Below are 72,089 nucleotides of genomic sequence, written 5' to 3' on the forward strand. Positions count from 1 at the left end.
ATTTCTCAGGATCTATGCACCCAAATTGCGTGAAAATGTAATCACATGTCAGTTCTAATATAATATATATGTCCAATAAATACCCGTTTATCATCTGCATTTCTTCTTTTTGTAGCAATTTTAATGGCCAGAAGTGTATATTTGCTATGCAACAACACATGATCTAATGTGCACCAAACACAAATTCATAGCGGCCGCTGTTTTTCATTGCAAACTATTCGATTTTCTTGAAGTAGCTTGCTTAGTATTGAAAGGCCACTATAGCTACAACGATTAACGAAATGATAAGCAGCTCATCATGAAGCTGACGAATATAACCACGAGGTACGTAGGAGTCATTTTTTTTATCGAGTAGTTTCTTTAAAATCGTATGAGAAAGATTGCAGATCGGCCGTATTATGGGCTTCCTGACCACGCAGTCAAGCGAGCCTGCCTGCTGCTCCATAGCCCCCACTGTACCTTGACCCGAAGCAGCGCTGCGCCACCTGCCCAAAGCGCATTCCGCTCTGCTCTGTTGTTCCGCTTCATTACAGCCCGGGATTTAAAATAGCGAGATGCTGAAAATATGCCCATTATAAATCTAGGCTAGTTTAAAGACATGCTGAAAATTTCCAAGATCCGGACGGAACTTCGCCGTCCGTACAAAAATTTCGAAACCGATTTAACTCCAGGTGTGTAAGAGACGTCAGAGCAGTAACTACGGTGGCTACTTGAATTAACAACTGTAAGCAACAGACATGCGTACATCCTGTCACTCGCAAGCAACGACTGTCAAGGAGTGAACATATGGCTTTACCTCGTGATCTAGGTTGGGTCACAAATCGTAATGTGGAAACAAAACGAACATCTTTAGATCAAGAGTTCAAGACGATGTACAGAAAGTTTTGAAGAAGAGAAAAATTTGTCCAAAGTACTCTCTGTACACCTTGACGCCCAAACAAAAATTACAATGTATCGTTGCTGCTGAAACTTGGCTGGAACGAAAAACGGGCAAAGTTCTTTCTGAAAAATAAAAGGTCATCATGGTTGACGAGCCTTGGTATTACCAATATCACAGAAAGGCAAAGTGCAGAATGTGTCTCTTATGGTTCACCAAGACCAAGGAATGTGCGACTGTGACACTCTAGTTGAACGAAAATCCAAAGAAAGACATTGTGACAGTTTTACTTGGTCGGAACGAACATTCTGTGCATTGCGCTGAAAATAGGATAGCGGAAAGACTACGTAGAAAACCTGAACCATGAAAACCACAATTGTAATTTCTCTCTATTTTTCATCAATCCAGCCTGGGAAATTTTAGGACCGATGGCGAGCACTGGCCTTCTCGGTTTGACATACGCTTCATTTCTAGGCAATGACTCCTGACGGTAGTTGAAGATGAGAGATGAAAAATGAAGCTGCCTGAAGAGTTTGAGGCAGCAGTCGAAGACTGAAGTGGAAACGATGACCCTCAAGTAGACAGAATTCCCTCAGAATTTTTGAGATCCTGGAGAGTGCAACCATGACAAAACTATTCCACGTGATGTACGACATAAATGACACAGGAGAAGTAGTCTAGGTCTTCAAGAATGAAATAGTAATGACAATTCGAAAGGAGGTAGATACTGACAGGTGTGATTATTATTGAAGAAATTTCTGTAATAATTCATGGTTGCGAAATATGGACATTAATTATTTACAGACGAATGGAAAACTGGTAGAAGCCAAGATCAGGCAAGATCAGTTCGGGTACCAGAGAAATGTAGGAACATGAAAGACCATACTTACCGACCGACTTATCGTCTGAGATAGACTGAAGAAAGATAATCCTATATTTATAGCATCGATATTCTGCAGGTAGAACAGGTAAATATAGGAACCGAAAAATTATCTGCGACTGGTACAGAGGCCTGTCGGCAGTTACAAGAGTCGTAGGACATTGTAGGAAAGTTGTGGGTAGTATGGGAGTCAGACAAGTTTTAGCGCCTTCCCATTGTTACCCATTTCTGTCATGGGTAGCAAACGACCTGCAAGAACAGTTGAATGGACTAGGCTGTTTTTTAAAAAGAGGTTATAAGATTGATATCAACAAAACCAGAACAGAGATGTGAGAATGTAGTCGAATTGATTCAGGCGATGCCAAGGGAATTAATTTGGAAAGGGAATTCAAGAATAGTTCTTGCCTTTTCAGAGGAAAGGAATTAAAAACCACAAGAGGAGTCGTTGTTTTAAGGTATTTAGACAGCAAAAGAACTGATAATGATTGAAGTAGAGAGAATGTAAAATACAGCGTGGTCACAGCAGTAAAAGTGTTTATGAAAGAGGAAAAAGTTGTTAACGTCGAATATACATTTACCCGTTAGGAAGGCTTTATAGGGTGGAATTTATATAAAGCAGGGTTTGGTCTGTGGGTTGCGTACACATGACAAAAAGTTTAAGAGTTATTTTACCTAACATCAACCGAACAGAAATACGCTTCCAGTAAAACAAGATATTTCTGTATCACATAAAGAACCTTAAATCGAGCTCCACAAAATCATTCAAACAAAATATTTTCAATTCAGTCAAACAACTAAATCCAACTTTTACCCTGATATACATAACTGAGCAACAACACTAACAATTTACATGCTTGTTGCCTGGATGTAATCGGTAATTATACCTGATGTAACTTCAGCAGTTCAACATAAGATGGAAAACATCTCCTAACTAGGATGATAATACACAATTTTTCACGCGAGTACCACGGACATGTGCTACTACTGCTGCTTCTCTTGCCAGGCAGCTACCACAACAAGCCACACTCAGCTCTCTACCAAAGTACCTACTCAAATATCTCAATAAATACTTACACAATAACAAACAATTTGTTATCCTCATAGAACAAGCACCAATATTGGTTCTCAACAGTCAAGCTCACGACAAAATATATCCTACAAGTTGTAGGACGAATGCAGTTAATCACACTAACAGCAGGCAGTTAACAAATTGACTGCTCTCACTCACAGTGCACGCACCCCCACTCCAAAGTACTAGCAATAAACAACCACAACTTTTCACATACTGCCACTGACTTCTGTGCAGAATTTCCTATTTCTGGCTACCCAATACACCCAGTGCATCGCTCGTATACCACACACGGTACATGGTATCAGCCATAAAACCACTACCGTGCAACTGTTAACATAAAGAGTTTGCAGAATCTCGTTCCTCCGCCTCTACAGGGATCACTGTCCATTTGGTCGGGAAAAGACACCAGCCACTCCACAACGCTGTTGTGTCCAGACAGCGGCTATGCCGCATGGAGCATGTAATGACGTCCGGCTGACAGCATAGCAGCGTATCAGCTTCTCAAGGTTCTCGCTTTCGGTTCTGCCCTCCTTTGCCTCCATGGAGCGACTGACTACTCCTTATACCCCCACCTTCGTTATGCTGTCAAACATTAAGGATCGGGTGTGCCATGGGTCTATCTGTAACAATTACGTTCTGGCCACCTGTAGCAGGACTGCCCGCATGACCTCCTTTTGTGACTCAGAATTCCAAAGGTATATTACATTTTACACCTGAAATTTATGGCAAAATCACGTGTAACGTAACTTTCTTTTACACAGTTACAGTAACACAGCATCCAGCAACGTCCTATTTTCGTCACTGTTACCCAGTTTGGATTTAAGAATTGTAACTAGCCTGGAAAAATACTTCACCAGAAGTAACATAGACCTATTACGACCACGTGTTTGGAAGTACTGAATTTATTATTAAAGCCTAAGTTGGGCATGGGGTTCGGTCATTTTACCTAAAACACACAAATAAAACTTCATTTCCTATCTTCAATATAGTTTTCATACATCTACGTGGTTACTCTGCAAATTCACACTTAAGTGCCTGGCAGAGTGTTCATCGAACCATTTTCATACCAATTCTCTGTCATTCCACTCTCGAATGGCACGTTGGAAAAAGGAACACCTAAAACTTCCCGTTCAAGCTCTGATTTCTCTTATATTATTATTATGATCATTTCTCCCTACGTAGGTGGGTGTCAACAAAATATTTTCGCATTCGGAAGAAAAAGTTGGTGATTGAAATTTCGTAAATAGATCACGCCGCAGAGAAAAGCGCCTTTGTTTCAGTGACTGCCACACCAACTCGCGTATCACATCAGTGACACTCTCACCCCTATCGCGCGATAACACGAAATAAGCTGCCCTTCTTTGCAGGTTTTCGTTGTCATCCGTCAATCCTACCTGGTAAGGATCCCATACCGCACAGCAGTATTCCAGCAGAGGAGGGACAAGTGTAATGTAGGCTGTCTCTTTAGTGGATTTGTCGCATCTTCTGTTCTCGAACAAAGCGCAGTCTTTGTTTCGCCTTCTCCACAATATTATCTATGTGGTCCTTCTGATTTAAGTTACTCGTAATTGTCATTCCCTGGTATTTATTCGAATTCACAGCCCTTCGATTTGTGCGATTTATCGCATACCCAAAATTTATCGGATTTCTTTTAGTACCCATGTGGATGACCTCGCACTTTTCTTTGTTTAGTGCCAATTGCCACTTTTCGCACTATAGCCGGCCGCTGTGGTCGGGCGGTTCTAGGAGCTTCAGTCAAGAACCGTGCTGCTGCTATGGTCGCCGGTTCGAATCCTGCAACGGGCATGGATGTATGTGATGTCCTTAGGTTAGTTAGGTTTAAGTAATTCTAAGTTCTATGGGACTGATGACCTCAGATGTTAAGTCCCATAGTGCTCAGAGCAATTTCAACCATTTGGGCAGCAACCGGAGAAGAGATAAGCACTTGCTCAAGTGATGGCAAGCAGAAATTAAGTGATGTTGATCTCAGCATCAAAATTTTCTAAATCATCTGATGAAGGCAGTTTGCTGAAATCAGTCAACGAGAATTGTATATTAATGTGCGATACATTAGTGAATACAATAGTTAAGGGATCTATGAATTAAAATGTAATAGCTGCCGCAAGTGATGTATTGGGATGACTATGAAAATCTTAATACTCCGTAGCAAGAGCACGTAACACCATTGAAATGTGAGTGTACGCATTCTACATGTGTAGAACACTTACTACAAGACAAGATCATCACTCTGACATAAAAAGAGCAGAGGCAAACTTACTCCACATGAGAAGAGGGGGAGTGGCCAATCTCCAGACAGAGTGGCTTAAAGTGCCATAAAGGAAAAGTAAAACATAATTATGAAGGAAGCACCAACAGAACAATATTTCCTCTGATTCACAATTTTCAACTAAAAAATAAAAGTTACATAAATTACAGAATTTAAAGAATTGTAAACTGAAATACACATACACACACACACACACACACACACACACACACACACACACACACACACACACATGCATACATTTGCAGTGCTACCACTAACACAACACTCACCACTGTTCCCTGCACCTTCATCTTGCTTCAGTGCTTTCATTAACAGCTACTATGATCCGCGGTTAATTGTCTATAAGCGTTTATGAAGATAATAAAAATACACTGCTGTCGATTAAAACTAAAGCACAAGGAAATTGGGACATAGCAGATGTCAAACTGGCATAAACAGTTCTATATGCTTGGATATTTGAATGACTTGTATTCCAGCGCAACCAGACAAAGTACATAGAAGTAACGCCTTCCAAACTGTGTGAGTAAGGAAAGACTGTACAACGTGTTTATCATTCAAAAGTCGTTTATCGATGGTTGTTGTTTGTGAGAAGGTGGTGCCATGCCTTGTGTGAGATACAGATAGTCCTACCAGCGTCTGTAGGAATTCTACAGTACTAGGATCGCGGTGTATCGCTACTGTGGTTTATCGTTCCTCTATACGACGATGGGCCAAAACATTATGACCACTGCCCACTACGATGTTCGAATCATAATAGCGGCGTTGCGAGGACGTGACGCGGTAACAAAAGTATGTACTCGGAGTAGAAATGGACGGGGGCTCACCATACCGAAGAAATGAGATGCAAATGGTATATCTATTGAGATAAGCGACTTTGACGAAGTGCAGGTTAATATTACACAGTTTGTGAACGAATATCTCGAAAACGACGAAGCGGGTCGAATTGCTCCAGCGTACACTCAAGTGCCAGCACGCAGTTCAGGAACATTAGAGCAGAGAGGGCTGTGAAGAAGGCGCCAGCCAATGGCACGCGGACCGACCCCTCTCCAGTACGACAACCTGACGGCAGCACCCTCGACACGAAGAGGACATACGCGCCACGCCGCCTTGCCGCGGCCAGTTGAAGACCAGCAGTTTGCCCATTTCGACAGCGGAATCAAGAATAGACTCTTGCATAGCAGTGACTTGGGAAGTGTATTAATTCTCTTGTATTACGAATTGTATATACCGAAGAGATTGCTTATGTTGCATGTCACCCTTTGCTTGTGATACATCTTTGTAAATTTCTCAAAGTTAGGAATTGTCATTTATTTTCTGCAAATAAAGTTCGTTACTAGGAATTGTGTGAATTTTTGCCTAGCGATCAGAGAACGCAGGTTTGCTAGGCACCCCACACTCGACGATTAAGCAGGATACTACATTGGCGATGAGAAAGTAAATGGGTCCCATTGTGGAAAACCAGTGAATGCCCACCAAACTGTGTCTGATTTCTTTCCGTGGGTCTTTGTGCGTTGTTGCGGCATCATTGTCTTTTTTCTTTGCAAGGGTATTTACTTGCTTTGATAGTGTTTCTTATAGTGTTTTTGTTACTCAGTGTTTTCAGGTGGACGGTGCAAAAATTTTCTTTTTGCTTTTGTACTCATTTTTCTTGCTTGCCTCGTTTGCTTATTACATTTCTCTTTCCCAATATGAGCAACCCTGGCACAGGCGCCTCAGCTGCAAGTGATAGATGCAACGCAGCTAACGCAGATCTTTCAGTTTCAGAGCCAACAAATATCAACCCTGCTAAACACGGTGCAGCAGGTACTGGCCGACGCTGTGAGCACTACCGAAGAACGAGCACTACCTGGAGCTCCAAGTGCTATACCGCCTTTTTGCCAGTTTTATGAGCAAGGTGAGGAATGGCTTGAGTGGTTGCAACAGTTTGAACCTCACGTAATTGCTAACAGTGTACCAGGTAGTGTAAAACACTCCGAGTAAACTTTCCTATGATCAGGTTGTAGATTCGCTAACTAACTATCATGACCAACAAGTGAATGTGGTAGCAGCTAGCTATCAATTCTTTAATTGCACGAAACGGACAGAACAAACTTACCGCGAGTGGGTCACAGATTTGCATGTTATGACAAGGAAAAGCAAATTCGTATGTGCTACTGGTGCTTTATATACAGATGTTACGTTGTGTGGTGCAACTATGTACGATGTAACTCATGTAGGACTTAAACAAAAAATTTTGGTACATTCTGAGCCATGCTTTCAGCATGTAGTGCAAATACTAGATCAGTAAGACTCAGGTGCATGTTGACTGATAAATTTGAGCAGCAACAAATTTGTCGGGTCGAGTCAACCCTTACTTGCAGCTGGCCCATTAGGCAGCTGCAGCTCATGAGCACCAAAATGCATAGACAGCTCTTTAAACACTCAAACAGAATTAAGTCATGACCTCGATTCTCTTCATGGCACAAAAGCTAAGGCTGCCCATCCCCAAAAACACAGTGTCACGCTTGTCGCAAGAAACGTCACGCACTTTCCATATGTTTGCAACTAAACAAACATAAGAATTCGGCACACTCATGAAAATCTAGTCACAAGGCCCAAATAATTAATGCAGCTTATTCAATGCCTTCTGCAGGCATTAGCAAAACTAGCAAGCAAACAGTTTCTTCAGTGCTACGCCAGTCCAACAAACGTTTTGTTCATTTGCTTATTTGTGGAAAAAATGCGGTTGGATATGAGTGCCTCTGTTACACTGCTGAACCCTAACACATATGAACTGTTAGGCTTCCCATACCTGTCTAAAACTAGCACACACCTGACGTCTGATAATGGACAAAACATTCCCATTCTTGGGAAACGTACTTTGCTGCCATGTATCGCTCACATACATGAACTGTCGACTTTCCCTGTGCTACAGTAATGCAACTGTGAGAACATATTTGGCCGTTATTCATATGATTTGTTTGGCTTTCAAATTCGGGATAATGTGTTGTCAGTGTCTGCATTCAATGCAAACGATAGTGTAGTTTGCTTTCTGAAAGATATCCCTGAACTCTTTTCTGAACGTTTAGGCAAGGCTAATAATTTTGTAGCACATATTACTGTGAAAGACAATGCTCAGCCGAAATTTTGCCAGGCCATGGTTCAAGCTCTGAGCACTATGGGGCTTAACATCTAAGGTCATCAGTCCCTTAGAACAGAACTACTTAAACCTAACTAACCTAAGGACATCACATACATCCATGCCCGAGGCAGGATTCGAACCTGCAGCCGTAACAGTCGCGCGATTCCGGAATGAAGCGCCTAGAACCACTCGGACACCACGGCCGGCTTGCCAGGCCATAACTGTTCCCATTGCATTACGGGACAAAGTCACTGCTGAATTTAATAACTGCAAGATGTGGAGCTATTGCACCCATGTAAACTAGTCAACGGGCAAGTCCACTGGATTTGCCACCCAAACCTTCAGGTCGCATTCGCTTCTGTGTTGACTTTGAGTCTACAGTCAACCCACAAACTTTAATATGCACTTATCCACCGCTGCACCTCGAGGATCTCATGGACAGATATACGATCGTCGCTATTTTCCAAAAATTGATGACACATATTTTCAAATCGTACTAGATGAAGAATCTCAAAATGTGTGTGTTGTGAATACTCATTTGGGATTGTTTAAGTTCTTGCGTTTGCCTTTTGGCAGTGGTTCCTCATCCACTATTTTCGAGCTGACTGCTCAAGCACCAAACTCTTCAAACTATTTGGAAGATATTTTTCTAGCAGGTCATACACCTGAATGATACTTTACAAATTTGGTGTTTTGTTTCGTGTGTTATCTAATGGAAGACTAAATTGTAGACTGGACAAATGTGTTTTCTTAAACCTGAGTTGCAGTATCCTAGTCATATCATAAATAATCAAGCTACACATCCTCTTCAGTCACATCTCTTAGCCACACGTGACTTGCAAATTCCACAGAACTGCAGTCAGTTTTAGGGAAAATGAACTATTATATTCGGTTCATACCGACTGCTGCACAAATCGCAGCTTCCTTGCATCGCTTGCATTGCAAGAATACCCCCTTTGTTTGGACAGATGAGTGCCAAAAACTTTTCACAAACTCAAAACTGTATTGGTTAGTGATCGATGCTTGGTTCACTTTGGTCCTGACAAACCAGTTGGTTGTAAGTTAACGTTTCCTCTTACGGAATCGATGCAGTCTTTCCATATTGATTTGTTGATAAAGAAAGGTCTATTGATTTCTCCTCAAAAGTGTTGGCCAAAGCTCAGTGTAATTATTCACAAATAGAGAAAGAGGAATTGGCTATTGTGGATGGTGTTACCAAATTCCACCTGCATGGCAGAAAATTCTACTTAGTAACGGATCACAAGCCATTGCAGTCCTCGTTTCATCCGATGAAGCCGGTTTCTGTACGAACTGCCTAAAAATAGCAAAGAGGGCTTTATTGTTGTCTCTATACCAGTGCAAGATTGTATATCGTCCGACGGCTCAACATATAATGCGGACGCACTTTCACTTCTTCCAGCTGTCCCTGATACAGATTTTGACGCTTCTACTTCATCTTGTTGTCACTTTGATGCTCAGGATTCTGAATTGCTTAAATCCTTTCCTCTGAAGTATTGGAAAATTGCACAGGCCTCGGGATTTCATTCAGATTTGAAAATTTTGCTAAAATACCTTCTGACATCTTGGTCTCACTCTTCACATAGCATAAAGAATTCTGTAGTGAACCAATACTTTGAAAGTCAGTATAACCTCGCTATACAGCAAGGTGTGATTCTTGATCAAAATGACAGTGCACAGTCACGTGTATTGATCCCAAAATCTGTCCAAAAGAAAGTGTTGCTGTTACTTCACCACGGACGCCGGGGATTGTTCGTACGAAAGAGCTAGCGCCTCGATACTGTACTTGTCAGGATATGGACACCCAAATCGAACAGATGATCTCACAATGTCACGCATGTGCGGAAAACCAGTCCGCTCCGCCACAAAAATTCTCTACTTGGTCTAAGCCTCAATCGGTATGGCAAAGTGTGCACATAGACTTTGAGGGACCTTTCGGGAACACTTGTCGGTTGATTGTGGTAGACACTTACAGCAAGTTTCCTTTCGCTGTGCCAATGAACTCGGCATAGCATACTTCAGGCCTTGTCCTCTATCTTTTGCCTCCAAGGGTTGCCGTAAGTAATAGTGTTGGACAACGGGCCTCAGTTCACGTCAAATCAATTTGTAACATTCTGTGAAAGCAATGTCATACAGCCTTTAACTAGCGCACCGTTACATCCACAGTCAAACGGCGAGGAGGAACGTTTTACCAGAATCTTCAAACAGCAGATGGCGAAACTTCGCACCGCACACACCGGGGATCAAACATTGCAACGGTTTCTCGCCTCATATCGTTTAGCGGTATCAGACAGTGGACGCGAGGCGAGATCCTTCATCGACTTGGACCATGCCTGTTTCTAATTTCAGGCCCCAACGGATTGCCGCCCCGACATCACAATCAAATTAGCCAATGATATGTGCGCGGTTATCCTTCTGTGCCTCTTCCCCCAGGTGCATGGATCTCCCGCGCCGCTACAGCAACCGCTAAACCACGGGACGAACCCGTGGAGACGGAGCCTTCGCCACCTCCGCCTCCTCTCGTCCCAGCGATGGAGCTGGACCCGCCCACGCCGCAGCAGCAGGCACCTTCTACATCTGATTATTGGCCTCAGGAGGTGGACGCGTACCATTCTGGTAGTTTTCCGGGGTACATTTCCGCCAGAGTGAAGGCAAGATACAACTGGAAGCCTCATGACGTCCCCTGAAGCCACAGCTTCCGGTCCAGAGCAGTGTCCACAATCCTGCCTCCCCTCCCGTTGTCGAGCTCCTTATACCGCCGACGGTCCATCACTTGGGGAGGGGGGGGGGGGGGGGGTGGAGAGTGGAATGTTGCGGCATGAAGTCGAGCACTGGCACGCAGTTCGGTTACGTTATGCAGAGAAGGCTGTGAACAAGGCGTCAGCCAATTGCAAGCAGACCGAATTCTCTCTAGGACGACAACCCGACGGCAGATCTGCCGACAAGACGAGGACATACGCGTCGCGCCGCCTGACCGTGGCCAGTTGAAGACTAGCAGTTCGCCCACTTCGTCAGCGACATCAAAAATAGGCTCTTGTATCACCAACTGCAACATGGTCGCGTATACAAACAGTGATCCAATACTGTCACATGTTTTTTATTTCAGTCTTTGATCACAATATGAATTCTTTAGACGATGACCTGTTTCAGTCCGTAATGACCATCCTCAGATCTTTTTTACGTCATGTCCGAAAGTGATTAGGCCATAATGGCATCGTCAAAACATATAAATATAATCACCATAGCATCGTCATAAAGATGCCATTATGGTCTAATCACTTTAGGACATGGTGTAAAAAAGATCTCAGTATGGTCATTACGGACTGAAACCGGTCATCGTCTAAAGAATTCATATTGTGATCAAAGACTGAAACAAAAAACATTAGGCACTTGTGCAGCAGCAACTTCGGAACTTTATTACTTCTCTTGTATTACTAATTGTATACACCGAACAGATTGGTTATATTGCATGTCGCCCTTTGCTTGTGACATATCATTGTAAATTTCTCAAAGTTAAGTACTGTTATCAATTTTCAGTAAATAAAATTCATTAACACGATTTGTTTGAGTTGCTGACAAGCAAACCGAGAAAGCAGGTTTTATAGGCACTTCATATTTGACGAGTAGGCAGGATACAGCAGAATGTTCATGTGCTATGCTGTGAGTATGCACGAAAATGGGTAGAAGGACAATAAAAACAACCACCGTACGCTAAACGGTTGGTCGTCCACGACGTTCGACAGAACATGGGTCTTGGAGACTTCTCTGCTGTATAAAGTATGGTAGCGGCATCTCTGCCGAAAGAGCACAATGCTCGTGCACTCACAAGTCTGTCGCAGCACAACATTCATTGTACGTTGTTGAACAGGGAGCTCTGCAGCAGATTACGTTAATTACAATTGCAGTGGACACGGGTCCATCAGGGTTCGACCCTCCATCAGTGGAAACCTGTTGGTTCTTCAGGTGAATGATGTATTTGCTACACTAGGTCGCTGGTCGTCTCCACAAACATCGCCATCGAGATGAATGGTGGCAGAAAACGTGGAAGGTGCCACAGATTCTGGCTGGGGGGAAGCAGTATTATGCTATGAGAGACAGTCTCCTGCGCTTTCATGGGCACTGTAGTGATAATCGAAGACACTCTGACAGCTGCGGCCACCTGCATCTCTTCATGCTTGATGTCTTTCTCGACGGCGATGTCATCTTTCAGCAATGTAATTGTTTGTGTTTCGGAGCGAGAATAGCGCTGCAATGGTTTGAGGTGCATTATGGTGAGCTCACGTCGATGTCTCGGTGACCAGATTTGCCTGATGTAAATGCTATGTAACTCATCTGGATTGCTATCGGGTGCCATCAAAACGTACTCAAGTGAGGGGCTCGTTGGTTACGATTGTTACGTGACCAGAGCCTGGACATCAAATGTCGTGTCCATCCGAAAACTTGCCAACAAACTATCGGATACGTAACTGCAGAATCAGTGATTTATTTCGTTATAAAGACGGACAGACAAGCTATTAAACAAGTAGTCATAATGTTCTGGCTCATCAGTGTGTTTCTGCTGGCCTTAACAGGTCCCTAGGTCTCTCATGGAAATACACTTGATCCCACAAGCCACATGCCTCTAGCACCTGATAGGACAGACATGTTGTTCGCACGAGATCATGCAGCAATGTTACGTATCTGGTGTCAAGAAAATATCTGGAGTCAAGGAATGTGATTGTTTACAGCGAGACTAGATTACAAACGGGCAGTGCGACGTTATCCGGAACTTGGCGGCCTGCCTGCAAGGCTACCATTTTGTGGTTCCCCTTGCTGCAGAGTTAGGGGCAGGCGCCGCTACGTCAAGACCGGACTCAGAAGAGGCAGTATGTCATCTTTACAGACGAGTCCGGTTCAGCACATACGTTTATCAGTGCAAAAGGAACTTTAGAAGATTGCAGGAGGGCACATCACACCCGAAGGCAAAGGGTTGTGATTAGATACACAACACGACTACTTCTGGCTCGCATAACAGGTAATTTTCACACAAGCATTTACATTTCACTCGTGTTACGGTCAGTTCGTGTTCCCTGTCTTCGGGGTCAATGCATTGTTGTATGTGAACATGACAGTTCATGTATGAGTGTTGCCGGTGATGTTTTGACCTACTTCGGTACAGACGGTATTCGGCTGTTGCCGTGATAGCACGTCCTCCTGACGTCACACTCATTGAAACCATCAGGTAACTCAAAAATTATTAAAATAACTGTCTCGATCGCAAAGATAATGCATCATCCGACTCTTGGAACAACTGTACTAACTCCAGTAGGAAAGCTGCTATGTGGGATCAGCACAGCTGTTCCCAGGGTCATTATCGTCAGCCGGATGCTGCGTTATCTGAAGATGCCTAACTACTAAAGGCAGAAGCCGGTTATATTTTTATTAAATGTGTGATCGAGACTGGTTTTTGATTATTAAGTCAGAGAGATCCGCTTCAGTTGTTCTACCTATTTATTCAAACTATGACTGGTTTTGGGGTTTCAAAACCACATCTTCAGGTGTATTGAATTATTGTATTTGGTAACGCATAGCATGCGGTGGGGCCAGTCCGTGCAAGAGCTCCAAATTATTTCTCCAAATCACTGCACGTTGGCGAAAACTGCCTGCCGCCTTGCAGCCGTGCTGTCGTGGTTGTCATTCCTGCTGTGCGTCGCTCCAGGCAAATGGGGGGTTGGTTTCTTTGAAAGGGCACGGCCCTTCCTTCCCCGTCCTTCCCTAATCCGATGAGACCGATGACCTCGCTGTCTGGTCTCCTTCCCCAAGCAACCAACAAACCTGCTGTGCGGGTGCCCGGCGGTGAACAGTTGCCGCCAACGTGCAGTGATTTGGAGCAGTAATTTGGAGCTCTTGCACGGCCTGGCCCCACCGCTTGCTATGCGTTACCAAATACAATAATTCAATACACCTGAAAAATGGTTCAAATGGCTCTGAGGACTATGGGACTTAACATCTGAGGTCATCAGTCCCCTAGAACTCAGAACTACTTAAACCTAACTAACCAAAGGACATCACTCACATCCATGCCCGAGGAAGGATTCGAACCTGCGACCTCAGCGGTCGCGCGGTTCCAGAGTGAATCGCCTAGAACCGCTCGGCCACCCCGGCCAGAAATACACCTGAAGATGGGGTTTATGAATTCCAAAATCGGTCTTAGTTTGAATAAATAGTACAACTGAAGCAGATCCCCTTAAATTGTCATACCTCTCGGTAGCGTATGTCCTACAAACAAAATCTTGTTTTTTAATAATTTTGCTTAACTGATCGCTGTTCCCCAATAATTTTATCTAAAACTTTTTGGTAATACGCTGATGTGAGAGTGGCACACCGTTACTCACCATCCAGTATGCTGTAACTCCCATAAATAATTAATATTAGTAATAAGTAGAAGTTCTTTATTTTCTATCCATTTTGGTGTTGAAGTTTTAATGGCTTGAACTATACAGGTATGGCCACATTTTCTGTAAACATTCCTCACACATGATGAATAAAGTGTTCCATGAGGGCATGGATCTGGAAGTGCTTCATTTCCATGTTAAAATTGATTTTCTACTTCATAGCTATGTTGATCACCGGAAACACGCAGAAACATTAGCAGATGGTAATGGCCGTAGTGCTCAACGTTTGTATCACGTGAAATTTACAGATGAAAACTGACAGATAGGATGACGTTGGATGGTGCTGATCGTTGTCTTGTAGAGGACGATATGTTTAAGCCTACTGCCCGCGACGGGGAGAAGCTTAGGACGAGGACAGCTCACCTGGAGGAGGAACTCCTTTGAGCAGTTTACGACAATCGTAGACAATTAGCTGCAACAAGTAATGTTGAGACTGTCTGGAGAGCACTACATGAGAACATGATGTATCCGTGCCTTGCACGGCGTGTGCAGACACTATCAGCAACTGTATTTCCTGCACGGGTAGACTTCTGCGATTGGTTCATTCACCAATGCGTCAGCCCTGTCTCTAGCGCATATGTGCCGTTCACGGATGAGGCTACGTTTCAAAGTAGATGATTAATGTGTTGAAGAGAAGTAGGAAACGAGTTGTGGTATGGAAGTGGAGCGTTTTCGGGCTCATGACCAAACTACATACGAGAGGCGTTCAGTAAGTGATGCAACACATATTTTTTTCTCGGCCAATTTAGGTTAAAAAAATTCGGGAGTTTGTTGTAGGACATCATAGAATGTTCCCGCTTTAGCCCCAGCCCCTACTGTTTCATGAAGTTCCTAGGTGGAGGCGCTATACGTAGCCTTCAAAATGGCGTCTGTAACGGAGGTGCGTTCCAACCAAAGAGTTTGAGTTCATTTTGGCGGGAAACTACAGCATAGGAGATGTTCATAGGTAAGTCTGCAGGCTTTCGTGGCCGTTGTCACTGAAGTTAAAATCTTCTGGGTTATTAGGCCGCGTCATGTTTCTTCTAAAATGAGCGACGTTTCGACTTCTCTGCTGGAATCTTCCTCAGGATCTTCTGGTGTCCACTACTGCTGGAAAGGTATTCATAGGTGCTTGGAATATGTGACATCTACTGAACGACTGCACGGTGAGTCGTTGGCGAAGCGTTTTTCATCTCCTGCGTGAAAGCAGGTCCTTAAGGGCATGTCCTATTTACAGAGCCCTCTTTGCTGTAGTCTGAGGCAGACAGAAGGAGCAACTGCTGCCTGAAATTGGTTTTACGCTTTAAAAGACAGCTCAGTCTCTGCTTCATCCAAGGCTTGCTTCCGAGTAAAATGTAACTGTGTCCACACAATTTTCTGATGCGATGGTAACAAGTCGAGTGACACCAGGGCAAGTATACATACAGCTCACCTTTATTCTCTGAAGGGGCCATTCTATTTGATATCTTCCATCGTGGTGCAACGATCAACTCGGATGTACGTTGTGCTACTCTTAGGAAACTGAAGAAAGGACTTCAGGGTGTTCGTCACCCCAAAAAAGAAAACGAACTTCTTCACGATATTGCAATGCGTCCCGCAGGTCTGTGCACCCTAGAGGGGCCCACAAAACTTCATTGGACTGTTACTCCTCATCCACACTTTAGCCCGGATGATGCACTTTCCGACTTACATCCGTTGGGCACAAGGAAGGAACCACTCCGTGGGAAGCAGCACGTGGAGGTTGCAGAGGTTATTGATGCAGCAAGACCTAGGCTGTTACGTCGACCACTGAAGTGGTACCATGCAGGCGTACAGACCCTCCCAGTAAGGTGGCATATGGTAGTCGCATTGAAGGGAGACTATGTTGATAAATAGCGTTTTGCAGATAAAAGGCTGGAGAATAATATGGTGTATCCTGAGTAAAATCAACACACTTTCAGAAAAAAAATGCATTGCATTGCTTACTGAACGGACCTCATATTTTCTTTCTCTAGGTGTGGGGAATGTTTCCTGAAAATTTGGCCATAAGCGGGTAAGGATGTAGACATGATAAGCGGTAAGGATGTAGTTATGAGAACAGAGCTAATTTAAACATTTCGAAAGGTAATGAATGTTTGGATCCTACTAATTGTCACGTATTTGCTGGTAACCTCAAATTCTGTGCCGTTCTCCTTCAGTTTCCTTTCAGAGCAGTTTTTATTCTCCTTGCGAAGCAGTAGGAGCATGTTTTGGCGCTGATTACGCCGCCTGCGAGCCAGTAGCCTCGTTTCTCGGCTCCAGACTGCCAGTAATCCTCTCGCTTTAACAAAATATTCGAGTGGCTGCGACCGCATTCTCCCCCAAGGACAGGCGCGGCCGACGCGCCTAATCGCCCCGGCGCGCCCTTCTGCCGTCTGGCGCTGCCGTAATCAGGCCGGTGTTTGTTCCCCGGCGACGCCGCCTCCCACAAAACACGCTCGTTAACGTCGCCTCCCAGCCTCGTCGCTTTTATTCCACTCTTCCACTTCTTCTTCCTGTTCTTCATTCTCTCCTCCGCCATTTCTGCCCTTTTGCGTTCCCGCCTGCGCTCTCTTCAGGCCCGCCAGCAATTGCGTGTCGGGGCCAGAGGAGGCGAATGGTGCAGGAAATCACATCCAGCTTTGAAAAGCGACAAAGTGGTTGTACAATTGACCACAGACAAGGTGAATGAGAGTTCCTGACGTCAGTAATAGGTTTCTTTTGGCTCTCGCCCTTCTGCGATCACTTGTGGGTGATGGGCAATTGTACCTTATTCTACGATAACTGAATTATGACCAAGAACGAATGTTCCATCTGCAGAAATACTCTGCAAAATGTAACGTGCCGTAGGTAATAACTCCATTTTGTAAATATTGCACAAGATTAATGGACTCTAACAGTGTTAAGAGCAACAGCATTTTATTTTAGATTATTTTCTATATTTTTGGTCACTACGCTTGTGTCTGGTTTTGAGTGGATTGCCACGATTTCCTCTGTGGTAAAAATTTCTTCACCTCTGGGTAGCATTTTTATCCAGTTTTCTACATTAATGGTTGTATGTATTCTAATTTCTGTCATCCGCTAGAATCTCTTCAGTAATTCCCTCAACACATTGTTTGTTTCAATGTGTCTTCCTTTAATAAGTATTTTAGAAATATTCCTCTCTTTACTGATTTTATGGCGAATCTCCTTTATTCTCATTTTATTAGTCTACTTAATTCGTAGAATTTTTGATAAGAACGTACCTCCACACCACGATTTTCTTTTTTTCGGGTTTGGATTATTTGTAATAAATATTTTTTGGAGGCTGTATTTCATCACGAAGTAGACAATGTTATGCTTGACTTGCGGAATTTGAGAACAAGTGCCAGTGTTTACTCACTCATTTCTGGTATAAGAAAACACTATGGACAATCTTATTTCGTAACACAGTAGGGCAAACCCAAGTCAAAATTGACATACTGTAATATAGGGTCCGGTGACCTCAGCAGTTTGCCGGCCGCGGTGGTCTAGCGGTTCTAGGCGCTCAGTCCAGAGTCGCACGACTGCTACGGTCGCAGGTTCGAATCCTGCCTCGGGCATGGATGTGTGTGATGTCCTTAGGTTAGTTAGGTTTAAGCAGTTCTAGGTTCTAGGGGACTGATGACCATAGATGTTAAGTCCCATAGTGCTCAGAGCCATTTGAACCATTTGAACCTCAGCAGTTTGGTCCCTTTGGAATTCACAAACCCACACTGTAATTATTCGTTGTTGGCGGCAGTCTTCAAAAATACACACGCCTTTCCCTACAGTTAGTCTACGTGTTCAGTAGAACTCTCAATAGAGTTCTAAGAGCTTCTTTACTGGTTATGAAATATTCAGGAAACAGTTGAATGGACACGTGATTTCGGACCAGTTTGTATCAAGTAGGCCTGGTGTGTCACAAACTTACTTTCTTCTAAGAGTGCTTCCCGTAGTGAAAAGATAATTTATTGTTGTAACCGTATTCCTCAGTTTTGGAACGCTATTGAGCTAGCTGACTACTAGGTTGAGTCGGCAGTACGTCGACTAGATAGTTGTACGTTTCGAATATTTATCTGTAATCGTTTATTGAGCATAATTATTTATTTGGTAGGTAACTTCTGCATGTTCTTCAATAAGAGAAGACTTCAGAAAGTAAGTTACATATTACTATGGCACGCCAAGTGGTTTTCATTGAGTGTTGCATTGCTCTTCAAAGTAATGAAGATACATGGAACTGAAACTTCCTGGGAGACTAAAACTGTGTGCCAAACCAAGACTCGAACTCTTGACCTTTGCCTATCTTCCAGGAGTGCTGGTTTTTCAAGTTTCGCGGAAGTGCTTCTCTGAAGTTTGGAAGGTAGGAGACGACGTACTGGCGGAACTGAAGCTGTGAGACCGCGTCGTGAGTCGTGCTTCGGTAGCTGAGTCGGTAGAGCGCTTGTCCGCGAAAGGCAAAAGATCACGAGTTCGAGTCTTGGTTTGGCCTACAGTTTTAATCTGCCAGGAAGTTTCATATCGCCGCACATTACGTCGCAGAGTGGAAATCTCATTCTCGATACATGGCCCTATTTTTCAGCAGTCACTCATTCACCGGGCATTTACAATACACAGCAGTCGAAACATACTAACAGTCGTTCAATTCTTCGGTGATAGAAATGCTGTTCTTGGTCGCTTAACCATTCGAGAATAGCTGGGTGAACGTCCTCATCGTTCAAGGAGCTCTTTGTCTCCCAATGTTCTTTCAGGTTGCTGAAAAGATGTAAACTGCATGATGCAGGCTCAGCATCACCCACGTCCGTGCGACCTTCGTCAAATTGTTGGCACCTTTGTACTACAACTGGGATGTGACGCTGTATTCGGTCTTCACACTATCAGCATTTCACGGCAAAGCTGTTTGTACAGTTTAGATGTTGTGCCCACAAGAATCTTACTCCCGCGACCCCTCCATTTCACTCGCGCACTGTGACGTACGTGTCATACTTGCAGCAGCAGAACTTAGGGTGCAGGAAACCCCTAGACATGTAGGTCCACACCATTCTGATAATGCACCTCTCTTGTTGCGCTGTGGTCTGGTCGTGGGACGACATTCGTAGCTTACTTTGTGAAGACCGTACCTATATGTTGCCCCACGAGACTTTGTCCATTGCTGTTAAAGTCGCTAGTCTCATCAGCCAACAAAAGAAGTACTTCAGTATCGTTGACGGCTTTTATAATATTTTGGTGGACTATTGATAAATGAATGCTGCTCAAATGGTTTAATACAGTTCAAAAATATGTAGATTATGCTGAGCGTACCTTAAAGTGGTCATGATGAATTTCATCAACTGCATCGAAGCAGTATTACGAATTTTCCAAGCAGCGAAGTGTCATTAAGGGGGCTAGGATGTCAAACGGGCCGACTTGGAGCAGGAGAAGCACCACAGAACATTTTAATTTCCACTGTCTGTACTTTTACAAATAAATTCATAAAACTTTGTTAGCATGACCAGGAAGGATTCAGAATTCACAGTCGTAGTAGTGGAAGTTCAAAAACATAGCAAAATAATTTTTTTACATGTGTAATTTCATCATTTTTGCACTTACTGCCAGCCGCTGTGGCCGAGCGGTTCTAGGCGCTTCAATCCGGAACCGCGCTGCTGCTACAGTCGCAGGTTCGAATACTGCCTCGGGCATGGCTGTGTTTGATGTCCTTAGGTTAGTTAGGTTTAAGTAGTTCTCAGTCTAGGGGACTGATGACCTCGGATGTTAAGTCCCATAGTGCTTAGAGCCATTTGAAACATTTCCACTTACTATTGGCTACATTTGTTGCTGTAGGTACACTTCTCTTAATACGTAAGAGATTCTTCGATGAATTATGCACGGTACACAAACCATACTTACAGGTGTATGAAACTCTAGAATTTATTTAATTTATGTAGAAAATGAATGAGCTGTTACATTTTAAGCTCCATGTTTAGAAAAAAACCCAAATTATATAATTTATTATGTCAGTTTTTACCGCAGTTTTAACAAATTTGGAAAGTTCTAGAGCTTTGCCTTAAGTAGTTGTGTTTAATAAGCAAACCAAGTTTGATAGTAATAGGATATTTATTTTGGATTTTATATATACCTACGAGCAGAAATTTGTATTTTGCTGAAAACGGCCGTTTCTATTTGCATTTGGCATTCTTTTAGAACTGTTCAGTGCCTTAAGCAAGTTCTTTTTCATTTTCTAAATGTTTTCTTCCTTTTCACATTCCCATGATGCACTCTTCTTTATTTTATCACCTCCAAAAATGATGTATATGCTTTCACACACTCTGTGTCCATCACATACTAAGCTGTGATGGAGTTCCCTCTGGGCTTAATTCCCATTTTCTCCAAATCATATTTCCTGCTTCGCACACCATCATTAAAACATGAAACTGCATCATAAACTCCAATAACAAATACAGTTCTTCTCACAAAAATAATTTTTGGCAATATTTCCCATACATATTGGTTAAAACTTTCATTTGGCTTTTGGGTACCGCCATGAAGACATTTTTCTTCAATAACTTTTAATTTGCAAGGTCTCTCAATATAGGTTTGATGATTTCCATTACAGTAGATGGTAGAGAATTCCTGTGATGAAATTCTTCACTTAGGTATGACAGAAGAATGCTGTGCAAAGGGTTGTGTCGCTGCTTCTTGGTACACTTAAGACCAAAAAATCTGCCTTATAATCTCTCAAGTTTGTATGTTTTATACATCAAACTACTGAGGCAGATGTGCGCTACGAAATAGGCATACTTTAGAAAAAACTTTCTTTTTTTTAATTTTTGATGTCCTACCCCACTTAACACCATCAGATTTTATTTCGAAATAGTCTTATTTTGTTCCGTTCATCTCATTTCAGTTCTGTCAACTGTTTTTATTTATATTCCTTTTTTTATGTTCCTCCTTTTACAGAACAAGGTTGCACGAATCTGGGAAACTGGTGCTGCAAACTCTTAGAATTTGTTACCAACCGGTACTGAACATACTTTAAAACCAGTACTTTATTCAAATACTTCCCCAGAACAGCAATGTTTTGGTTACTAGATATATTAGCTCGATTAATCGCCAAACTGACTTTTGGAAATGAGGAACAAAAACTTTTTATTTTAACAAGGTACCATTATTATTTTTGAATAAAGTCTCACATGAGCATTACTACTTGGGACTGTAGAAGCAACTACGATTTACTTGGATTGCTATTGTTCTCTTGAAAGCTGGTGCCATGAAATATGTTTTAAAGAGACATCCTTCTTAACAAAATTGCCGTTCACCGAACTTCATCTTTTCCAGTATTTTCCTCCTGGTCCGAGGAAAAAGTATTCCCTGCGTTCAAATACGCTGGGGCGAGCAGTCATTAACCTGTCAGACTTTGATTCCAAATGACAGCAGTTACAATCGCTAACTAGTCATCTAGATCTTAGTCTTCCGTTGCTTCCCTATACTACTTAAGACAAAATTTGACAAGTTGACTCTGAAAAGGACGCGGCCATTTCTTCATCAATCTGATTCGGTTCGAGTTTGTGCCGAGTTTCTAATGACCTAGTAGTGGACTTGCCGTTACATCTTATTGTTTCTTTCTTTTCTTTTGCCTATATTGATTCTTCTGACGTTCTACTGATTTCTATTTGCCAAATATTGTGTGAAAATCACCTAAGGATGTCCATGTGGAGATGCTGTACTTAAGCGATTCTTTTTAGATAATACAAAATACTGTGCTCCCCTTCTTCCATTCTTTTAAAAATTATTTTATAATACATTGGTCGAATAATGAAGCGCTTCAACTGCGTCGAAAAATCAGCAGGGCACTCCAGTTTTTAAAATAGAAAATCGGAAAGGCCTCCATAAATCTGTGTGATCTGTTGAACGACAATACGTCACGTTTCATGCTTGCGTATCACCTCGTTGGAGACTGGTAATCTCCTTTGTAGGAATCAACTTAGATCCTGCAAAGACTGACGCTATAAACTCTGCTTGCTCCAGTCGTCCATTAGGTCCAGACTGATTCCGTTTTCTCTAACTTCCAGAAGGCGCCCAACAGAGTTCCATATTGCCGTCTAATGAGCAAAATACGGGATTATTACATATCGGATTAACTTCGTGGCGGAACTGAAGGCTTCTTAGGAGATCGGTAAGTCGGTATTAGCGTGCAGAAATAGTCAGGCGTGGAACTACTTATTATAGGACCGGTACTGCTGCAGATTTATGAGGGCTGTTCGGAAAGTAAGGTTCGATCGGTCGCGAAATGGAAACCACAGTGAAAATCCGGTGAAGCTTTGCACAATAGTGCTTTACAGTGTCTCTAGTACGCCTGTTGATCGCGTCACACCGCTCTTTCCAGTTCTGAGGACTTTTTGTGTTTCACGTGGCGTTTGCTGGACTGTGACAAGCAAATATCGTTTTACTCAATGGAGTGGAGCTTCGCAGTGCCGATCATAACATGTTCTAGCAGACGGCCAACGACCGCGAGGGAATAAAATGCGTGTTGTTCAGAGTTTCATTGCACTACGTTATATTAATAAATAAAACAATTAAAATAAATACAAAATAAGTTAAAAATTCTTATTGTAGATTGTAGTTAATTTAGTGGAAATATTCACAGTCACTTTGTAGCTGTGTGTCGATGGAAGTTGTCCAGTAGAAATGAACGAACTGATTTCTTTGTATTAAAAGATGCTGGTCTACGTATGTATCCTATATTCAATAAATAATGTCATAGGTAACATTAAATAACGTCTTATTTATAGTTTTCTGAGAGAATAATCCAAACATTTAACACATAATGAATAATAGCCATCTGTGTCTTAGTAACTAAGAAACATTTACACAGTGAAACTAGTTAATATTAAAAAAATATCCAGTCTTCTGCCTCAATTTGTCTACGAAGCTGAAAAAATTGTGAGAAAACTGGTTCAAACAAAAGGCAACAACCACTTTTTACTCATTTCCTCGAAAAATAAAGATATTCAGATTTGTGGAGTTTTCTCGTATTAGGAAGCTCTTTCAGATGAATGATGTACAGTTTGTCTTACACACAAAGACCAAATACACTCGGTGCACCACAGACGGAAAGAAATTTTTGTTACTTCCGTGCCATGCGTGTTAGTGTAAGTTGCAGTGTTCGGCTGCTGCCATTTGCATGCAGGCGTAGACGCATGCTGTTTCTGCCCTGTCCGTATAATACTGGCTGCTGCACTGCCTACTGAGCTGGCGGCGGTGGCAGTGGAGTGACGTGGAGAATTAAGACATCGGAGCTACAAACACGAAGATGCCGTTTAGAGCTCCCCTGAGCCGACGTAAATTGCCGCTTAATAATGGAACGGTTCATTAAGGGCAGGGAGAGGGTGGGTCTCGGTGGGAGAGGGGGGGGGGGCGGGTGGAGAGAGAAACACCGAGGCAAAGGACACAGCTGTGGGGGGGGGGGGGGGCGACGAATCGGAGCTGCTTCCTCTTCCTCTCCGTGAAATCTTCAGGCTGCACAAGAACAAGAGAGGACAGATTTATCTTCCAATCACTACTTAGGAAGAAACCTCGAGCGCTCTTTAAGCAGTCTTTGGTACTAGCTGTATCAGGCTGACCGCAACCACTGCTGGGACCCGTAATGTAAACTATTCCGATGGCTGTGGATCGGGAGCAGCCGATGCTTACTGTGCATACAGGGGAAAAAAAAACAATCATCCGTTAAATCACAACGAGGGGAAAACACGTGGTGGGTGATTGTCACGGACGGTAGTTGAAGGGGAGATGGTGAAAAATGAGAGGACAATCAGCGCTCCTCGGTGGTGATGCTGTGTTCGAAAACGATAAGTTTCGCATTCCCTCAGATCGCATAGGCCAGGACTAGCTTGTTAGCGCGAAGCCGTAATGCTGCATCTCCCCTGGCCACACAGCTATTAGACATCAGTGTTATTGAGGCTTTATGATCAACTTTGTAGAGAAGTGTGCGTCATAGCTGTCCACTTTCGTTATCGTTACTTGCTACTATCTTGCGAGAAAAATGGTATAATATTCCCTTCAAAACCATTCATGACCTGTATGTAACAATTCCCAGGCGACTGGAAGCTGGTTTCAACGCCAACGGTTTTTCTACAACATATTAGGTACGCTAAAGTGTTTTTTGCGCTTCCATATCTTTGTCCATCCCTGTTTATCTGTAATTTGACTGATAGTTTCATTCTTTAGACTTGAAACTGTTATGTTCGATCATGGATAACGAAACTCATTTCAAAATAGTTGCTTCTATTAACAGAAAGGTCCTTCGCTTAGTGAAACGAGTTATAGGCTCATTGATACTTCTAGCTGGCATCTGATAGTCTTTTAAAAACTGTGCGCGATAGATAGATCTTTTACACTTAATGTAATACTCAAGATAACAGAATAGCACACCTAAATACATTAAAAAGGTTTCAACCGGCTCTGCCACAAGTACATTACATACGGGGAATGTGATTGCAATATAGAAATCATGCATTATTCTCTATCATATAAAGCTCATACATTATGGATGTTTAAGAACTCTTGAGTATATTTATATATTCAACACATGGTCCAGATTGTTTATTAAACAGGTTGGTAGGATGTGGTCCAAGCACAGACAAAACAGTAGCATTCGTACAGTAGTAGGCAGGTGTGGTACCTATTCACATGAAGGTTCAACGCAATTCATCAGTGCTGCTAATCGGAAGAACCATATGGGTCGTTGGAATAGCCAAGGTAAAAAGGAACAAGGAGAACGAATGTAAGACCCACAATAAACCAAAATATACACCACATCGTTATTACCAAAACTACCACAGAACCCGATGGCTACTCAGCAGTGTCTTGGCTAGAAATGTGAGACACAACATGGGCTGATTAACAAGTGGTCGCACATCGAACACTCCCTGCAAAGAACAAAGAAAGACCCCGGTTATACGAGAAGCGTTCAGTAAGTAATGCAACACATTATATTCTGAAGGCAGGTTTGTTTTATTCATAATTCCAGTACACCACGTTATTCGCCAGTCCTTATTCTTTTGGTTACAGAACCCTGTTTTTCAACATCATCTCCGTTCACTGCGGCGGCTTTACGCCACCTTACTTGGTGGGCCTATATGCCCGCATGGTAACACTCTATTCGCTGACGTCGCGCTACATCAGTAACACCCCCATCGTCCACGACTGCTTCCTGCACGGTACATCTTTCATGCTCTTTACTTACGGTCTTACCGTAGGCGGTGAGGTGTCCAGCGGGCACACGTCTTTGGGCACCGCTTGTACTGGACGAATGTGTCAACACTACCAATAGAGTGTTCAGTCTAGCAGCGTCGTGTCTGATTGTAGTCCGTGGTCGCTCGATTGAATATGTCCGCACAGTACATCATACAGATGTGTGTGACCGGCCAGTACGCGGTACATCAGACAGGTTTGCGCGACCTTGTTGCAATAATAACACTCGCCTCCCCCAACGACTCACCGTACTTTTGTTCACTGCCAGATCTTCTTACACACTCTGCAAGCGCCTGTAAATATCCGCGATGCTCTGGTTTTACGCCAAAAGGAACTCAATAACTCTTTGCTGGGAACGCATCTCTGCTATTTTCAAGGCTATGTATAGCACCGCTTCATGAAATTGCCCCACAGCAATTCACGCGTATTTGTCAGTCGGAAATGGACGAAAAAGAATGTGTTGCTTTACTGATCGAACGCCCTTCGTATCTTCTAGAAAATTTACAGAAATAAATTAACGCGTACTGTAAGTTGGCTGTTTAGGTTTTTATGTTGGTAACGCCACGTAGCGCTCTGTATGAAAATCACTGACTGTGCTGTGTGCAGTCTGTGGCTGGTTGGACACATTGTTAGAATATTCGCTTGTGTAGTGTTGGGCAGCTGGATGTGAACAGCACGTAGCGTTACGCAGTTGGAGGGGAGCCGCCAACAGTGGTGGATGTGGGTACAGAGATGCCAGAGTTTAGAGAGCGGACGATATTGACGTGTGTCCGGTCCGACAGAAACAGGAAATTTGTAAGACTGGATATCATGAAATGATACATATATGATGACTTTTGAACATTATTAAGGTAAATACATTGTTTGTTCTCTATCAAAATCTTGCATTTGCTGTCTAGCCTATCAGTAGTTAGTGCCTTCCGAATCTTTTATTTAGCTGGCAGTATTGGCGCTCGCTGTATTGCAGTAGTTTGAGTAACGAAGATTTTTGTGAGGTGAGTGATTCATGAAAGGTATCGGTTATTGTTAGTCAGGGCCATTCTTTTTTCGGGATTATTGAAAGTCACATTGCGTCGCGCTAAAATATTGTGGGTCAGTTTAGTGATGATCAGAATAAGTAAAGAGAAAACTGTTTGAGTACGTTAAGTTTCACTCAACTGTCTCTGTATCAAATAACGTAGTTTACCAGCACAATAATTCATAATTTTTCTAAGGGGACGTTTCAAGTTAGGTTAGGTTAGGTTACCGTGAGCATTTGTCGGAAAATTAATGCAAGGACGAACTAAAAGTGGTTGTGTCCTATAATACGTGGAAGTGCACCAAACTTCTTAATTATTTAACCGAAAAAATAATTTGGCTATTCGAAAACTTATTTCACACCACGGATTAAAATAAGTCTATTGATAATTGCAAATGCAATACACTTTGCTCATATGCAGTCGAGAAACTCAGAATCCGACAATGGAAAATATCGATTTACAGCGGAAGAAATCGATAGAAGTGTGAAATAAATTTCGTATATTATCACGGCCTGAAGGTGATAACATTTACTGTAGATGAGTGTTTCTCAACCTTTTTGAATACGTGACCCCTTTCCAAGAAAGTATTCTGGCGACGCCCAGAACCATAATAAAAGTATGTCAGCGATTTCAAAGGCAATTTGTTTAAATTTCTTTCTATTTATACTATACTAATCGAGAAATCAAATGCAATGTGAAGAGAGAACGTAGCACTATGCGGGCAGAGATATAATTATATTCTTTGCCGAGGTAGAGGCGTGGGCGTGAGAAGGGGTTAGCGGGGGCATAGTCTCGCGCCTTCCGTCACTGCAGTCGTCTGAGTACGCCAGCAAGTGAGGACGTGATTATTGCCTTCGCGGTTAGCTCTGAGGGAGCATAAAATGGACAAGTCTCTTAGAAGATCTTTGCAGCCCTCCACGTCCAGTACAAGTGGTAATGGAAGAAGTGAATCAAAATCGAAAAAAATAGACTTTATGACGACAGTTATCTGAAATATGGTTTTAATGTCATGAACAATAAACTTCAATGTGTAATTTGCGGCGAAGTATTGTCACGTGACAGTATGAAACCATCGAATCTTCTGCGTCACCTCTCAACTAAATATTCCAAGGAAGCTGATAAACCACTGGTTTTCATCGAAAGCAAAATGAAAACACTTAACCAGCAGCAAACTACTATTATTCACGTAATAAAATAGTAATGTTATTTGTTGATTTAAAATAGTAATAATGTTTCTTATTTTTTATTCGCTTTTCTGATTTAACAATATATTTTACCCAATTTAGGTATCGAATGTCAACGAGAAATAGTTATTAGCCAACAACCAAGTTGCATAAAGCAGGGAAGCCACGTACAGATAAAGAGAATCATATTTTGCCAGCACCCCTGGATGTGGTTGAAATTACTGTATGTTGGATAAACAAGATGCAAACAAGCTATAAAGCATATCACTTTATGATAATACCACTGAACGCAGAATAAACGATATGACTGGTACACTCGAGAAGAGTTAGCGGAAAAATTAAAGAAGAGCCCACATTTTGATTTGCAGTTTGATGAATTACTGATGCTTCAGATTGTTCTCAATTTATAGTATTTGTGTGCTTTGAAGCAGATGAAAGTATAATGGAAGACATTTTATTTTGCAAAGCAATTCCTGCGAACACTACTAGCCAGTGTTTGTATGACATGTTTTCAGAAAGCACTCGCAACTGCGAGATTGATTGGACAAAATGTATCGTCATTTCTAGTGATGGTGCTGTAGCTATGACTGGCAGTAAAAGTAGGCTCGTCACAAAATTAAAATCAATAATGCCAAATTTTTCGTGGAGACACTGCTTTCTTCATCGGCAAACTCTGGCAGCTACGATTTTGGCTTCTGATTTAAATGATGTGGTTAAAGAGGCGATAAAAGTTGTACACTCTATTAAAAGTAAGGTGTTCCTAAGTCGACTGTTTACGATTGTTTGTGAAGACATGCGTTCGCTCCATCTCTTTAATCACACAGAGGTCGGGTGGCTTTCCAAAGGCAACATATTGAGGCGAGGTCTGGATCTAAAAGGTGAATTGTTAATGTTCTTACAAGATTCGAAATCTGCATATGCGTATTACTTTCGTGACTCTGTCTGGCTATTAAAATTAGCATCTATCGTGGATCTTTATAATGACCTAAATATTTTAAAGATGAGACCCCGAGGGAAAGAACAAAACGTTATAATAGCTAAGGATAAAATCAAAGCATTCCTCGCAAAACTTATTTCGTATTCAACGTTTTTACAAAAGATTATGCTTGAGTATTTCCATTGTATTCAGACAAATGTTGAAGAAATTGCGACTGCCCAGACGGCGATACTAAGTTCTCACTTTCCTTGCATGATACAGAGCTTGCATAATTTGGAAGAGGAACTGTTAAATTACTTTCCAGAGCATAACTCTGACGCTGACAACTGTCATAGATGGGTACTAAATCCTTTTTTGGTATGTCAGTACAACTGGCTGATCTGAGCACGACGAAGAAAGAAACGCTTATAGATTTAGCAGCTGACGATATGCTTAAAATGGAATTTAATTCATAAAAGATTTTCTTCTGGATGAAGAGAAAAGAAGAGTATCCAGACTGGCAAAGGAATCCTTAAATTATTAGTGCCACTCGCCACTTCCTACCTTTATGAATTAGCGTTCTCTTCAGTGGTGAACAGAAAAACTAAGAGGAGAAATAGACTTTAACTAGAAAGTGATTTGGTGATATGAGTCGCAAAAATCGAACCACGATTTGAAAATTCATTAATAAATAAACAGGCAAAGCCTTCTCATTGAAACTGTTGTATTTTTATTGTAGTCTAGGACCTATAACCGTTGCTTACTTTCATTTGGCTAAATGGCAGATTCGCTGATGTCGCCCTGGGAATAAAAATTGTTCAAAACAATAAAATGTTATTAAGGGTCAAGTATGCTTTTTAATAATACAAATGTGACACATAGGTAATCAGAATAAAATTGCAGTTGTGCCGATAAAGCGCTGTGTATTTGCGTATGATCGCTGGATGGTACCATTACTGTTATGGATTTTACCCTTGACGGTATGGTTTCTGCTCAGCGGAAAAGAAATGACAATGAAATAACAGAAAACGCCGAGAGAAAAAGTGCGTAATGTTTTAGAACAGTGTTATTATTATTATTATTACGACGAACAAAGTACATTAGAGGCTCCGACAAAGACAACGCCGCCGAAAAGTGTTGCAAACAAGACTCATCTTATTTCATGGCCTTGAAGTACCTCTATATGAATTCCATTTGATATATATCGTCGTTAACCAACAAGAATGCTGCGCATTAACCAATACGTAGGCAGATGTTTCATTCAGTTAGCCGTCTTCTGTGTTGTGAGTCATTTTGAAGATAAGGTAAAGACAAATACCTTTAGACGACTTCTTACAAAAAGGATGTACATTTTATAAATTGTTTTTGTATTTTTCGGAATGTAATGCATTATCCTTTTTTTACGTGAATTCCAACAGAAAAATATGTTTCGCATAACGAGCGTTTCGCAGTGAAGGTAAGAAGACTCAGAAGTGAATTAAATGAGGTCCCATCATATAATCAATTTGTAAATAAGGAGTTCTTTTTTCAAGTTTCTCACAGTTATTTATCGGATCTTCTTCATTTAGTTATCGATCGGTTCCTGAAAACGGCTTACCAGTTTTGTGTTTATTTATCGTTAACGCGGTGTATTTATTATAAAACAATCTCCGTTAAGCTTAATCCAGAATTAATGTTAAACAAGGAATTACGTAATTTTAATAAAAAATTTAATACCATTTTCCAAAGGCCTACGTTTTTGTATTACAGAACCCCTAGCTTTGAGACATGTAGCAGGACGGCTGTTTCATTTACTTTCATTCAGTTTCAAAAGAAGACAACAGTTCTATTTAATTATTTGAGAGAATATGTAGTATATATTTTTACAAATGATGGTACTAGGTTTTTGTAAGGTATTTTTCAACTCTTATATAAATCACAATCAAAACAACAATGATTCACTTCACACCAATCACCAAAATTACCTACACGAAAAAACAAAATTACCAGGTGACCAGCAACGACGATTTTGTTTCAATCCCGATGAAGCCACAGAACTAGAAAAATAGAAGCAACGTCAGCATGCAGAGTGTCAATTAAAGTCTAAGTTACGCTCAGGCATCCTAGATCGGCTCGGTAAAAATTGCTGTACTTCGTGCCTTGTCTCGCAGCTGCCACTCCTAGCGATCTGCTGTTTGGTTCGAAGCTTGTTACTGAAATGCAAGCTAGTAACCGTGGTGCCAAATCTTGCACGTGAGCTACGTGTATGTTGTCGCAGCCATTTTGTGTCACATTTGAATGTGAACATTTTTTAAATGCGCTCTCATAACTGGTTCTCGTTTCGTGTGATATTTTTATCACATCAGATGACTGACACGTAAACTAAGTTGTTAGTAATACACAAGATGCTGCCACTGCACTGCCGTCCCAGCCCAGAAGTTGATGCGGTCCTTTCCCTCTCCCAGCAAGCTTCTCAGAGGTAAATACTATCCGTACAAGACTTAGTGAATCTCGCCGCCCCGGTTCCATTTCGCAGAAGTGGGAAGAGATCGATAGACATCGTGGTGCTTCTCACTGCTGCAAGTGTTTGCGTATCTGAAGTCTTCATTATTATTCATTATTATAAATAAGTACCAGATCCGTACGTGAGCGAATTTGCCAGGTGCTTTCACAAAACCTTGTCACTTCCGTATGACATTTATACCATAGCATGTGATCGTCATGAAACATACGTTAACAGCCATATTGCAACTGCTTTCTCCTGCGACCGCGAGCGCCTGAGTAAGGCGTTGCGACCCCCCCAGGGGGTCGCGACCCACAGGTTGATAAACACTGCTAACAAAGAACAGGCTTAGACTCAATCATGGCCCAGAGGGCAGTGTGACTGCACAGAGCCACCACATTCAAGTTCCGAAAATTCATGAACAATACAGAATTCAGTCTCCAGATTCTTGTAATTGTACTTATAAATTTATTCTGTGCATTAAGAATGAATTCGCTTTCGGTGTAGGAAGGCAAAATCTCCTTATTCTGCCCTACACGTGGAGCCTAGCTTACTCTTACACGAAGTATCCTTACTAAAATCTTGAAATTGATATTCAGTCTTCACACGAAATTGTTCCCAAGGTATCTAGCACATATCATTACGTACTCTGCAACGACCAATAGAACAGTAAGTGCCGTCTCCGCACATAAGCGTTAACCGCTTCCGTTCCTCTGTGGTGGGAGAAGTCACCAAAGATACGAACGTCGTTACCTGCCAACTTAACTCTTTCACCTTACATTGTACAAGCGCTGATGACCTAGAGAGACCTCTTTGCCTTCCATACTGACGGGAAATGTCGTAACACCAAAAAAATAATAGATGTAGAATAATGAATGTCGGGTACACATTTGTCTAGGTAACGTATTTCAGTGAGCAACACTGCAAGATCACAGAATAATGCAAGCGTGAGATAAACCATTGCAAATGTGAAATGCTGGTACTTTAATAACCGGTGCAACGGTCAAAATATTGAATGCAAGCATGAAAACGTGTATGCATTGTACTTACAGGTGTCAGATGTAAGTTTGTGGGACGGAGACCCATTCCTGTTGCTCTTAGTCCATCAATAGAGGGACGGTTAATGCTGGTTCTGGATGAAGCTGGAGTTGTCATCCGATATGTCCCATATGTGCTCGATTGTAAACAGATCTCGCCAAGGCAACATGTCGACATTCTGTAGAGCCTGATGAGTTACAACAGTGGTATGTGGGCGAGCGTTATCCTGTTGGAAACCAGTCCCTGAAATGCTGTCCATGAATGGCAGCACAACAGGTCGAATCACCAGACGGACGTAGAAATTTGCAGTCAGAGAGCGCGGGGTAACCAAGAGATTGCTCCTGCTGTAACGAAATCGCACCGCAGACCATAATCTCAGGTAGTACAGTGTGTCTAGCACACAGACAGGTTGGAAGTCCTCAACTAACCTCCTCCTGACCAACACACGGTCATCAATGGTATCGTGACAGAACCAGCTTTCGTGAGAAAACACAAAAGACCTCCACCATGCTCTTCAGTGAGCTATCGCTTTTCACCACTCAAGTCGCAAATGCCGATAGTTTTGGGTCAGTGGAATGTATGCCACAGGGTTATGTCTCGGAGCTGTCCTTGAAGTAATCGATTTGTAACAGTTCGTTGAGTCGGTCTGCTGTTATTGTTCTCTGTGTTCTTTGTATAAATTTAGGGTAGAGTGCAATACGTTTTACAGCTAGGTTGTATGGCGTAAAATTCTTCTTTCATCCGAAGTGTTATGCCTCAGAGTGAAATGTGATACTGCATCTACTTGATAAGCCACCAGCAAAATACACAAGGGCATGGACAGCTGATACATAGTTCTAAATTTGTCTGTAAGTAAAACTGAACAAAAGAGTGAACTTCAACCACAAGATAGGTAGTACAAATATGGATGGCACAAGTTTTCTGAATGTCATCTCATTTATAGATGAGCTACAAATTCCTAGGATTCTTTCAGTAAACTGAAGTCGACCCTTCGTCTTCCCTGCAGCCGACTGTACTTGTTCGTTCCGCGTCGCTTTGCAACGCGAAGCGTTGATTTTTGGGTGATGCGACAGTGTGACGCACTGTTCGAAAAGTACAGGATTATAAGCGTTACAGGATTAGCATATTTAGAGCAATCTGACATTTGTCACACATATAAAAATCCTGGACAAGTCATCTCCATGCGCGTACAGTCACTTAGGCGACACTGTTCTGTACACTACAGCGTTCTCAATCACGTCCAAAAAAAATGGCTCTGAGCACTATGGGACTTAACATCTGAGGTCATCAGTCCCCTAGAACTTAGAACTACTTAAACCTAACTAACCTATGGACATCACACACATCCATGCCCGAGGCAGAATTCGAACCTGCGACCGTAGCAGTCGCGCGGTTCTAGACTGCAGTGCCTACAACCGCGTGGCCACCGCGGTCGGCTCAATCACGTCCGTCAGATCGTTTATGTACCCATGGAATGGGGTTACTTTGATTATTTGGTTACAAATTTTAAAGAGGGAAATCGATTCTTAACGCTGTCGTACGATTGTATTTCTTTGCGTTGACAGCACCGAACGTCTCTCTTTGTCACTGCCCAAGCGCTGCACGTACAAACGGATCGATATCAGACATTTTCATAAAAAGTCGTCGGCATTGTAGATTAACTATTTCAAAGGCTCAGAGAGTTTTAAGGATACCAGAATGGATATGAAAATTGCTAGGAAATGATAATTTGTGTTTCTTCTAAGTGTCCAATTAGGTTGAGAAAGAAGTTTTGTATTATAACCACAAAAATTACATTCACTGAAGGTTTTCCTTTTTTACGGGATGTCACTGAACTAGCAGTTTTGATGTTTTCGCCATTTTCGCAATGATGACAGCGTTTCTTTTTTTTTTTAATTTAGCCCTACTTCAAAAACCTATACAAAGCGCGTCTGGCGAAGTTATAATAAAGAGGTGTTAGAGCGAGCAGAAGGTCATATGTTCTTACGTGTGGCTTTTGAAGGTTTTCAACAAATACCATTTAAAATTTGTAATAAAGCGGGGAGCTCATCCAGTATTTTCCGAAAATTAAAAGAAAGCGATAGTGGAAGACCACGAAAAATATTTCCTTACAGTCGTGGATTCGCGCACGTTTGCTAAAACTATTTTAGACACACAGTGTAAAACAGCTTCTAAATTTTAAAACTGGATATGCTCACCACTGAAGCGTGACAAAAACGAGTATTCTAAACAGGTTGTTACAAGCATCAAACGAGCTTGAGCCTCTGTAAGTATCGAGGAATATTTCAGCAGCCTTGGAAAAAACTTTAGATCTTTAGATGATGTCCCTGACTCAAATACTTCCAATTATGGCGCGTCTAACTTGAGTGATGATCCGGGGAAGGAGACTGGGATATATCACAGATGTATTAAAAACCCGTCAATGAAGTTTTCTTAAAGTGTCACATCGATAATGATTCGTGGCTCTGCTGATGGTGTGCTTCTATAACACTATATCACATCACAAGTCTATACCTTTATGGCACCTGGAAAGGGAGAGCTCCATGCGACCCACCATACTGGAATCAGCCTTGTTGCTCAACAGGGTCACGATTTAAGCGTACAGTCAATGGGTGGATCGTCACTTGAGTGGACGTAAAGTCGTTATTGCAGACAATCTTTTTTCTCATTTAGATGAAGAGGTCATGAAACTTCGTGGCTAAAATTACGCTGATTTTGAATGTTTAGCGAAGTATTCGAGTCACCTGTGCGTACCTCTGAATTTGGCGTTCCTCGTCCCAATAAAAACACCCTGCCAACAAGTACTGACAAATTGGAAGAAGAAAAATGCTAATTTGGCAACTGTTCCTAAAGACACATTTCCGGATATTTTGACAAAAGCTTTGTATAAAATGGATCAAGCTCAACAAAAGCCAAACTCTCTTACGAATTCATAACTTACGGGTCAGACGGAATATGGTAAGCGGATTTTGTACAACTGGCATTTATCCCTTTACCAAGCAAAATGTTCTTAATCGCCTTCCTGAAAAACAGGAAACTGTAAACACACTTACAGATTTCTTGAAAGAATCAAGATCTGCAAGCACTTCAAACCAACCTGCAAGAAAGAGGAAACGTTTGGATGTAGCTCCCAGAAAAACATACTGCATCGCAAGAGGAAACGTCCCAGTCTGAAAATCAGCAAAGTAATAACCAGATAAATGAACAGAATGGCGCCGCAGATTTAGATCATCCAGAAACAGAAACCCAAACAGTTGTTGAATCGGTTTCATCTCAAGTCGGGACTACAGGTTTATACAGTGAGGAATTCGCGGACAGACAGCTAAATGAAAATGATCCTCAGGAAGGTGTGGTAGAATATGAAGACGAGGAGACAAATTGCACATTCCATCTCAAGCCGGGACTACAGGTACCGTACATACAGTGAGGAAATCATGATAGACAGCTGAATGAAAATGAACCTTACTGAGATGTGGCAGAATATAAAGACGAGGAGACAGAGTGCACTTTAAGAAGACTGTTATCGGCGAAATTCATTTCGAGACATAGCAAAAAGACCTTAAAATATTTTTTCCAAATTACTGTAACGGATCCCTTACTTACAGAAACTTTCATGTCACTTGGAAATAAAAGGAAAATTAAGAGAATTCAGGACGATATTTCTGAAATAGACCACGACGATATTATATAGTTTTTACAAAAACCTGTAGAGGAGGGTGATGAAATTAGTTATTAATTATATTTTTGTAGTTAATGTTTCAGATCTTAAGCTGTGATTGATGTTCTGGTTTTTGTTTAATCTTTCTATAATTTTTAATAGTCTGTAAGACAGAATAATAAAAAGTTGACCTTTTTAAAATAGCATTTTTCTTACCTTCATCAGTGTCACTCCCAAACTGTTAAAAATGTAATAAAGTTTTTTTGCACCTAACCGATTTTTTTCAATCATTAAGAAACGTGTCGCTTGAAGGGGTTACTCCCTTTTTCAGCGAAAATGTTTGGGGTATCAAAGTAACCCTACTTGCGGTTTAACACTAATCACTCATATTTATAATTTTCTTCGACATATTATTCATTCAAAAAAGAAAATTCATTGTATCGATTCTATAGTAAAAACCGATATTCTGATTTTTCTTTTCGTTTACGGTTCGTTTGTATTATAGAAAATACGGCCATTTGAATTTAGAATTTCAATGACACCTGTTCCGCGGTAAATAGAGAACTGGAGCGATCCTGTCATACGTCACTGGGGCACTCCTAACGATATCTTTATCTCCTGTGATCATTTACCCTCCAAGCGAACTTAATGGCCGGCCGTTGTGGCCAAGCGGTCCTAGGCGCTTCGGTCCGAAACCGCGCTACTGCTACGGTCGCAGGTTCGAATCCTGCCTCGGGCACGGAAGGGTGTGTTGTCCTTAGGTTAGATAGGTTTAAGTAGTTCTAAGTCTAGGTGACTGATGACCTCCGATTTTAAGTCCCATAGTGCTCAGAGCCATTTGAACCATTTCGAACTTAACGGACTCTAATAATTAAAAGGTCGTCGTGTCTTTTTCTCATGTGTGAACCTATTCGGTATGATCGGTACTTTATTAACACTCTCCAGTGTGGCACTATAGAAACTTCTTTCCAGATATCTGGGAATATGAGATCTGCCTGTTACCCTTCACCCATGATTCTCAGGTTACTGTGCGAGAATAGGACAAGCTGCGTTATGCGTAAGTGATGATCCATGTTGATTTGTATAAATTAGTGTTTCTCTCTCCCGAATTTAGAATATTCTCACCAATTGTGCAGCAGACTTATTTAGAGCATAATGGCCTGTAAGTCTGTGGCTCCATATATTTGGATAATTTTTCAAGACACTCGAAATTTTGAAGTTCGTGCATCGGAAATTTGTTTCTTGACAGTTCAGTTTTTCTGCATCCCAGTGCAGCAGAATGGTCCCATAGGCAGCAGTGGACTCCGCACAGTAGACTTGGAACTAGGTGAGCTACGTCTGCGCGCTCTGAACGAACCGCTTGCCTCATCCCCCCCCCCATCTACCCCCCCCCCCCTCCGCCCACCCACCACCCTCCGGTAATTGCCGCGCTGCCTCGCCGCAATTTACGACGCGGCTGAGCGTATTTAGTGTGTGGTGTCCTGCGGTGCGGTGCGCAGACGAATGGCCGCCACCGCTGGCCGCGCCGCCTCCAATAGCAGCCGGTGGCGCGGCGGCTCCGGCGGTCGCTGCTAGACGCAGCCAATACGGTAACCAAGCACTGCCGGCCCTTTGATCTTGTTGCTCATCGTGTACCCATGTCAATTGGCTATCAGGCGCTATGTGCTGACCGGTAGGACGGATCCCGGCGAACCTTTCCAGTTGCACAAACGCTGTTTGCCCGACAAGCTATTCATGAATTCCGTTGACGTCGAGATTTCGTTGTAGCGGTTTTACGGTTATTGTGGTATTTTCCAAAATGAATCTCTATAAAATGCGCATGCACCGTCTTATTTTCCGTCCATTTCCTCAGTAGCTTACGTCAGCACAAAGTTCCTTGTGTGCACTGACGATACGTCCATATACGTTGTGATCTGACAAGGCCTGTTCCTTTACGCTTGTCTTGACAACGCGTGGTCTTTCTTTTCTAACATTCTGCGTGGTGTCTGTTTGTTCTGTATCGTGTCTCCCTACCACTTTCGCGCTACTACGCTCTGAGCGTGTTTTTTAAGGAATTGACTAGTTTGAACCTGGGACCTGCTGCTGGTAAAGAGACGCCAGACCACACATGACATGCAGAATTCAGAAGAGTTCAGTGAGACTAGCGATGATATAACCAAATACTTAATGATTTCAGCGTCAGCTCTACTGCACTCCCTGTAAAAGAATCTTAATACTAACTAAATTTAGTGGAAGGGGTTCAAGGCTTTCCTGTTTATAGTTAGCTGGTAAAGTAACGTCGAAAAAGCAGTTAAGTTTACCTTTGGAAATTTTATTCTAGTCACAAAACATTGTTTATAAATTGCGCTATTGATAAAAGGAAATGTTTTAATACAGGATGATAAAAACCAACTGCGTTCAACAAAAATGTGAATGAATATTCTCTGAGTGGGTTTCCAAGTTCTACAATGGATCGAAGGATGACCTATGCCATACCACATCTATAATCTAGGTTTAAATTAAGTTTCACAAGAGAGAAAGCTATCAAAATGGTCTACAGTGACCCTCAACTATCTTTAATTACTTATCTAACTGTTACATTACAGTGACTGATGTGGCTTCTCAATAACTATATAACAGAAAAATCATCGCGTTTCAGATTTTTACTTCAAGTGGCAAATGTGAACACCATGAGCTTTAATTGACGATAGACACTAGTATTACGCAAAAAGGGGGTGTAACAGATGAGACTTCTGCAGTTCTGAGTGAAGCTTTATGCGCTGTTATGCGGCATCGCGTGCGTTCATTACCTCGTCGTTATTCGTCAGGGGGCGGCGGGCAGCACAGCTCCGCTCACCTCGCCGTGTCGGAAGCAACTCTCTCCTAACTTCTCCTTACTACAATTTTCCGAAGTTGGTTTAAAAAAACTATCTGGCTGTGTTTTCATCTGACCATTCAGGGTCTCAATGTTAACCTTAAGCTCCACCTACAAAAATTCAGTCTATCCAATGAGAAACGTTATACTTTTCGTGGTGGGGAAATGTTTTTATAGTTTGCAACGTAACAGAGACGCGAAAAAGTCTCACGCTAAAACTTGCAGCTGGTGTGGTCCTTTTAGCGTTGTCGTAAGATCTATACTGTTCTTCTGGAGGGCTCTATCTTTTAACATGGGCTGTGGGGTGGTCCTGACGTAACAGAGACGCGAAAAAGTCTCACGCTACAACATGCGGCTGGGGTGGCCCCTTTCTGTGTTATCGTAAGATCTATACTGTTCTTCTGGATGGCTCTAGCTTTTAACATGGGCTGGGGGGTGGTCCTAACGGTTAGCTGGCAACGTGGGTGTCCAGTCCGTCCCTTATCGTAGGGCCTTCTAACTTAACACGCTTCTGCTCTCGGTTTCTGTTCTCGTTTCTCCCCTCGGAACTGCGTCTGTCTCACGGTGGGAAGGTATGACATGCAATTAGGCATTCTTGTTCAAAATGGTTCAAATGGCTCTGAGCACTATGGGACTCAACTGCTGAAGTCATTAGTCCCCTAGAACTTAGAACTAGTTAAACCTAACTAACCTAAGGACATCACAAACATCCATGTCCGAGGCAGGATTCGAACCTGCGACCGTAGCGGTCTTGCGGTTCCAGACTGCAGCGCCTTTAACCGCACGGCCACTTCGGCCGGCAGGCATTCTTGTGTTAGTCTGTGGTATTCCATTTGCTCACTCGTTACTCGTATTACTTTGGTTAATGTTATGTCACGATTTATTCGGAGCTATGTGACATACTACTGGATTTGCTTATCATGTCAGGGTTTTCATGGAAGGTGTTGGATTTGCCTGACACCTTACACTTTTTTATTCGCTACTCCCGCAGACGTGATTCGCCAAATTTGTCCACTGCCACATATGTCTACACCTACATCTACGTGATAACTCTGCTATTCACAATAAAGTGCCTGGCAGAGGGTTCAATGAACCACCTTCAAACTGTCTCTCTACCGTTCCACTGTCGAACGGCACGTGGGAAAAAAGAACACTTAAATTTTTCTGTGCGAGCCCTGATTTCTCTTATTTTATCGTGATGATCATTTCTCCCTATGTAGGTGGGTGCAAACAGAATGTTTTCGCAATTAGAGGAGAAAACTGGTGATTGAAATTTCATGAGAAGATCCTGTCGCAACGAACAACGCCTTTGTTTTTATGAATGCCACTCCAATTCACGTATCATGTCTGTGACACTATCTCCCCTATTTCGCTGTAATACAAAACGAGCTGCCCTTCTTTTTACTTTTTCGATGTCATCCGTCAGTCCCACCTGATGCGGACCCCACACCACACAGCAGTACTCCAGAACATGGCGGACAGTGTCTTAAGATGACCTTTTGCACCTTCTAAGTGTTCTGCGAATGTATCACAGTTTTTAGTTTGCTCTACCCGCAATATTATCTATGTGATCGTTCCAATTTAGGTTATTTGTAATTGTAATCCCTAAGTATTTAGTTGAATTTACAGCCTTGAGATTTGTATGACTTACCGCATAATCAAAATTTAGCTGATTTCTTTTAGTACTAATGTGAATAACTTCACACTTTTCCTTATTCAGGGTCAATTGCCACTTTTCGCACCATACAGATATCATTTTGCAAGTCGTTTTGATCATATGATGACTTTACAATACGGTAAATGACAGCATCATCTGCAAACAATCTAAGACGGCTACTTGTCTCCTATGACGTAAATGTAGATCAAGAACAATAGAGGGCCTATAACACTTCTTTGGGGAACGCCGGATATTACTTCTGTTTTACTCGATGACTTTCCGTCTATTACTACGAACTGTGACCTTTCTCACAGGAAATCACGAATCCAGTCGCACAACTGAGGCGATACTCCGTAGGCACGCAGTTTGGTTAGAAGACGCTTGTCAGTGCTCTTAATGGTGATTCTTGTATGTACCATAAATATTGTAACTCTTTGTTGACAGCGAGAATGAGTTAAGGATTGTGAGAAGCGTTGGGTGACGAAGAACCTATCTGTCCTGCATTTGCAACAGGTAATAGTGGGATGAACACATAATGAAAGAAAAAGCGATGGGGATAGTAGAGAGCAACAGACATGAACGAAATAATCGCCACGCGGAGTGGCCGCGAGGTTTGAGACGCCATGTCACGGACTGCGCGTCTCCTCCTGCCGGAGGTTCCAGCCCTTCCTTGGGCATGGATGTGTGTGTGTTGTCCTTAGCATAAGTTAGTTTTTGTAATGTGTAAGTCTTGGGACCGATGATCTCAGCAGTTTGGTCCCTTAGGTATTCACACACATTTGAACATTTGAATGAAATCACATGTAATGGATGTTGTTAAGGGTACAGACACGCATACTCCCTCTCTGACCTGGAGAATATTCCTAACATGCGTTGTGAGTAGAGTTGTACCCATGTCCACATGCTGCTGTTATGGCCCTCAGTCCGAAGACTGGTCGGTTGGTTGGTCATATCGCATTAGGGAAGGATGGAGAACGAAATCGGCCATGCCCTTTCAAACAAACGGTTCCGGCATTTCCCTGAAGCGATTTAAGGAAATCACGGAAAACCCAAATCAGGATAGCCGGACGCGGGTTTGAACCGTCGTCCTCTCGAATGCGAGTCCAATGTGCTAAACATTGCGCTTCCTTTCTCGGTCTGAAAACTGGTTTCGTGCAGCTGTTCACGCTACTCTGAATAGTACAAAACCTCTTCAAACACTGCATAACTGTTGCAGCCTACATCCGTTCGAAATGACTTAATGTAGTCATACCTTGGTCTCCCTCTACAGTTTTACACTGACGTGACAAAAGACTTGGGATACCGACGTGCACAAATAGAGTGGCAATACTTTCACAATTATGTACGGCTAAGAGTCAGCGAGGCTCAATATTTCTGTAGGAGACTCGTAACGACTTGCTGGATCCATGTCAGATTGAGTTGCTGCACTACGCCAGGAGGTCCGACAAGAATTTAGCTGGAATCCCAAGACTTTTCTCACCTCATTGTACCCAGTATTGTTGCAAATCCACAGCAAACAAAAAAGCTGTAGTTTCCCGTTGACTTCATACGTTCGCAAAGTCAAAAAATGGCTCAAAATGGCTCTGAGCACTATGGGACTTAACAGCTGAGGTCATCAGTCCCACTTAGAACTACTTAAACCTAACTAACCCAAGGACATCACACACATCCATGCCCGAGGCAGGATTCGAACCTGCCACCGTATCGGTTGCTCGGTTCCAGACTGAAGCGCCTAGAACCGCTCGGCCATACTGGCCGGCTCGCAGTGTCATTAATCTAGAATGTAGCCCGAACGACTACAAAGAAAGCTAGTGCTTCATTCTGGGAACCAAATATTAGGCTGGACATCTAAAGATGCTTTTCTGATGTATTTTCATCCACGTTAAAGCTTTTCACAGAGGCACACAAAGTCACCCATCCACACGACGGTCTTTTGTTAATGAGGCGAAATGTACATATTCTACTTCCTCTTAACTTCAAAGTTTGGGCAACGCACGCGATTTTACTTCATATATTTCAAACTCTGTTATTCTTTTTCATTTGGAAGTCTCATTTTCCTGAGGGCCTAAAAAAATCATAAAGTGTGTGCCGCAGTGGAATGAATATGTAACTTATTAAGTAAAGAGGGACGCTATCTGAGTTAATGTCTGACAGTCCTTTACAGTATGAGATTTTCACTCTGCAGCGGAGTGTGCGCTGATATGAAACTTCCTGGCAGATTAAAACTGTGTGCCCGACCGAGACTCGAACTCGGGACCTTTGCCTTTCGCGGGCAAGTGCTCTACCATCTGAGCTACCGAAGCACGACTCACGCCCGGTACTCACAGCTTTACTTCTGCCAGTACCTCGTCTCCTACCTTCCAAACTTTACAGAAGCTCTCCTGCGAACCTTGCAGAACTAGCACTCCTGAAAGAAAGGATATTGCGGAGACATGGCGTAGCCACAGCCTGGGGGATGTTTCCAGAATGAGATTTTCACTCTGCAGCGGAGTGTGCGCTGATATGAAACTTCCTGGCAGATTAAAACTGTGTGCCCGACCGAGACTCGAACTCGGGACCTTTGCCTTTCGCGGGCAAGTGCTCTACCATCTGAGCTACCGAAGCACGACTCACGCCCGGTACTCACAGCTTTACTTCTGCCAGTACCTCGTCTCCTACCTTCCAAACTTTACAGAAGCTCTCCTGCGAACCTTGCAGAACTAGCACTCCTGAAAGAAAGGATATTACGGAGACATGGCTTAGCCACAGCCTGGGGGATGTTTCCAGAATGAGATTTTCACTCTGCAGCGGAGTGTGCGCTGATATGAAACTTCCTGGCAGATTAAAACTGTGTGCCCGACCGAGACTCGAACTCGGGACCTTTGCCTTTCGCGGGCAAGTGCTCTACCATCTGAGCTACCGAAGCACGACTCACGCCCGGTACTCACAGCTTTACTTCTGCCAGTACCTCGTCTCCTACCTTCCAAACTTTACAGAAGCTCTCCTGCGAACCTTGCAGAACTAGCACTCCTGAAAGAAAGGATATTGCGGAGACATGGCTTAGCCACAGCCTGGGGGATGTTTCCAGAATGAGATTTTCACTCTGCAGCGGAGTGTGCGCTGATATGAAACTTCCTGGCAGATTAAAACTGTGTGCCCGACCGAGACTCGAACTCGGGACCTTTGCCTTTCGCGGGCAAGTGCTCTACCATCTGAGCTACCGAAGCACGACTCACGCCCGGTACTCACAGCTTTACTTCTGCCAGTACCTCGTCTCCTACCTTCCAAACTTTACAGAAGCTCTCCTGCTAACCTTGCAGAACTAGCACTCCTGAAAGAAAGGATATTGCGGAGACATGGCTTAGCCACAGATTGGGGGATGTTTCCAGAATGAGATTTTCACTCTGCAGCGGAGTGTGCGCTGATATGAAACTTCCTGGCAGATTAAAACTGTGTGCCCGACCGAGACTCGAACTCGGGACCTTTGCCTTTCGCGGGCAAGTGCTCTACCATCTGAGCTACCGAAGCACGACTCACGCCCGGTACTCACAGCTTTACTTCTGCCAGTACCTCGTCTCCTACCTTCCAAACTTTACAGAAGCTCTCCTGCGAACCTTGCAGAACTAGCACTCCTGAAAGAAAGGATATTGCGGAGACATGGCTTAGCCACAGCCTGGGGGATGTTTCCAGAATGAGATTTTCACTCTGCAGCGGAGTGTGCGCTGATATGAAACTTCCTGGCAGATTAAAACTGTGTGCCCGACCGAGACTCGAACTCGGGACCTTTGCCTTTCGCGGGCAAGTGCTCTACCATCTGAGCTACCGAAGCACGACTCACGCACGGTACTCACAGCTTTACTTCTGCCAGTACCTCGTCTCCTACCTTCCAAACTTTACAGAAGCTCTCCTGCGAACCTTGCAGAACTAGCACTCCTGAAAGAAAGGATATTGCGGAGACATGGCTTAGCCACAGCCTGGGGGATGTTTCCAGAATGAGATTTTCACTCTGCAGCGGAGTGTGCGCTGATATGAAACTTCCTGGCAGATTAAAACTGTGTGCCCGACCGAGACTCGAACTCGGGACCTTTGCCTTTCGCGGGCAAGTGCTCTACCATCTGAGCTACCGAAGCACGACTGACGCCCGGTACTCACAGCTTTACTTCTGCCAGTACCTCGTCTCCTACCTTCCAAACTTTACAGAAGCTCTCCTGCCCGCGAAAGGCAAAGGTCCCGAGTTCGAGTCTCGGTCGGGCACACAGTTTTAATCTGCCAGGAAGTTTCATATCAGCGCACACTCCGCTGCAGAGTGAAAATCTCATTCTGGAAACATCCCCCAGGCTGTGGCTAAGCCATGTCTCCGCAATATCCTTTCTTTCAGGAGTGCTAGTTCTGCAAGGTTCGCAGGAGAGCTTCTGTAAAGTTTGGAAGGTAGGAGACGAGGTACTGGCAGAAGTAAAGCTGTGAGTACCGGGCGTGAGTCGTGCTTCGGTAGCTCAGATGGTAGAGCACTTGCCCGCGAAAGGCAAAGGTCCCGAGTTCGAGTCTCGGTCGGGCACACAGTTTTAATCTGCCAGGAAGTTTCATATCAGCGCACACTCCGCTGCAGAGTGAAAATCTCATTCTGGAAACATCCCCCAGGCTGTGGCTAAGCCATGTCTCCGCAATATCCTTTCTTCCAGGAGTGCTAGTTCTGCAAGGTTCGCAGGAGAGCTTCTGTAAAGTTTGGAAGGTAGGAGACGAGGTACTGGCAGAAGTAAAGCTGTGAGTACCGGGCGTGAGTCGTGCTTCGGTAGCTCAGATGGTAGAGCACTTGCCCGCGAAAGGCAAAGGTCCCGAGTTCGAGTCTCGGTCGGGCACACAGTTTTAATCTGCCAGGAAGTTTCATATCAGCGCACACTCCGCTGCAGAGTGAAAATCTCATTCTGGAAACATCCCCCAGGCTGTGGCTAAGCCATGTCTCCGCAATATCCTTTCTTTCAGGAGTGCTAGTTCTGCAAGGTTCGCAGGAGAGCTTCTGTAAAGTTTGGAAGGTAGGAGACGAGGTACTGGCAGAAGTAAAGCTGTGAGTACCGGGCGTGAGTCGTGCTTCGGTAGCTCAGATGGTAGAGCACTTGCCCGCGAAAGGCAAAGGTCCCGAGTTCGAGTCTCGGTCGGGCACACAGTTTTAATCTGCCAGGAAGTTTCATATCAGCGCACACTCCGCTGCAGAGTGAAAATCTCATTCTGGAAACATCCCCCAGGCTGTGGCTAAGCCATGTCTCCGCAATATCCTTTCTTTCAGGAGTGCTAGTTCTGCAAGGTTCGCAGGAGAGCTTCTGTAAAGTTTGGAAGGTAGGAGACGAGGTACTGGCAGAAGTAAAGCTGTGAGTACCGGGCGTGAGTCGTGCTTCGGTGGCTCAGATGGTAGAGCACTTGCCCGCGAGAGGCAAAGTTCCCGAGTTCGAGTCTCGGTCGGGCACACAGTTTTAATCTGCCAGGAAGTTTCATATCAGCGCACACTCCGCTGCAGAGTGAAAATCTCATTCTGGAAACATCCCCCAGGCTGTGGCTAAGCCATGTCTCCGCAATATCCTTTCTTTCAGGAGTGCTAGTTCTGCAAGGTTCGCAGGAGAGCTTCTGTAAAGTTTGGAAGGTAGGAGACGAGGTACTGACAGAAGTAAAGCTGTGAGTACCGGGCGTGAGTCGTGCTTCGGTAGCTCAGATGGTAGAGCACTTGCCCGCGAAAGGCAAAGGTCCCGAGTTCGAGTCTCGGTCGGGCACACAGTTTTAATCTGCCAGGAAGTTTCATATCAGCGCACACTCCGCTGCAGAGTGAAAATCTCATTCTGGAAACATCCCCCAGGCTGTGGCTAAGCCATGTCTCCGCAATATCCTTTCTTTCAGGAGTGCTAGTTCTGCAAGGTTCGCAGGAGAGCTTCTGTAAAGTTTGGAAGGTAGGAGACGAGGTACTGGCAGAAGTAAAGCTGTGAGTACCGGGCGTGAGTCGTGCTTCCGTAGCTCAGATGGTAGAGCACTTGCCCGCGAAAGGCAAAGGTCCCGAGTTCGAGTCTCGGTCGGGCACACAGTTTTAATCTGCCAGGAAGTTTCATATCAGCGCACACTCCGCTGCAGAGTGAAAATCTCATTCTGGAAACATCCCCCAGGCTGTGGCTAAGCCATGTCTCCGCAATATCCTTTCTTTCAGGAGTGCTAGTTCTGCAAGGTTCGCAGGAGAGCTTCTGTAAAGTTTGGAAGGTAGGAGACGAGGTACTGGCAGAAGTAAAGCTGTGAGTACCGGGCGTGAGTCGTGCTTCGGTAGCTCAGATGGTAGAGCACTTGCCCGCGAAAGGCAATGGTCCCGAGTTCGAGTCTCGGTCGGGCACACAGTTTTAATCTGCCAGGAAGTTTCAGTTCTTTACAGTTTTTCAACGAATGCTGGTGACGAAATAAAATTCCTGCTTGTTTGAAGACTGTGAAGTTAACTACTGTTTTAAAACAGGGCTAAGAACTATATGTGACACCTACAGAGGTTTAGTCTTTACTATGCAGTTTATAAAGTTTAGGCAAAAATGTTAAATAAACGCTTGAGAACCTTAGCAAATGCTTTCCTGGGCGAAGGGCAATTGGATTTACGAAGGAACACACCGCGAACGATTGATTATACAGAGAGGTTACAATTAAACTCTCGTTACTGCAGAGGAACCCCATGAGAAACGACCGGCCTTAGGGCAATGAAACTTGGTGAAAGTACTTATAAAGAAATGATGGAACAGGAATAATGAATCAAGAACAGAAAGAAACATTTTTATTTTCACGTGAGTGGGTAATATTTGTTAATTGGATACGACGTTTATTGTCCAGGTTACAAACGTTTTTCATTATGGCGACCATCTGTATCGACGGCATTCGAGAACCGCACTAGAGACTGCTCTACACCTGCCCGAAACAACGGTGCACCACAGGATGTTCAACTATCGGGATAGACCGCGCAGTGCTAGAAGATCGCACATTATGCCCAGCATTTTCAGCCATGGCAGCAGTGACTTCTTCAATGATCTGTGAAGCAGCTGGCAGTCGGAGATCGCCCGTTAATTGGAACTTCCGCGTCATGTTCTTCAACCCCGGTCCTTTACTGCGTCGATACTCGCAAAGAACAGCAGAACTATTGTTTTCATAACACAGCTTTACGAGTAAAGTTCTGCTCACCTTTTCAAGACCTATGTTGACTGTCTGCGGCTGTAATGCACACTGATGCCTGAGTTTCAACCCTACGCAGCAGTATCGGTACCGGCACCTAACGGTAAGCCATGACTAACGCTACTATCAATGCAAATCCTGCAGCGCACAGCCTGAACATCATTCCTATACTGTTGGATACCAATACGGTCAATAGTTTTCCTTCTACACTGGCTCAAGTAGCGTAAGTTTAATTATAACAACCTTGCATTTGCAGCATTAAAATAATTTTAGAAAAACGATGGGAAATCAATTTCGAAACACATGTTTCTTTTACAGACTTCGAGAAAGCTTTTGACTTGGGCATTAGAAACGGACTACGACAACGGACTGAGAAAGAGAATATCTCACGCATCTTATAGACAAGTAAAAACTTCTGAATTGTTTCAAAATAATTATAACCGAGGGAAACTCAAAACAGACGAGAAAATAGTAAACGAAGGCGTCAGGCCAGGATGTAGCTTGTCACTCACACTCTTTAACATCTGGGGACCTCATAAGAAAATGGATGAATGAAATGATAAAGGTATACAACTGAAAAGGGGCTATCTTCTGTAGATTACGGCATATGCAGGTGATTTAATCTAATGCAGAATAAGGAACTTATGATGTTTCGTGTGTAAATTATATGAAATAGGAAGACAACACAGCAGTCTTAAAATATTTACCAGCATAGCTAAAGTTATGGCTCAGTATGGATAACACACAGTTGTATGGAAAATTTTTGGAATATGTCGTCAGTTTTAAATATTCGTGGAGAGATACAATGATAATGATGTTAAAAATGAATTTCAGCACAGATATTGAAGTACAAATAAAACTTTACAGAATGAGGCGAGGAAAGACGCAAAATTAAAGTCTTACAAAACAAAGAATGTTTTTGTCTTGCCCTATAGCAGTGAAACTTGAATTGAAAAGGGAGAAAAGCACTAAAGTAGCCTACAGTCGGTTGAAATGAGATTTCTTGTAAAAGGTGTTGAAGTCTATTCAAGAAGGAGTGTCTACGTATAACTGCTGTAATAAAACAAAATTCGAGGGATTTTAAAGGATACCTTCGGGAACGAGTTGAGGGTAGGAGCTTGCCGCGCGGAGGGGCCGCGCTGTTTGAGGCGCCATGTCACGTACTGCGCGGAGGTTCGAGTCCTCCCGCGGGTATGGGTGTGTCTTTTGTTCTTAGCGTAGTTTACTTGTACTGTGTAAGTCTAGGGAGCGACGGTCTCAGCAGTTTGGTCCCTTACGAATTCATACACATTTGAACAAATTTTTGGTAGGAGCCTATGTCCGCAAACATCATCCAACGACGCTACTTACTTTGAAAGTTGTGTGAGACAATGCCTAATGCAAGGCCATCCCTTCGGCAGAAACTGTGGGTTTGTACGTAGACAGACCGCAGGCATAATTACGTGTCAGACGTGGATGCCTTCACCACAAATTAATGCCATGAGTTCTGTCAGACCGCATCCGAGAAGTTCCGCGTATTAACTCAAGTTTACCACTAAAATGGTGGACTGTCGGTAGCCGTTTTAATCTACAATCTTGACCCTCTGCATGCTGTTGGATTAACGCTTCATACAAAGCATCTATATTCAGATTGCTCCACAAGACAACATCTAAAACCTCTCGAAGTTTATTCTTTCCGTTTTGTTTCAAATTGCGTATTCTACTAGCGATTGACCAGTGCGTAGTGGAGGTTTATTGCTAGCAATGTCAGCAACTTTCTGTACTATTCAACTAGTTTACTGAGCGAGAGATGGGTGAAACACATTATGTAGCTCTGTGGGGCTTTCTACGGGCGATGTTTTTTTTTCTTTAGGAGGATTGTAACACCAAAAGGCTATTGGGTTGGGTTGTTTGGGGAAGGAGACCAGACAGCGAGGTCATCGGTCTCATCGGACTAGAGAAGGACGGGGAAGGAAGTCGGCCGTGTCCTTTCAAAGGAACCATCCCAGCATTTGCCTGGAACGGTTTAGGGAAATCACGGCAGTTGTACATCGATGTAACTTAATGTATTACATTTAGGATAAATAAGCGGAGAAATCTATTACATCATGCTTATGATGTTTGGTTTGTGGGGTGCTCATCGACGGGGTTATTTTTTAATAGTACAAGCTTGCCATTTTCCCCAATGATGATCAAATGATGAGGAGAACACAAACACCCAGTCCAGTCTCTGGGCGGAGAAGATACCCGACCCGGTCGGGAATGGAACCCTGGCGCCGTGATCCAGGGACGGCAACGCTAACCAATATTTTTATAATGATGTCCATCCCAAATCCTGTATCATTTCTGTGACACTGTGGACATATCAGTCGCAGTTCGATTACACTATTAGCTTTGGAAATAACTCACTGCGACCAATAACAGCCTTCAAATACTAGAAGCAATCGGTCGTAACGACTTAGAGTTGAATGACTTCATAAAAGATGTTGTAAGAAAAACAAAAAGGGATTCATTGAAGGAATCACAAGGAAACAATTTTTTAGAATAATGGGTTAAGCAGTCTTTCCAATTCCGGCTTTACAATTGTCTCCTGCGTGTCCTGGGCCGTCCTTCGTCTCTCCTTACCCACATTGTAGAATCCGACACTGGCTCTGGCAACGTGGCATTTCTCATTCTTTGAAAGTCATAGGTGTACGTCCTTTAAAACTCCATAAAAATCTCGTTTCCGCCAGCTGTATAAGAACTTACGTCTCAGTCAAGATATTTGAAATTCGATACTTTTTAGAAAATGTTGTTTTCTAGCACAATTTTTGATCTGACTGGATACTTTCCTCTAAAAGTGTCAACTTTCGTTTTATTAACCGAAATTTTAAAATTATGAGATTTACACAGTGTATATAACTGTGACTCATTTACTTGAACCATTATTTGATCGTCCGCAGATATAATTGGTATACCTAAGAGAAGGCTTACAAAACAATCGTTGGATCGATCTTTGAGTGTTACTCGTCAGTTTACTGCTCGTGTCAGGTTGGATTAAAGGAAGAGATTGTGAATGTCGAACAATAGTGGTGCGTTTCATCAATGGCTTTATTAGTAAATGTGAGATCACTCCAATGGCAAACGCTACGAGAGAGGAGTTTAGCATCACACAAAGTTTGTTGTCAAAATGCAGAGACCGTACGTTCCAAGAAGGATCGGATGACATATTGCTCCCGCCTGGACACATCTTACGAAATCAACGGGGCAAGGAAGTTGGACATCGTAAGGAGACTTCTCAAGCACAATTCACTAACAAATAATAATGGAAAGCAATGACACAAGTACTGTCCAGCATACAGCATAAGCTGACTTGCGGAATGTGAATATAAATGTAGCCATAGTTATCTCTTATAAATTACTATCACTGGTTACACAAGAACAATGTGTACTTTCACCCAAAGGCTATCATAACAAGACTCTGAGCATCTTTGTTAAACACTTGAACTGGCTGTACTGACGTTTGTGATCCTAGAAACGCATTTGTGAATTCATTCGTAGTAATCTAGATTTGTCACTGTAGCCGATTCTACTCTTCTACTGATATCACATGTTCGTTCCGTATCGTGCCTTTTCGTAGAAATTTATCTAGATCTTCGAATCTTATAAGAGCCTCCTAAAATATTGCTAACTTTAAATAGGATTCTACCAGAACTATACGTTATGTAACAGTAATTATCTTACTTCAACCACTTTTAAAAGAATTACGTCTCAATACATTAAATGGTAATATTTGTTTCTTCATTTGGCTGCAAATACCCAGAGACATTGATTTGAAATGCATAATAACAATGGAATAACTGAAGACGGTTTGAGATGAGCTAAGTAGGGTTGAAAAGAAAGTACTGCCAGAGTCTGCGTTGTTTCAAGATCCCCTTCGAGTTCAAGGTGAAGCTCACCCCGTCACCCTCACTCTCCCTTCTCCTCCAACCTTCTAGACCAGTTGGATAGTGTATAAACGGTTGGAAATTAAAAAATTGTGGCTCGTGCATGGTCCTACATGTTGGTAATACTGACTCAGCGTACATGGTGACCAGATTTCCCTAGGACCCTTATCGCGACAGTTTGTAACCCAAGACAGCAAGAACTATTATTTATGTCACCCTTATCTTGGTCACTATTATTCATTACCTAATTAAGATAATTTACGAGAAAAGTGGCTGAAGCGCACCAAAATGCCGGATATGTAAAGTGTTCTATAACATCACGTTCAAAAAATTTAAGAATATCCGAGTATGATAGCGGTCCCTAATTATTTAACAACCTTCTTGATATATATATATATATATATATATATATATATATATATATATATATATATATATATATATATATAGAGCAGTATTATGTGTAAATGCCTTGCGTTAAAAAACACGATGGAGACATCATTGTCGATGTACTACAATTAAAATGACGTGAAATAAAAAATTCCAAGTAAGATAGTATGGTCTAAGATGAGAATGGAAGGAATAAGCACTTGCGTCTTTATTTAAAACAACCAAAATCCAAGAGCAGCTCTTCAGGCCGCCTCAAAAAGTTCACTGCCAGTAAGGTTTCCATGCGTTATCGCACCGCACCACCTTACCTCACCTCAGGCGCCGTGCTCCCTTCGCAGACCCCTAGCACGCTGCTGAGATCCGATAGCCGTGCTAGGTACAGCACCTAGCGCTCCTGCGGACATTCTCTCGTGAATACTCCCAGCCAGATTTGACCTTGAAGGCACCCACAACTGATACCCTCTTGTGAATGATCCTCACCAGGAACGACAGCACTACGTCAAGGGGGCTCCATTCTCTGCAGCCAGCTGTGTCTCATCTACCAGAAACGGTTTGTCAGAGGGTGTTGGACCAGCAGCGTGGCCCTGATTCGTCGAATATTCGAGCATTATACCGTAGGTTTCTCTTCTAGAACTTCAATTTTCATTTTCATCCAGTGGCAAGGTGGCAATGCTGTGTAAACAGTTGTGTGGGTAATGGCTTATTCCGATACTTACAAGGAGAAGGCTCTCTCCAGTACATATTTTTGGGTCACTCGGCTTTCCCTCGTTGAAGTTCTACAATGGGATAAGTGGTACAGGGTGTCCCTCCTAATAGTCGTCAGCAGAATTTTCTCAGCTGTTTCGGAATTCCGATGTTGCAATGTGTAGCAATGCCGTCGGCTCAAGCAGATCCTTCTCATCACGTCTTTCACGCAATACCCTGTGACGAAAGAAAGTGTCCGTTTCTTCCACATTACGACTAAAACGACGTTTAAAGCAGCATTCCCAAAATAGTCCCGTGAGATATTCATTTAATCGATATATATCAACAGGGGCATTAAAACACAAAGAACAGCCAAAACTCCAGCAGCGATGAAGCTGCTTCCTGTCTAGCTGCTTGCAGTGTCCAGCTCGTCATGTTTTGAGACAGGAATAAGGGGGGTTTAACAAAGCTGAGACATGCGATCCGGATTTGGGAACGTTTTACTGGTACGCATGTCAGCCTGAGATTCGTTCTAACATCCATATACGCATTTCCCTGCCTGGTTTCTTATCTGTGCATTATAAACGGTATTACCTTGCTCTACCTTGCTGCAAAGATCAAACAATTCTACCCGAGAATTGGACTTTAAGCTATAAGATAGACCAGCGGCAGCGCTATGCAGCCTGCGTGTGTATAGTAAAGCTTATTCCGTGGGAGCAAAGCAACATACTTCTTGCTAAGCCATATTAGGTAACTTTCGAGAACACTTATTTGAAGAAGATGGTACAGTGCGCATCACAATCTCCTTCAGCCGGACAGAATGCACGTCATATTGAAACAAGAAAATCAAGGCTGGTAGTAAAATAAAGTTAATCTATATTAAAACGCATAACACTGATACATAAAACTCCACTTTTTACGTATTACTAACACACAGACAGACAGGCAACCAATGAACAAAATGCCTTTTTTCCGTCATGTTACTGTTCCCGCGTAGGAGAAATATTTTCGTCTTGACACCCTGTGTTGTAGTGACGAACTTGGACGATTTTCCACCTAGATAATCTTTTCTCAGTCAATGCTAACGGATTTGTAACATTTGCATGTCACTTATGATGTATGGTGGAGAGAACTTACTTCATTTAATGACAGTCCTTACACCATTTGTAAACGATACATGCTAAGAGTGATTGTCGGCTGACCCCCACATTAGCTCTAATGTCTAGGAATTTTTAGTTTCGGATTATGAACAGTAAATCTCTCCATGATGCGCAATGTCTCTCATGTAGCATCTGGCACTGGTGTTCCCCTAGCATTCATCACACTTACATTGTAACTTGAGAGCTAGGATGCATGCCTCCATGGTAAATTTTTTTCGCATAATGCAAAGCGCTTATCTACCTGTAAAGTTTTTGATGATTATTACCTCAAACATGACTCTCTTACTGACTGGCGACATGCCCCCATTACAATGTGCGCAGTATGAATTAATGGCTCTAAGCACTATGAGACTTCACATATGAGGTCATCAGTTCCTTAGACTTAGAACTACTTAAACCTAACTAACCTAAGGATATCACACGAATTCATGCCAGAGGCAGGATTCAAACCTGCGACCGTAGCAGCAACGCGGTTCCGGACTGGAGCGCATAGAACCGCTCGGTCACAGCGGCCGGCGAAGTATGAATTCTGGATCACAGACTATATTCTAGACTATGTGGCACATTTATACGTTTTTACAACAATCAAAGCAAGCCATTCCCCACCTTATTATTTATTGAGAATTAACACCCAGACACTGAGTCATTTGTCTGTCAACACACTAATGACTCCAATATTAAAGGACGAGGGTGATGCTAGATTGTCTTTTAAAAAAATCCGCTATTTACCATTGCTAAGCAGTTTCCATACTACGTGTGGAAAACACAGAAGTTCGCTGTTCTTTTCCTTAAGAGCTATACAACACCACTTCTACCATGCAATTGGGTTTTACAGCATTTTGTATGACTACATAGTAAGATCCGCGACTGTGTGGGTCTAACGCAATGTAAACGGTGCAGAACATTCAAAACATATTCATATCTTCCATGTCTCCCCCGCCCAAAGTCACTGTAGACCAACGTTTTATTACGAGATCATTTACAACCTATAACAAATCTACTAAAGTGACCGCATACACTATATTTGCCATTGTATGCATACTGTCACCTGCTACCCCAGTATCATCAGCATGCAACCCATGTGTGTTTTTGTAGTGCTCTGGACCAATTAATTTACAACAGTAGCGTCACATGTGTTTTATACTCTAAACCTAATATATTTTGATAAATAATACAGACAGATTTTAACTTTCAACACAGGACTGAATTCTTTATTTAGCGATAAGAACTCTCCAGGATGATTCCGTGATGATGCTACAAATTTTACAAGATGATGAGGAAGGCTAAATGTATCAGTCTGAGCGAAGTAGCCCTGGTGGAGAAATGAATGAGTACGAAGTTATAAGAGAAAATGGTTCTGATACCTCTGCCAGTGGACCTCTTTTACTGTGAGCCCTTTGCTTTCCATGTTTTTGGAGGAGGGTGTGGACCAAAATAACAGACAATTCCAATAAACATCTGATCTAAAGTGTATACCTTAAGAGTTATGAGCACTTGTTCATCTTTCCTACTGTGAAACAATCTCTGCTACTAAACGAGTGTTCACAACTCTCGATGTATGCATTTTAGAGCCCATGTTTTCTTATCAATTTTTTCTAGTTTTGGTCCATACAACATTCTCCCAAAACAAGGAAACCAAATAGCTTGCGGCAGAAGAGATCCATTGTCAGACGTATCAGAACGTTTTGTGCTATAATCCCTACTGTCATTCATGGACCAGAGTCCGCTAGCTCAAATTAGTAGATATACCCTTCTCCATCACTTATGGAACTTTGCATCATCGACACACAATCAATATGTCATATAATGACGAGAAAAAGGCATGTATTTTTTCTACACATAGTGTTTCTCTACAACCTTAACATCTACAAAGAAAATAGTGGAATGTCCTAGGAGCTTAAACTTTATAAATCAGTTCGTTGATCATTATTACTGTCTGTGACATTATATGTTAGATCTTCAGAGTCTATTAAAAAGCTCTGACAGCTGAATTTGAACAGCATTCTGTGTTATCAACTTACAAGAAAGTAAAAATGGGTATCAGCTTTGTTAAGTCGTCGTGGAACGGTATTTTTAAGAATCAGTGCTATAAAACTGTATTTAGGATTTCTCGTATCAACACATTCACCTGTGACATGCTAACCAAATTGCAATTTATTTCAGTTCCATCGCAGTCCACGTGTCCTAGTGCAGTGAGTGATGGATCTGACATTGTGCTGATGGCAATTTTTCTGGGTGGACCTTTTGATGAACTGATCCTGAACACAGTTTGTTTTCTGGCTGGATGGGGAATCTGAATTACTGTTAGATATTGAAGAACCCAAGCCAGACTGGTAGAGCGATAAATAGAGAACAAATATTCTTCTGCAAATTTTTTATTAATAGCAGCATATACATTTATACAAACAGAATAAGGTAGAATGACGACATAAATGGGGAATACAGGATATACACATTTATTGTTAATACTTGTACTAATGGAAAGAGGTCACACATTGATGAACTTGCAGAAAATGATAGATTCGAGAATTTCCTATATTAGGAGATATATAAATCTCTGTTTATAAACCCCCATTCGGATCTGCTTAAAACGGAAACGGATAGGTATGCTGTATCAGCATGTGGTGAACTGGAGACTGTACATCTTGTTATTCCACATGTCTTAAAAGAAATATAATAAACAACTACTGGTCACACAAATAATCTCATTTTGAAGTTCTTAAGAAAAATTAGCAGCATGTTGAACGGACTACAGCTGACCCCTATTGAAGTAATTACTCCTTTAGGTGCAGTTAATGTGTAAGAATAGAAACGAAATAGATCGAGCTAAGAAATAAGACAATTTGTGTAATTCGTGAAGGAATTTGCAACAAATGAAAACTATAAACAATTACTCGAGAAAGAGCAGGTAATTACCGACATGCAGACAAGTCTTACAAATTACTTTGAACGAAGTACATGGTGAAAATCGGAATGAATGTGGAATACACGATAATTGTATTTGCTGTAAATGCTGGTGGAGATTGGTCACACATTGGTATACTTGCTGAAAATGCTGAATTTGGGAGCGTTTACTACATTGGAGTATTCGTGAAAAGATATGTTTACACCGTAAATCTCTATCCCCATTTTCGATCTGCTTAAAAAAACTGATAATAAAACAGAATTAAAGATCCTTAAATGTTTTCAGTTACTGGCAGGTGTATTACATGTAGCCTATTTATTAGACACGTTACATCTTCTAAGTGTTCCAGTAACAAAATGTTGTAGTACTTACTTCACACAATACTTTGGGCATGAGAGACAAGTAAGATAAGTAGGCGTTTTGGAACGTATCGCATGAGAGGTATACAATCGTTTATCCTATGGAAGAGTTAGTAAAATGCGGTACATCTGCATACGTCCAAAGCATATCAAGACAGATAATACCCAGGTAGATCAACTCTTAGTATCATTTACACTTAGTAATGACTGCTGCAATGGGATGTGTACTATGGAAAATATCCGAAACTGTTAACACAAAATATTTCTGTAACATAACAATCAATAATTCGTTGCCTGACCTCTTATGTCCCAATCCTTCATAAATACCACTTCGGTTATATTACACTGATATACTGATACACTCAGAGGAAGCAATATATAGAAGAAGAAATTGGAGTTTTCAGTAGAATCTGTGTCAAAGCACTAGGTTCAGGAGGAAGACTACTGAAAATATGCTTACTTTAATAGACAAAAGGTTTTAAGATATACTTCAAATTACGAAATGTACAGGTCTGAATGGAGGATGTAAATACCAGTTAACAATTACGATTACACTTCAACATTGGAGGAGGATGTCACCACATATCTACACCTTAAAAGTAGATGATGAAACATTCTTAGTTATCATTTAGTTTACATATTGCCTGAATTGAGTAAACAATGTCAACATCAGCTGTCAAATAAGATAATAATTCCATGTGAGCTCTCATTTCTCTTGATGTATATTGTAGGCCATTTCTCCATACATAGGAGGGCATCACCTACATATTTGTGCATTGTTTTATAGACTGTCATCCCATTACCGTATCTTCCTGAGTGTACAGATGTTATTAACACAAAAGCAAGCTCTTTATCATGGTACACAACTATTATTAGAATTCTCTGACTGCAAACGAAAAATTTGAATTTTGTACCGAAGTAAACAACGTTATTTCTGTGTCTTAATTACCATCATCTTGTCAAAAGGGTTATCTTACTTCTGGTAAAGCCTTTACCAAAGACATCCAAGCATTGTAGCAACCTTACATGCTAGTGTCACTTCTGAAATTAATAGCTGGTTGATATTACCTTGTTTTCTACTTCAGTTGTTCTATATAATTGAAAGACACTGAGGCTAATGCTTTAATAGATACCTCCATAAGTACATGTTTATGTGCGTAGATAACACTACAAGTACAAAAAACACTTGCATATTGTTCATCATAATATGCAACCATGTTATAGAGCTCTGATAAAGAATCTGAAATTCACTCCTGCCTACTAACATAAAAACTGTCTGTATTATTTCTAAAAATGTTTAAGGTTTAAAGTATTAAACACACATGTAGCACTACTGTTAGGTATAATAAGTCTACAGCAATAAAAAAATACATTTGGGTTTCATATTGGCAGTAGTAGGAAATTTGGTGACAGTATGTATACAATCGCAAGCATAATGTATACTGTGTAGTAAATTTATTGTATGACAATAAAAATTTCCTTCATATCCTGTAAAAGTATAGAAAAGTACTTAATAGTAGCAAACCATTAAAATGTTTGTATTATATATTAAAAAAGTCATTCGCATTTGGTCTGACACAAAACCAGTGACTGTTTGGCAAGCACAAATTCTACGCCAAATCGATTCATGTAACAGAGTCTGTTAGGATTTACAGATAGTATTCTCTGTTACAGATAAGCAAACAGAACTTCAGTAATCCAAATAACAAAGATACACCAAAATTGTAGCAAGCTACTATGTTGGCAGTAAGATTTTGGTTTGAGCACCTTAGGGTTTTGAAGTAGAAAATTACACTTACTTCAAATTACAACTGAGTCACTGTAAACTCAATAGAAAGTACATAGCAATGGTGAATGTAAGATAAAAAAAAAATAAAAAAGACATAATTCAGTATCACCCTCTTTCTTTAACATTTGAGTCAATGCTGCTTTTGTTAACAAACGAATCAGTGGTGTGTGTCAATACTCCGCAAAAAATAAGATGGGGAATGGGTTACTTCAGGTTTGGTAATTAAGTTCCAAACGTGCTAAACAGTCCAGAACATGGATATGTGAATCACATTTCTACGCTGCACATGTTTCGTACTGGGGCACTTCGCCAGTCAGTGAGTCCTGTATCAGAATAAAAAGAACAAAAACGTTGCTAATAGATGGGATTTTACAATATGTATTGCTTTACTGTGATGCAGTGTAGATGTCAAGCTACAGTTTAAGTAGGGATAATGTTAAGTTAATAAATACTTTAAACAGATGCTAAACAAATTCAAACGGTAGATGCCACAAGAGAGGCATTGTGCATCACAGAAAATTTACTGGTGAAATTCCAAGAGGGCACGGTTTGGGCAACACATTACATCCTGCGACACACGTCCTGGAAAATGACTGCAATGAGAAAATCCACAAAATTACTGGCAGTCCCTGTTCCCATGCATCATTTGCGATTGGAGCAGAGATAGTAGTTAAATGATGAAAATACTCTCCATCTGCACCGTGAAGTGGCATAGAGGTGTTACATGTGTAATAGATCGCATGAGAAAGGAAATTTGCGATACATTTAACAATCATTTGCGTGGTAAATTCTACAAGTCTATCTCTTTGGTACAGAGTGTCAAGGCAGAATTATGATTTATCCTTCACAGGAACAATGATGTGACAGCAAGAGTCACAGAATACTACACTACACTTAGTTGAAAAAACAAATCTATAATACCCAGGGCACCATTTGTCAGTTGTTTATTTGTTTGTTGGTGTTTGTGTTAAAAATACATACAAAGCGTAGACCTATATTTCTGTGGTATGGGTTTGTGTACAAAAGAACTTTATTCTATTCGCAGTCATGATTTTCTTTTCTTAATAGGGTGTGCATCTCGATTGGCTGGTGATGATTGTAATATATCCCGTACCACTTTGTTCTTGACATTTACCTAATGGCTTTGCAAGAAGTATGTTATCATTCTCCCACAGTACAACATTTAAGTTCTGACTAAACACACACAGATTTAATGATGCTACCAATGTCATAATTCACTGCATAAATTTCACTTCTCGAAGAAAATGATTTGGGTTTTGGAGCAAAGTAATACTATTTACAAAGCAGAGATGAGAAACCACTCTGGGAAATGCATTTGTGGGTGTTATAACAACTCTCTGGCTGATCTGTGTACCAGTCAAAAGGCCGCAAATCAGAATCTCATGTCTCACACTTGTTAAATCCACCATCTTCCTGTCTCAAAACATGATGAGATGGAGCACACTATGGAGCTCACTTCAAGGAGCTAAGAAGGAATCCAGCTCGTTGCTGCTGGAGTACGGGCTATGCTTTGTGTTTCAGTCTCCCTGTTGAAACATATCGATTAAATGAATATAGAACTAGAATAATTAGGAAAATATCTATTTGCTGGACACAAAATACCACTTTCAAAATCATCTTGTTTGCAATGGGGAAGCGACTAACACTCTCCATCAACACTGAGCATTGTATTAATAACATGATGAGTAATATTTTTTTTTTGGCCGTCGCCAGTGCATAACGAAAATGAAATTTCAAATATCTGTGAAAGAAATAAGGAAATACATCTGAACACTATTAGGAGGGACATTGTGAGTCTCTGATCACTACGATGATGGTACCATTATGGAACTTCAACTGGTAAAAAGCCTAGTACCAGAAACATGTGTAGTGTATAATGTGGTACCAGTATGGAACTTCTACGGGTAAAAATCCTAGTACCAGAAACATGTGTAGTGCATAATGTTTTTCTTCACAAGAACCGAAGTAAGCTGCTCCCCACTTTTTTATTCACAGAGCGTTGTTACCCTGCCACTGGATGAGATGAAAAGCTGAAATTTTGGATGAGAAATTAACGGAATAATACCCGCCGACCCAGGACCATGCTGCTAGTCCAGTGGCCTCTGAGACACCCTTCCTTGGATAGATGCAAGAAAAGAAATATCGATAAGGTGTGGGGAAGGGTGGACTGGTGTTCAGGATATAACATGGAGCTTTCTGCAGAAGGCAGCCCCGGCTTATATAGAGTGGTTGCACCTGGCCAGGAGTGTCTTGTGAGAGCGCGTTGGGTGCCCACAGGGGCAACAGGCACTGTGGCTGGTATGGCCCACAGATTACAGTTGTGTGGTAGCCGGCAACTTTTGCAGTACAGCACCTGCAAGGTGAGGGGTGTTGGCTCTATGCAGTATGGCACTGGAAACTCACCGACAAGGTACTTTGTGCCATTCACTGAAGGGATCCTCCAATATTTTGTTTGTGTTAAATCATGGCACAAGTGCATATCTGTCCCAGACCTGTCCTAGACCCAAAAACGTTCTTAAATGAATAGGTCATTCTGTCTAATTTAGGCTGTTTTATTAGTTTATGTCATCTTACCACTAGCTAACGGATGATAATGTCTACAGCACGTTTGTTAACGTAATACTACTACTTAAATGTCAGATACCTTCCTAAATATAGACCATGCTATCTTATTTTGGTTAACAAGCAAACTAACCTTCGTTTTATACTAAGCATAGCAACGCCAATCGTGGCGGCACAGCGGTTAGAACAAGGACCCACATTCAGGAGGTCAGCAGGTCAAACCCCACAACGCCATTCATCTTAAGTAGTCCCGTGATTTCCATTACCCACTCCTCGCTGATGCCAGAGTGGTTCTTTCGAATAAGACATTGCTGACTGGCTTCGCAATCCTTTCGAAATGCCTGCTTGTGCTCCACATCTACTAACATTGCATTCGATGAGACGTTAAATTCTGATCTCTATTTTCTTTCATAGTGTTATGGATGTCTGCAGTTTGTTTTCATAACGTAATATAGTTACATTTACGTTATAAACATCCTTAAATAAAGGGATCATGCAATCTTACTCGGCTTAACAAGTCAACTATCAAATATTTAACACTTACTTTTACGTTATACTATTAGATACATGCCAGAAACGTTATTAAATAAAAGTACCATGCTGTCTTACTTGAATTTTAAAATTTTTAAATGTGACGTTATGCACTGTTTACACATACGATGCCTTGGTGAGTTACAGCCATTTTTGGGCCATTAACTATATCAATTGGGCAATAAATGATTGAGATACATGCATGAGTGTCAAAGATTGTAGCAGCGTTAACATTGCACAGCAAATTAAAGCGATAACAGTCGTAGGGAAATCTGGCAATCATGCTGGCTGGCTAGTAGTCCCAGCCAACAGGACAACACACCACCTTCCATTTTTGAATTTCCTGTGATTTATTATAGTACCCATTTCACATAGAAGGATGTTGGAGGAGGAAGGGGAAGAATGCAATGGATATGGTGACTCTGACCTAGAACTTGGAGATCTGGGAACAATGAAGACTGTGCTGTACCCTTAGCTACACATCTAAGTTAACCGGAGATGAAACTGAAATTATAGTCCTTAAAAGGGATGTCATGCAGCTACTCGCTACATGTGCAGAGTGGGCTAAATAAAAGTGGTCTGGACGAGCGGATAGGATTCGACGTGAATGTATGCACATAACCGCACCCCATGATGTGCACACCACGTGTACGCTCGCCACATGATCCACACGCAATGAGTGGCTCGGTCATGGATCTGTTATTTGTCTGACGAAGCCTGATTTCACGTGACTGGTTGTGTCAACTTCCAGAATAACAGCTTTTGGGCAGAGGACTATCTGCATAACTTCCACGAAACACCATTGCATGATAAGAAGGTTGGCGTTTGGTCCTCAGTGTTTGCATTCCGCATTATTGGTCATATCTTTTCTCACCAGACGCTGGCTACGGTGCGCTACATTGCCAACATTTTGAAACCCTTTGTGGCTGCAGCAACGGAGGAGGAAAAGACCTACAGCTACTTTCAACAGGATGGAGAAACTGCCCATACAGAAAGCCTAACCTTGTTGCACATTTACACATTGTTCACACCTGACACAGTTGTTAGCAGAGGTCAGTTTGGTCGCTGCCTAGTTGGTCACCTGGGTCAGCTGATCTGCCAATGTGCGATTACTTTGTGTGGGGAGAGCTCAAGCCTAAGGTGTATAGCAACAACCCTCATAGTTTTCTAAAACGGCAGCAGAACATTTCGGATGGGACTGCAGCAGTTCCAGCAGTCCAGCTTCAATCTGCCTTCACCACTTACTGACCAGTGCCCAAAAGTGCCAAGAGATGAATGGTGGTCATTTTCAACATCTGCTATACTCAGTTTAATACTGTATCTCCTTTCATCTGGTGTTTTTCATTGTACCCTGGAACTCTGTACTCGACCACCTTTATTTGCCGCACTACACTCTGTACGTGCAATTCGTGCTATACAGATGTGTTTCTTCTCTCCATCACTTGCCTGTCTACTTGAACATTTCGCTTCAAATAAGGAAGTGCCCTTGCTGCTAAAGGTAGTTTATTGTCACACTGCTGGAAATGTGATGAAATCGAACTGTAGTTCATTCAGTAACCTAATTCTTATGTGAAGACTTGTAGAGATTGTTATTGAAATCAAGAAGAAGAACAAATTTATGTTCATAGCAGCATTTGGGAAAGCAGCTTGGTCATATGGCCCTTGCCGATCGATTCTGCCAGCCAAGCATCTCTTGGCCAGTTCACCAAAGGTTTAGGCGACTGGTTTTAGGCAACGCTTGCGGCTATCTAACACAGCAAATCTACTCCAGCAGATGGATAAATGACCACAGGTTCTTTTAGACAGACAGTTGCTTATCAAGCCCGACATGAAAACATGACATGAAAGCACACAATTGTCCACTTTTATGGCGATACAGATGCTATTCACCATTATCTTCGTCATAGCGATTATATTAACAGTTCTATTTCATTTCATTCAAACAACCCTGATGTTATTTCTGGGTGTGGTAAACATTCACCGTCTGTACAACACATTGAGTTTTGTTAGTCGAAAAACTTTGATCTAATCATTTAATTGAGAAGACACCTCTTAATATCATGTTTGACTTGAAGGCAACAACGCAAATAGTGCTGAACGTCTTTTAGGATTTTAAGAAAACAAATTTGTCATTTCAAGGCATGTTGAGGCATACCGCCGTATAACGATCCTGCCTTGGTGGGGGTTAAGTGGGAGATGTGTCTCAGAGCTGGATAGTGACAGATGGTGACGCGAGACTGGACGCGCACATAGTTTATGTATCAGTAGATAGAGGACAGTATTGGGTAAGGGACTGTGATTTTAGTTTCGATTGTGCCCACTAGAGCGCACTAAAGTAACAGAATGTTTTTCATAAACTGTTCTAGTATTTTCATAAAGTGTTATTATTTCTTTTTGTGTATGTAAAATGTTATAAATGTGTTTTAGCAGTATGAATGATGCGTGAGTGTGGTTTAAGGTTACTATGAAGATAATTGATCAACGAGTTGTGTAGAAGGATTTAGTGTGGGAACATTTCGAAGAAGTATGGATATGGACAAAGGGGATTTTTGTAGAACAGTTTTGTAAAGTAGGTTTATGGTAAAGGGAAAGTTAGTTGAGGTACAAATAACAATATAAATAACTTTATGCATAAGCAAAACTTCAGCACGTTAGATAATTACGTCGGTAAAAAGTGCAGTCGTTTGGTTTACTATTTTGCGATTGGTTATTGATGAAAAGCGCGGACTGACGCAGGAGAGTGTTGTTTTCTATTGGCCGTTGAGTAAAGTGACCAATGGTAAAGCAATATTCTTAGCGCGCCTTTCTCTGCTGGTAGAGAAGACAGAGTATTCTAGAGAGGGGTCGAAGCCTAGCCGTGAAAGAGATCGGACGTGCGCAATAGTAGTTCCGATGGAAATGATAAGTTGCCGGATCTAGCAGTGTTTCATACATCAAAAGTATTGGAAAGTGACGGCATAATTATTCCGATGTATGTGTAGAAATTTCGGAATTTTTAAGTGAATTTTGTGAAGAGAAAAGACATCTATTCTGCGTGGCGTATTGAGCAGGTCGGTGGCTAAAAACTGTGACTGCATTAGGTACCGACAGACTTAATATCTGGCGAGCATTCTGAATCAAAAACAATCAATATTTTTGTAGCTATTACGTTTTCGGGAAATGCAACACCATAAACTTGCTAAAGTGAGTGAAAGGGATTGTGAGTGACTGTGTTAAGACTAGCACGGGCTTGGCAGTGATACTTGTTCACCTAAGCTTCAGAATATGTTAACTGAGGACAAAATTTCCAACCTTTCTTTCGTGTTTCCCCTGAAACGTAGATTAGTGACTTAAATTGCAGCCTGATTCACGTCGAAGTACAGTAGGTTTCACTCGGCTTTCCTACTGATGATCTGCTGAGACAATGTTTACAGGTAGGTGCAGGTCCGTCGTAAAGGGACGGAAAGAACCGCGCCGCTGCAATGTGCAAGATTTCACTGTGAAAATTTTGGGCCAATGTTTGAAAATAGTGGTTTCTGCTTAATCCGCGATAATTAAGTATGGGGAACTTCTTTTTCTCTGGGACTCTCATATGATTTCATCTTAAAATATGCCGTAGGGTACACGAACAACTTATATCCTTCCTTCAAACAGGAGTTCGCCAAGTCATTTACAAGCCACTTGCTACTATTGGCTATGTGGGAAGGATCCTCGATAACTAAGGCCTAGGAAATGGGCCACTTCTGCAGCATATTCAATGTGAAGACTTCTAGGGATGTCGTCAGGGTTTAGTCTTTTGTTTTCTTTGAGTAGCTTCAACGTCTTTCAGTATTGGGGACTAGTTGTTTAAATGCCTCTCGTTCTACATTGCATGTAACTGTCGAACACAATGTTAGTAAAATCCTCATCTGAAAATTTTTCATTGAGTATGGAACCTTTTGTTCCACTCACATTGAGGTCCTTTCAGTTACAGCACCAGACTGGTCAAGAGGCTCGGTGGAAGAAACGAACCTATTCATTTGCTTTCCTAAGGAATGTATCTCCCTAGAGTTTTGTACATGCGAAACAGTTTTCATTTTTTCTCTGAGTCCCTATATTCTTTTTGTAGACGAAATGGACCAAAATTTTCGAAACAATCTCCTCAACGCGCCCTTACACCAAGGTTGGCATTTTCCATCTTTGTGGCCTTGACTCATGTTTTAATGATTTTCTCGTGCAATAATCACATCTGTTCTAGTTTCTTTGGATTTTAGCTAAATGTTCTTTGCGAAATTTGACAGTGGGATGTTCTCAGATAAATATATTCCCAGTTTTTGGGATCATCAACTTGAAATCTTGGTCACGTGCTACCTTTTTAAAATTGGTTACTGGTTTCAGGTTAGCACCTGTCGTTAGAGCTGATGATGGCAGCATATTTAAAAAAAGGTAATTAATTTTAATAGTTTTAATAATGTGGAATATCTGGGACATGTTTTCAGTGCATCAAGGATACACGTCACTCCACATCATATCGAGCCAATATCAAACCTACCAGCTCCCAGAGATACCGAACACATCACATCCATATTAGTTCATCGGTACTATTATAGAAAATTCATTCTTCTTGAAACAAGACTTTTCAAGACCTCAAACCAGCTCTACTCCATCCAACATATCTCGTGGCATATGACTCTTCCAAGTTCCTCATAGTGAAAGCAGAGGAAGGGGGCTCAAGTTTGGGGGAAGTTCTTTTTTACAAATTGGATGGAGTTGAAAGCCTGACTGAATTTATTTTCAAAGCGTTAAGGCCGGCACAGTGAAATTACACTCAAATCTAAAAGTAAGCCTTAGTTATCATTTTTGCACTGAAGAAATTTCATAATTACGTGGATGGAAAGCGATATATCCTATTAACAGACCATAAACCTCTGTTCTCACTTTTTAGTGCTCATATGTTAATATTCCGGCCTCATGCCAGCAGAGGGGACCATTTTCCCTCTCAAGGTATTACTATGACATCCATTGTTGGCCCACGTCACAGCATGTTAACACAGACATCCTATGACATCTTCCAGTAGGACAAAACTCATAGTTCGTTAGAGTACTGTAAGTCTGATTTCATACTGATGTAGAAACTAAGATAGCAGTGGATAGCCTTCCAAGTGAGAATGTAATCGTTTTCCCCAGTGGTCAGAGAACTCGGTCCTCTGAGCAATCATATTATTCATGAATAAAGATGGGCAAGTGAACTACGAGACTCTTCAACATCCACTGGACCTGTGGCTGTTGGACTGTTTCTGGCTAAAATTGCACCAAGCAAGGATGTGGTGTTTGGCTTGAGTTGGAAGCCACTAGATGGGGGTCAATTGATTTCATCCCAGTATGGCGTCGTCGTCTTGAACTATGGATATCTATCATACTTTCGCTGTCCTGGTGACACCCAGTAGCCATCCTGAAACTTTCTTAAACTTAAAACTCATGCTTCAGTGCCCAGAGAGGAGTAGGAATGGTGGTTGGCCAGCGAGGGTTTGTTGTAGGCCTCAGGAGTCCCCAGAGTGGTTATGGTGACTATGCACCAGTTCCACCAAATTGTGTTTCGCAACTGCGTCGTTAACCTGCAGACGTAGCGCTTGGTTGGATTACTGCAGATTGAGTGGAATGGGGGTGTCATCCGGTTCATTATGTCATTCCAAGAGCAGAAATCCTGAAACATACCAATTCCATTGGCTGAAATGACTGCTTATGGAGCTCCATTAACAGCAAATATTTTCTACAACCGCACAATCTTTTCGTTGGCGTGGTATTCGGCATTCGAATGGTTCAAATGACTCTAAGCACTAAGGGACTTTACATCTGAGGTCATCAGACCCCTAGACTTAGAACTACTTAAACCTAACTAACCTAAAGACATCACATACATCCATGCCCGAGGCAGGATTCGAAACTGCCACCGTAGCAGGCGCGCAGTTACCGACTGAAGCGCATAGAACCGCTCACTCACAGCGGACGGCGAAGGAAGTGGATTGAGAGATGTTCCAGCCAACATTGGCAAGTAAATCTCACAATTTGCTTTAAACAGAGTCCTTCGCAATACATGCTGCTGTAAATGATGTACATAATTTTGTAGGGTTAACGACTAGGAAAATGTGTGAATATAGCAGCTAATGAAGAGAGCACCAAGTTGGAGGCAGTGGACCGGTGTTTTTTTTTTTTTTTTTTTTTTTTTTTTTTTTTTTTTTTTTTTTTTTTTTACTGAAGGAAGGAAACCATTGGCTTGGTCAGTAGGGAAGTAACATTTTAGGCAGTAAAAATGACAGATATGACTGCAAGGACTTCTTTTCTGGCCGACCGAAGTGGCCGAGCGGTTCTAGGCGCTACAGTCTGGAACCGTGCGGGCGCTACGGTCGCAAGTTCGAATCCTGCCTCGGGCATGGATGTGTGTGATGTCCTTAGGTTAGTTAGGTTTAAGTAGTTCTACGTTCTAGGGGACTGATGACCACAGCAGTTAAGTCCCATAGTGTTCAGAGCCATTTGAACAATTTTTTTTAACTTCTTTCCTGTTTTGAGTTTATTTGGCCTGGAGTTGTATATGCATATGTGGTGGGTTCTTCATGACTATCAGTGATTTTGTGAGAAAGAAGTGCCCCAATATTATGTTGAGAGACGTTGATGGTCAGAGTAAGGCGTTTCAGTGGTCTACAGGTCATTAGAGAAGTATGGGCATTATAATATTGCTTAAAGTTTTGAAAAGTGTCCTGATACAGCTGTGAACATATTTTGCGCTTATCATACGTAAATTATAAAGAGATATGGCAATGTAGGCTGCATTTGATATGAATATGGCATAGTAACTGATTTTGTAAAGGTAGCTGCTGTCCTTTATGACCAGGAAAAGGTGTAAAAATGGGCACAGGTATAATTATGGGCACCCCTCAAGAAGAGGGTATGGGAAATGCTGCAGTCTGGCAACCAGGACTGAAAACAGTGCCTGTTGTTGATAGATCGTAGCAGTGAACAGTTGGAAGCATTGTTTCAAGCAGTGTAGTTACAGTGTCAGTTATTATATGAATTGGTGTTTGTTCAGGAATGCAAACGTTTGGCAGGTATGTGAAATCGTTTTCTTTTTATATCCTTCTGATTAGTTTAAAACAATTTCTCAGTGATATCCGGAATAACGGAATACTAAACTACTTTTAGGAGCCCATTTTACGTTACACGCGCTTTTAGGTTAGACGTGATGGTGGTTATATTACTTAAGAATGATTGGTGTAAATATGGGCTCACTGGGTTGGTGTAAAAATGGGCACCTCTTTAAGAAGGGCCCATAAATAATTTTACAGGGATATGGTTAGTCTAATTTTGTTCATATATACAATTTACTTCAGCAACAAACAAACAAATAGAATTTTCAAATTGCGATAGTAAACCCTAGTGCTTTTGTTCGTCCTTGCAGAACACTGAGAGAAAAGGAGTGCTATGAATGTAACAACCAATGGGATCAGTGAGGTACATCTCAGACGGTACGTGCCGTAGCAGCTGTGAAAGCAAAGGAGGCTTCTATGAAAGGTGCCGCAAGAACATTCGGAGTGCAGCTTATAACTCTGCAGTAATTTCTTAAGCTTAATGAAATCCATGAGCAACCGGTACAAGAAACAAAGCTGGGACGGGAACCGATTTTAAATGCAGACCTAGAAAAACAGATAGTTTCTTATCTACTTGAGATGAAGCAAAAATTCTTTCGGTGCGGATCTGAGAAGAGTGGCATTTTCATCTACCCACAGAAACAGTTTGACAACCCCTTTCAATTGAGGAGAAGCAGGACGAGCTTGGGCTGATTTCTATCTCTCTCTCCATTTGTTTCTTTTTCTTTGTTTTTTGTTTTTTTTTGTTTTGAGAGAGACACAGGGATCAGCTCTCAGTTCACAAACCCTGTGGAACTTCAATAAAGAGAATGTGATGGTTTTCTTTTCATTTACTGGCAGATGCTTTCAACAAAGATTCATATCTAGCAGACCGCGTGTATAACATGGACGAGCAGGCTTGTCCATTTTCGAAAGCAAAATTCCGGAAGTGATAGGGATAAAAGGGAAGAAACAAACTGGAGCTCTAACGTCTGCAGAAAGAGGAGCTAAAATTACATACAGTTTTCGCATGCAAGAGCGCTTCGGGACATCCGCCATTGATAATTTTCCTTAGACTCAACGTGTCCCAAGCTCTAATGAGAGGTTGCCTCTCTGGTGCAATTGGTAGAACCCATCCTTCAGGATGGGTTCAAAACAATTTGTTCACCAAATGGTTCGTTCGCTTCATTAAGAAAACACGTCATACTGAACAAAGGTCTGGATGGTCATTATAACCACGTTCGAAATTCGGATGTGATTGACTTGGCGAAAGAACACGGCGTGACTATCATCTCACTTCTTCCACAATTCACCCACAAATTGCAGCCTCTGATAAGACGTTCATGGGACCTCTGGAATCGTACTACAGCGGGGCAGTGAGAGTATTGTTGCAGCAAAATAGGCGTCCTCTCATACCTTAAGAGGATGTGGAGGTTTTTGGCCTAGCCTACCTTCGTAACCAATCAGCTGAGGTAACAATAAACGGATTCAAAGTAACTGGGTTATTACTCTATGAACCGACACATCTTCACCGTCGTTTATTTTATTTTTATAGCTGCTGAGTTGGTTGCTGGAAAAACTTTCTCCACAGTGGAACAGAGACCTAGTGTTTCTGAATCACCCGCTCCTCTACTTGCCATCTATGGACCATCGACATCAACTGCGTCTTCTTCGAGTTATCCTCATGCAATCTCTAACTATGCCACTTTATGAAGCCACTGAAACACCGGTGAAGTTCTCCAGGTACTTCATTCAACAAATGCAGTTTCACTATTCGACATATCTCCAGTCCCCAACATTCAGAAGAGAACCACAACACGGAGACGAAAAGCAGCAACCGTCTGTCGCATCAATGGAACGCCATACAAAGATCAGTTGTCAAAGTCGCTTGACAAACGTGTCTTCAAGAAGAGGTCGTTTATTTTCTCTGGGGTAAGAGGCCGCCCTGCGGACAGAGGTACAAAATCCAAAGGCCTAAAAAAAAAAAAAGGAAATTTGTTCCACAAACTATCTGATTCATCATCAGACTCTTTAAGCTTCTGCAGCCCTCACCTTGTACACAGCAATAATGATCTTGATGTGAATGATAGGATACACCAGACTCAAGCGATCCAAATTGCATCTTTTGTGATGAAAAGATCTTTCAAGACAGAAGAGGAGAGGTCTGGATTAAACGTGTTATGTGCCAAATGAGTAAGCGGTTCAAGAGGCAAAGCTTGGACGGCAACCGATTTTAAATGGAGACCTCGAAAAACATCTACACTCCTGGAAATGGAAAAAAGAACACATTGACACCGGTGTGTCAGACCCACCATACTTGCTCCGGACACTGCGAGAGGACTGTACAAGCAATGATTACATGCACGGCACAGCGGACACACCAGAAACTGCGGTGTTGGCCGTCGAATGGCGCTAGCTGCGCAGCATTTGTGCACCGCCGCCGTCAGTGTCAGCCAGTTTGCCGTGGCATACGGAGCTCCATCGCAGTCTTTAACACTGGTAGCATGCCGTGACAGCGTGGACGTGAACCGTATGTGCAATTGACGGACTTTGAGCGAGGGCGTATAGTGGGCATGCGGGAGGCCGGGTGGACGTACCGCCGAATTGCTCAACACGTGGGGCGTGAGGTCTCCACAGTACATCGATGTTGTCGCCAGTGGTCGGCGGAAGGTGCACGTGCCCGTCGACCTGGGACCGGACCGCAGCGACGCACGGATGCACGCCAAGACCATAGGATCCTACGCAGTGCCGTAGGGGACCGCACCGCCACTTCCCAGCAAATTAGGGACACTGTTGCTCCTGGGGTATCGGCGAGGACCATTCGCAACCGTCTCCATGAAGCTGGGC

The sequence above is a fragment of the Schistocerca piceifrons genome, chromosome 4 (assembly GCF_021461385.2).
Source record: "Schistocerca piceifrons isolate TAMUIC-IGC-003096 chromosome 4, iqSchPice1.1, whole genome shotgun sequence".
NCBI classification, from domain to species: Eukaryota; Metazoa; Arthropoda; class Insecta; order Orthoptera; family Acrididae; genus Schistocerca; species Schistocerca piceifrons.